Genomic DNA, 72,089 nt, shown 5'->3' on the forward strand with positions numbered 1-72,089 from the left:
ATGAAACTTCTTGCACTAAAAAATCAACGAAAAATGAACTTTTTTATCGATCTTTCTATAAAATCTTCTTATATTTGATATTTTTTTCACATTTTGATACGAAGTGCACGGGATAAGGAGCCGCACAGAATTGGGGCGCCTCACGGTGCCTTGAAGTAAAATCTCCTTAGCTCCTCCGCAGCTACTGGTAGTCCCTGATATTTTTGTTTCAGGGTTTTCTAGTTTTTAGAGCGCTTCAGTTAATTTTTTTGTGAATTTCCAATGAATTATTTTCCATGTATTTTTTTTTTCCTGTGTGCTGAGAATGTTCTATGTATTGCGGACTCATACACTTATCTCATCTACTACATATTTATGAGTTTAAATTTTTTAAATGTTAAGGGTTTCAGGAGATATTTAGTGGCTTCCTAAATCTACACATTATCAACAAAAAATCCTGCTTGTGCGCTTCCTATAATAATTCCATAAGCATAATTTATTTAAAAAAAAAATATATTCGAGTGGTTCAAAATATATTGTTTCTACTTTCTTTTAGTAGATCTAACAATATGACCTTGGCGTGATCGATTTTTCTCCCAATGTTCATTCAAATAGAAATAGTACAAATGACCTGTACACTGAAATTCGTTAAATGAACAAATCTTCTTTCTGGTGTAACACCGGCAAAGAAACCGGTAAGAAACGGCGAAAAAATGACTAATTTTACTTCCAAATCTACATAAATTAATATACATTCTATGACCACGTTTTGTAATTTCTCTTCTTTTCAAGCCTCATTTGTATTGCTAGCAGTCAACCACTGGCGCAGAACCGCTACGCATCACGAAACCCCCAAAAACATCAGCATCTCTCGCCCGAAAAAAAAACTCAGCGACGAACCTTGAACGACCAGTCGGCCAATCCGTTCGGCCTCATGTGTAGATCGTCGTGACCATCAGCACGAGGTTGCCTAGAGGTAAAAATCCAAATCGTCTGTTGTTCACGGTGATTCGCGGATAAAAGTCCACAGAGAAAGAAGAAGGCGAAACTCACTACCACGACACAGGCAGCAGCCAGAGCGAGCGCGAGCGCTAGCTTGGGGAGCCGTTGCTGACGATCGCCAACATCACATCGTTGTTGAGCATCAACCACGGCGGTTCTCCATCGGTACGTAGCGATCGTCATAATCGTCAGAACAGTGTGTGGATCTTCTTTGACCCCTCCACCCGATTCTGGAACAGGTGTTACATACAGACGGAGTGTGGCCGCGCGCGTGTCGACTCACAATCGCTGACCAAAACGGTTTTTTTTTTCTATTTCGTGGTTACGTCCGGGTGCACCGTTATAACAACAGTTTCGTTTTCGGAATTTTCAAATTGGCAGTGACCTAGAGCGAAGTTAAACTAACACAAACTCGGTCAGTGTGGTTGACAGTGGTGAAGTGACAGTTTGTTTGTTAGAAGAAATTTTACACCGGCACCATGGCTGTGCTGCTGTTTGCTGGTATCGCGGTCGCGATTCTATTCTCTATTTTCTTCTTCATGAAATCGGGGAAAGAAATGCCGAAAAACTGGTCCCAACTGGTAGCGGAGATTAAGGTGCAGCAGGTTGGATTTTTCGGCATCGTTGAGGACATCTTGCTGCGGGGAGCGAACAAAGTCGGTAAGTTTCACGTGTCATTTTGTTCCAAGCAATTAGCGTTTCTGGCTTCCAATTCACGTGGAACGAAATTTATTGACGTAAATGTTCTGGTTTCTCATGGCTGAAAATTTATCCCGTTTACGAGAGCAGCCTACATAAGTAGTTTCGAATTTAGGCACACCGATTAGAGTGGAAATTGACAATTTTTGCCATGGGTGTTTGAGAGTTAAACACACAACCGGCTATCGTTGGTAAACAAAAAAAAAACAACTATTGACAACCAAGCTCTAATCAACAGTGCGATTTGCAGCTGCGAGCCTAAAACATCGTTTACACCGAACAGCTTTCAATTCAATTTGTTTTATACTCACCGCAGCCGAAACTTATTTTAATTGCAATTTCGAGCTGATTTCTATTTGCGCAACGAATCAATACTGACGCTAGGGTACCGGTTTTCTCCTTGAATAATCGTGAAATATTTCAACCAATTCGAACAAGCTTCGAAAACTGCAAAATCATGCTGCGGTATGTGATTCAAGCAAACCTAGGTTAGATTTTCTGATGTTGCGTACTCAAACAAACATGGATTTTGCGATTTTGGGTCCAATCATACCGTGAAGCTGCCTGAAATCTAATTATTTCTGATGAGCTGGAATTTCTTCAAATGTTAAAAGTTCGAGATCGTATGCCGGAATAATTTTAAAAAGTCAATAAATTTTTTCTTATGAAGCCATCAAAAAGAAAAATCACTTCACTCCCACTTTTTTTGCTTGATATGACTACGGGAGGGGGCATTCCAAATAAATCAACCGGCACCAGCCGAGATTGCGCGGAAGATTTATCGGTGCGTTCCATGACAGATCGCGCGAACTTAAGCACATCAAATTTTTCTGCGACCGCTCTCGAATCGCAATAATTTGTGGCTGCCCAACGAGAGGAGAAGCGAATTTGGCTTGTGGGGCTTTGCACTAACGAACACTACAATGTTTGGAGCTCGTAAGTGTCAATCAAATGCTGCACGTGACAGTTAATGAAACCATGTAGGGAGAATGCCTCTGCGGCGTTAACTTTATTAGGCTAGTGCAGTCTGACTTCTGAGAAGATTATGTAATTACTTTGCGATTCAGATAACGCCGTCGTTGGTATGCTGAAGTTATCACCTGTTAGAAATGCAGTTATCGGTATTCCACTTTACATTTTAGAGGAAAATGGCAAAAACTTTGTTTTAATGTTACTGCCATAATCTGATTGAATTTATTTGATCAGACTACTAGAAGAAAAAAATGCGATTATTTCGTTCATTATCACCATTTTTCATCTTACTACTTATTGAAGAATGGCATATTATATGCATTGAAATAAAACCACCAGAAAAAGAACACTATGAGGCAAGTATGAGTTGCAGAAAATGAAAAATTATTTTGAAATTGTTCGGTAGAATGGTTCTTCTCAAATTTTATTTCACTTATTCGTCAAAGTTATTACCAGAAACACAAAAGTTTCGTTTAGAAAAATTCACTTCTTTTTGGTTATTATTCACCTATTCAAAAATAAAGTAGGTTAATGGTAGTACGTAACAAATAGTAATACGCATGAAATTTAACACTTGGAGTATTTTTCTTTCGCATAGGAATACCTATAATTAAAAGCACCTGAAAAAATAGTACAAAATCGTTTAAAATTTCTCTGGAACTTACAATGCATAGGAAATTAAACACTGAAGATGTTTCATAGACAACAATAATACTATATGAACAAATTTTAAATCAAATAATTTTTAACAAAGTTAGCCAATTTTATTCTACACATATTGGAAAAATGTCGACTGTCGTCTATGAAAAAAACCTTAAAAACGAATTTCGTCTGGAAAACGAAGTAGGTCATGATTAATTACCAAATTCGGCAAAAAAGTATTAAACTTGGAAGAAAAATTTTCTACATATTGCAAAAAATATTAATTCTTTTAATACAACGAATTTTGTTAGGTTCACAAAATCTTAAGCTTTCAGTTAAAAGACCTTTTCTTCATTTTATTTAGGAAAAAACCTTCTTCTTTTATAGAAAACATGATTTTCATCTAAAACAAAATTTAGGTCTTCTTCAAATTCGCAGGAAAAATCTCTTTTTTATTGGAAAAATTACCTCACTTCGAAAGAACGAATTAGTTTACAAAAACTTTTAGGTTAAAAATTATAAAATTTCGCAGAAAAAATCTCCTGCGTGGGTTCAAAAATCATCACATCAAAACAATAAAAAATTTCTAAAAAAATATTTACGATATAAAATATCAGATTTCTGGAATGAATAACCTTTTTCATATTAACGAGTTTTGTCTGGGAAAAGTGTAGGCTATGAAATATAAAATTTCGCGGAAGAAATGTCATTCATAATAAAAAACTAATCGTCTAGAAAAAAATCCTACAAGAAGTTGCGCACAAGACAACTAGTTCCTAACAAGAGTCATGCCTAGATGAAGTCATTAAATATTTTTATTTCAAATATTCCCCAATTTTAAACAACTGCCCTTTGTAACGATTTTAATTCAATTATGTGGCTGTCAGTGTGCTAACATTTAAATAGTTGGAAAAAGCGTTGTTATTCAACCTGAACCTATTCACCAGCCGCGAGGGCAAAAAGAAAATTAACTTTCCACAGTCCAGACACAGCTACATGTGTTGGCTAACGTCGAGTACGCACACATATAAATGACAAAAGTGGAAAGAACTCGTTTACTGATCCTCTTATTCTATACAGATCAGTGCTTTTGCATGAAAGTGAAAAATAGCCACCATAAACGTCAGTGCTTTTTCTACCATCACAAGGAAATATTTTGCTTTAATGAAATGTTCATTCTTTCGTCCTCCATTTTTTCAGTATTCGTAAGAACATCCAAGTCTTCCGTCAGGCGCAGTGAAAGCGTGTTCGATGGATATTCACTGTTTAAAATTTTCTGAAAATTTAATACTCTGAGTTCCATTATGTGAACTGTAATTTCGTAAACTCGGTTTGTGTACTGTACAACTACATTACGCGACTAGTGATGGATAAGACATTTGCTGCCATGAAAGAAATTTTAGCGTTGTATTATGATAACGATAGCAAAGGAACGGTGAATATCATTTATTTGGATTTTCAGAAGATTTTATATCGTGACGGGAACAACGATGCGCGTGAAATATTTCTTCGGAGTGTGACAGCTCGTTTCAAGGATGAAATTCTAGTACGTTTGTAAGGGCACTGCGTTCATTGGAAGTGGAAATTGAAAAAGATTGGCTGCTTTTTTCACAGAATTCCGGTAATGAAAATGATTTTTATCAGCCGTGATACAGATGCAAGCAATCCGCTCGCGAGTTGATCAGAAAAGTCAGTTCTTTGACAGAACGGAATCTTTTGATCGCTTTCAAAAGAACTGGCTCTTTTGATCAGCTCATAGGCAATCCGCTTGCGATCAAAAGATTTTGTTTATTCAAAGAACTCTCGCGTAACTTTTCGAAAGGAGCTTAGTAACAATGAGAGACTCTGTCTCCCACTCAACCATTCTATTTCATTGATTATAACTTCATGATAAGATTTTTCAACGATTTATTTCCACAAATGCATAGATTTTCATATTACCTGGCTCAGTATGCAAAAAGTACTATGAAAAATGTGAACTTCTGCCATCCATTAGTGTGCGTACACGACGTTAGCCAGCCTGTGTGCCTGTGTGTAAACTGTGGCAAGTTGAATTTTTTCTTGCTCTCGCGGCTGGTAGATGGTTATGCATAGCAGAGCAGACTGCCGATGGCAGCTGGTTGCTGAGAGTTCTATTGCAGTTTCGCGCGCCGCTTTTCGCTATGTTAGTAAAGCTTTCCCTTGGCTCTCGCTTGCGGTGTCTGATCATTAGAATCAACTATCAGTTTTTTGCTTAAAGGGGAAAGTTTCCGCTCTTCAAAAAAGAGCTCACTTTGATGAACTTGTTCTTTAGTACAATTCGTAAGCGGATTGGCCACCTCTACTCCACATCAGTCGATCTTAGTTTAGTGTTCTCCAATCGCCTCTAACACCCACTGATCGGGAGCTTCATCCACCGAGTACGGGATCTACCACGGAGTCGCCGACTTCTGTCGGGCTCTCTTCGCTAGTTGCTCCTCCGACATTCGTGCCACGTGAAGAGCCCACTGTAGCATGCCGCATTGCATGCATTTTATCAGTTCAATGATATCCGCATGTTGGTATGCTCGGTCTACTTCGTGGCTTACACGCCTGCGCCACGTTTCATTCTCCAGTTTTCCGCCAAATATTGAACGCAGGATCCTGCGCTCGAAGACTACAAGTGCTCGCCGTTCGGCCTTCTTCATCTACAACGCTCATGGCCGTAGAGTACCACCGGGAGAATCAGCGTCCTGTAGAGTGCAAATTTCGTGCTGGCTCAGCTGACTACGTAAGCCGTAAAAGGTTCTGGTTCTGGCTGATAACCGTCACTTCACTTCGTGGCTAACGTCGCTGTTACACGTTAAGAGAGTGCCAATGTATCACAATCGATATTGATAATTAAAAATATCTTTAGAACCAGCACGTTTTGTTCGATCGGTATGACGTCTTCGACAATGTTGTAGAATAGTAGTCGTGTACTCTCGTAAAAATATAAACAGTAAAAAATGTTGTTTATAAGAAAAAAGAGACAAAAATATATGAGCCAAATACCTCAGAATGATAATACATATTTCAAAATTTATATTAGAAGGGAAAACAGTGATGGTTTTTTGATCATGGAGAAGAATAGCTTTTTTATTTGAGCCTAAAAAGTTTGTTTGACTTATGTGATGTCTTCAGCAATGTTGTACATAGTACTTTTGTCTTTCCAGAAAAAATAAACAACGTCAAATTTTTGTTTTGGAAAAACGTTTAAAAAAATCAGTACACATTGAATATTTCAAAAAGCCCGCTTCCAAAAATTTTAATTTTCATACACACGAACTATGCAAAAGCAAAGCAAAGCCTGGTGCTACATTTCGATTCGGAACTCGGCCTTCTGTTTTATTATACACAGATTTCGCAGCCAACTATAAAGTGTACAGGACAATTGCGGGGCTATCGCTACGATTCTATTAACACCAACAGTCTCTTCCGAGCCGAGACTCGAACCCACGACGACTGGCATGTTAGGTCAATATCGTACCTCGAGACCAGCTGGGAGGGTTTGAACTATGCAATATTAGCTAAATATTCATGGTTATTCAAACTTGAGAAAACAAAAATGAAAATAGTATTATACAATTTGTTTAAATTTTTTGCCGTAATTTTTCTTTGGGAGGATTATTCATCAAAACTAATCATTGTCAGATGAATGTTGAGTGTAAAATAATCAAAATAAATAAACAATACTACCTACAATTTCCTTTCAAAATATTCATAATTTTCAATACAATTTCTGTACAAGCTGTTCTAGAAAAGTTAATCGTAAATCAAATATGACTAATAGTAGCCCAAAATAAGGCCCAAGAGACTTCCTTGAGGTACATGCACTTTAACAGGAATTTCTAAGAGATTTATCATTTAAATAGTTAACCTGAAGAGTGCGGTCTCTCAAGCATACATTTTGTGATGCAAAGGAGCAATTCCACGAAAAAACGGGCAACCAATTCAATCGACCATTTTTGTTTTGGATGGAACTTTGCGTAGATGTTTGTATGGACAAAAGATGCCATTTTGTGCTCATTTTTTGGAAACGTATTCGAAAATGCTATTTTGTGAATGCATTGATGATTACGAATATTTTTAGAGCCAAAACGATTTGTTTGATGTGTATGACGTCGGCAAAGTTGTAGATAACTATTTTGTTTACTGAAAAAAATACACTCTAGAAAAAAAAAAATTCTTGAAAAAAAGTTAAAAATAATTAAAAAATAATTAGGTATCATGTATTTTTTTTTTTCATTAAATCTAAAAAAATAACCTAAACAATGGAACCGGTCCGATCATGGAGATATCAAGAAAAAAAAGTTGTTTTTTGAAACAAATATTTTTTTTTAGATAATTTTTTTCGAGGGGTCATTTTTTTTAGAAGGACAAAATTGTTATCTACAACTTTGCCGAAGCTACTATGTCAATCAAACAAACCGTTTTGGCTGTAGAAATATTTTTATTTTCAATAGAGCACTTTATGAGAAATTAGAAATATTTTTACAGTCAAAATGGTTTGTTTGATTGGCATAGTGTTTTCTACAAGTTTGTTTCAAATATTTATGTCTTTTTTCTCTTGCCTTCTCCATGATCGGACCGATTCCATTGTTTAGGTAATCTTTTGAAGTTTTCATGAGAAAAGATTTTAAAATAATGAGCTTTTTAGATAGTTATTTTTAATTTATTTTAAATTTTTTTTTCAAAAACAGAGTATTTTTTTTTCAAAAAAATGTTTTTTTTTTTCAAAGTTTATATATTTTTTGAAAAAACAAACTTATTCATTAAGCAGACAGTATGTGCAGCAGGTTAAGCGAAAAATAAGCGATCTGGAAATTTGATACAGATTTGGAAAAATATAACGCATCCTGACGGGACTTGAACCCACAATTTCCCTGTATCCATCCTCACATCCTCCCTGTTTATACAGGGAGATTGCGAGTTCAAGTCCCGTCGGGACGCGGTGTATTTTTCCAACTCTGAATCATATTTCCAGTTCGCTTATTTTTCGCTTTCCCTACTACACATACTGTCTGCTGTGTGTTAACGGGTAAAAACCGTTGTAAAAAAAATTAAAATTGATGTCTATAGAAATGTCTATGCAAGTTCTCAGCTAAATCGAAAATAACAATTAAAAAAAACTATTAAAACTGGGACATTTTTGTGGAACTGCTCTATTACGAGTGCGGGTATCAATATTTAATAATCAGTGCATGAAATTTTTTGAAGAATTTTTCTTTTTCGATTGCGGATACGGGTTGGGTACCGGTAATTAGGGAGTATTCCTAATAAATTTGAATCTTCGTAGGATGGTCAACGTGGTTTCGTTTCATTCAATTTTGTAGGAGATTAATTTATGCTGGAATAAGTAATAATACAAACAAGTAAAATTAGCCAGAATTTAACACATTAAGCTCAAATGTCCGTAATTAATGCACAATGGTATAAAAACTAACTTCAGGGGGGAATTTTTGATCTAGAGCTTAATAGCAATATTCTAGAGAAAAAGTTTTTGCTACAAAGTTGTTATATATGATGAAGAGCTTACTCAAAAATTACCAAAAATAAAGATAATCCAAATTTTTGATGCAATGAAATATTTAATTTTTTATGTTTGAAGATTTAAAAAATGTTTAATAATATTGTAGCCCCATTAATGTTAGGCAACTTTGTAAGAAAAAAGTTTTTCCCTATCTTTAAAAAAAATCCGATTTATATTGAAAAACATCTCTTTTGTTCTAAGTATTTTATTTCAATTGTCACATCTAAACTATCTTTGAATGACATTTTGCGCTTTTTAGTACAAATAATTTGCAATGCTGACATCGTAAAAATCTCAAAACAGTCAAACCTGTTTTTGTGCGAGGGATAGGGACCGCACAAAATAAATTGCATAATAAAAAATCATTTGAAACTTCACGTGCAGTTTCAAAACAATATTTCCACAAGATTAGTGAAAAAAACTTTTTTTTGCGGTGGATAGGGACCGCTTAAAAAATTCTCAGTTAAAAATAACTCGAAAGTTGTTAATTCTGATTTAGAATACCTATGAGAACAATTTTAAAACATCGGATTGATAAACGAAACTTTTTTAAACATGCTAATCCTTTCTACCGCTTTCCTTCGTAGGCTAGCAATTCGTGACTTTTCCTACGTAAAACTGGCTCAAATAGAAATTTTTTGACGCAAACACTCATGTAATGCGTTGGAATTCATTCCAAGGATCGGAAAATCTGAATGGCTGAAAATGTTGTCGGAAGTGGTCCTTTTTCATATACCGCAAAAAAAAGCATAAAAACAGTCGCACAAAAAAAATAATCGCATAAAAAAGTCGCACGAAAAAAGTCGCACAAAAACAGGTTTGACTGTACTACTCAAAGTTATAGATTTTTTTTTTTATTCTCGCTTATTTTCTGTCGGTCTAGTTCCGCCACTGTTGTGGCCAATCACCGACGCCCAGGGAGGCGACTCCACACCCAGGACCCTAACTCACGACCCGTTTATTAACGGACCGGCGCCAACGGCTTTACTTCCTCATGCGATGGAAGGCGTGATCCCAGAGATTTTTCGCCTCAGAAAATCTCCCGGTGTCGGCTAGGATTGAATCTAGACCAGTTGGGTTGGTTGTGAGTAGATCACGCCACCTCACAACCATCGACACCTATGTCGGCGGTGGGATTCGAACCCAGGCGTCGAGCGTGGTTGGCGGAGACGTTACCAACCACACTAGGCCCCAGCTACATCAAAGTTATAGATGATTTTGGCAAAATATATGCCTTTTTATTTGCTTGTCATTTTTTTGTGGCGAACAAAACATAAAACACGAAGCACACAGATTTGATTTCTCGGTAGAGGTGAAAAAAATGATTCACTACAGTGAGCGGATCAGAGCGGTTCCGCTCACTAAGGTGAACTAGTTCTTTTTGATTGCTCACCCGCTCTTTTTGTTCAATTTTTTTTTTCGATCAGTATAGCTTATTATCAGGCACCGCAAGCGAGAGCCATGTGAAAGCCTTGCACCCCAAGCACAAAGTGGCGCGCGTAGCTGCAATGGAACTTCCAGCCACTAGCAGCCATCGGCTGTCTGCTCTCTTATGCATAACCCATTCACCGGCCGTTAGAGCAAACAAAAAATTACCTTGCCACAGTCCACACACAAGTACATGGGTTGGGTAATGCCGAGTACGCGAATGTATGTGCGATGAGAAAAACGAAAAACCAGTTTGCTGATCTGCTTAATCTATACAGATGTAGGCAATCCGCTTACCAGCTGATCATAAGGGTCAGGTTTTAGAAAGAAAGAAATCTTTTTAAATGCCGAAAATGTAAAATTATTATAATTTTTGTCATGTTTTCAAATTGAATTTATTCAAATATGAAAAAAAATAAAATATTTTCTAAAAATTCTTTAAAAAAGAGTCGAATGTGCTCTTCAGATTGAGACCAAGAGAAGTTTTTTTTTCTATCTACAAACATAAAAAACTACTTGATTCCATCGAAAATTTGAGTCACCCGCTTCATCATCTTTTTAAAAGAAAGTTTACTCTAGAAAATTACTGTTGCGCTCTAGATCCAAATTTTCCCCTATTTTCAGTTTGTAGAGCATATTTTGCAATGTTTATAAGCCGCAAAACGGCTTATAAAACAAATTCTACATGAAAATAAATTATTAGGATGTGTTAACATGTAATTTAAAAGTTTCATAGATGTGCAAACATTCATTTACAATTGTTCCATGGAAGAATTTTGATAAATTTAATTGTTTACGTATTTGAAAAAAAGAATACTTAATAATACTTATATGTTATGCAAAACGTTTATCTTCTGTGTGTGAAAAATATCAATCATTGCTCTTTGTCATAAATCATAATGTACTGCACTTTTCGAACATTTACAGTAAATTAATAGTCATAGAAATTGACCGAAAACATAATAAACCTGCCACTGAAATAGTGCTTGTTAATGAAATCACAACACACCGTTAATATTTCAGCATTTCACACTGCCTTTATTGCATTGCAGCCGTTAGCAGGGGTCATTCCACGTGAGCATTTCCTGGTAGTGGTTTAGGCATTCACCGTTTTCGTAACAAGTCGAAAAACCGGTTACCTCTAGCATAATCGAGTTGGTGATCTTTCCATATTTATAAATGGATGGAACCAATGGTTTAATAAAACCAGCAAACACACCAGAAGATGCCTAAGCAGTTGCACTGCCAGCTTGCGGTCGAAAGTAACTCGTTCTCATCTCAAGATCAAGCGGGCTGTGTGGGTGATGGACGACGAGAACAGGAGTTTAGAGGAGAGTCAGTCTGTGGTTTTTTTTGTGTGCGACATTATATGCTGGTGTTCTCAACTTAACCCCATTACCATCTACGTCGGAGGTGTAAATCATTTAATTGCCACTTCGCAAACTCTGCCCGGGGGTAGCCAAGAGGCTTCTAATGGCGATGTTCTCGAAGAATGGGCCTTATTTACACGTGAGTGCTGTCTAATTTACGGTGTCTCTCGGGGGGACGAAGCAAATCGATCATCCAGACGACTGTGGCTATTGCTCTTGAGGGAAACTGTTTCACGCCAACGCCACTGGAAATCAATCCGTTCGCTTCGATTCGGCCCATCGGTTGACTAATTTATTCCGCAAGATCCGGACCACAGTTGATTGATGATGCCGGTAATAGGTCCCGCATGTCGACATCAGTGTCTTCGCGTTGCCTCTCCCCGTTCTCCTGGTGCCGGAGAAATGCTGACCACATTTTCGCCCACTGCGTGATGGTCGTCGAACAACTGTGCTGGCCCCACAAAGGTTGGGATGATTCGATCAATAACATTGTGGTTACATAATTAATTGGCGTCTGTGGTAAAAGTGGTGGAATAAAAGAAACTTACAGTTCGGAGGCTGAGTTATTTAAAGCCTATTGGGCTCATTATCTTTTATTTAAATTTCGCAATTTTAGTCCTACTATTGAGATGATACAAATTTTTTGAGCTGTAATAACCACCTGCAAAATAACCAAACACAGCCGAAAAGACACAATGAAAGGACACAAAATATACGAATTCGAATGGGCAAACCGATAAACCCCAGAGGCGATCATCGAATGAATTAATAATAGTGGGCGCGATAGTCACTCGTAAATCCTTCTGCCAGCGTGATTCGCACAACCCGAGCTGCCCGAGGGCAAATCTTTCACAATATCCCCCATTAATGATAATGCACACTGAACATCGCTACCCGGGATGTTATTTCTTTTTCGAGTAATGCATTTTCCAAACCGCCCATCTGCAGTAGGACCGAGCATCGCATTCAGAACGGTTGCACCAATTATTCAAGTCTGGGGACAAACCAGGGAAACATCATAGACATCCGGTTCGATTTTGTTTTTTTGCAATATAACGAGAAACTTTTGTCCAATGCCGTCGAAATAAATAATACACGCAATCACGGCTATGCGAAAATAGCCTGTCCAATTGTTGAAGCAAAAAATGTCAAATTCAAACTCGCGCCTTCAAAAATATGCTATGTTCAATATGTTATCCCTCCTGGAGCAGTGATTTGGGCTGTGCTCCGTCGGCTGGAAAACGCAGCAGAACACATGATGCCACTGCGGTTGGTTTTAATTTTTACCGCCACATTTGTTACCCTTTTTTTTCAGATTTCTTTTTTTGACATTCCTATGGACCATCACTCGATTTCGATTCGTTTTCCATTAAGCGTAAATTGGGTTTATACAAGCCACCTGACAAGGATGGCAACATCGAGCACTGCTTTTACTGTTGTTATCAATTTCGAGGGCACTGCGACAATGTTTGTTCGTTTTTTTTGTTCGTTTTTGTTGAAATTTTAATAATGCCACCAACTTATGTTTCAACATCAAAAGCAATCAAAATATTTAAAATTTTCAGAATATAATAAAAGTATAATCATTTAAAACATCCATCTAGGTAGGTGAATATACATAAAATAAGTAACAATCAGCTTCCTACCGAGCTCGTAAATACACACGAGTACCGAAAATCACCCATTTTAAATTAATTTCCTAGGACAACACGCAGTCACTTGCAATTGCTTTCCACTGGGTTCCAATTGGTCCCGAATGAGGACCGACGTTTGGCGCTGGTGCAATGGATGGTATAATGAAAATCGATCCACATTTTACGACCGAGCAGATTTTTTTACCGGTGTGACACCTGAAAAAAGGAAGGAAAAAAATTCCTGGCAGCTATTAGCGGCTTTTCACGGATGTGATTCCGCTTCTCGTGAAGCCTGCACTCCACCACTTTTGTCAATATTTACAAAGCATTAATTGCCACATATGTGCTCAATGGTAATCAACAATTAATGAGTTGTCCGGAGTGGTAGTCCATGTCTGAAACCCAACCGGATTGTGTTTTTGTTGAGATGGAAAAAATAGCGTTCTGCTCTCAGTTTATCAGAATCCATTTTTTCCCTTTCGCGTTTCCGTTGTTACCAATATGATATTGAATGTTGCATAATTTAAAAGGTGGTACTAGTCGTTTTATTATTTTTTGTGGCAGTTTTAGAGTCAACAAAAATGATAAGGCAAAAATGGCACGAAAATTTCGCGAAAGACAATACAAAATGGTAAAACAAGAACTTAATAGTGACAAAAATAAATAACAGAATGGCATAAAAAAAAAAAACAAAAACAAAAAATACAACACGTAACATACAGAAAAAGAACACCGAAAAATAATAACAACGACTCAACAACAACACGAAAATTCAACAAAATATTAAACAAAATGGCATAAAAATTATACAAACGTGGCAAAAAAGGTGGAAAATAAGTTGGAAGGCCGAACAATTGTCCTGGAAAGGTTACAGAAATGAACGAAAATATTTTTTTTTATTTAGGCTGATACAAATTTCGAATTCTTTTTATGTCCAAGGTTATCAAAGTTAGCAAAGGGGGTGGCAAAAAATAAATATCACCGAGACGAAAAAAAAAAAAGATATATCTTTGCTCAAAGTTTGCGTGCAAGTTATGACGAGTGTAATTTGCACTCAAATAAATGTTGAAAAATAACACTTTATTTTCATTATTATCTATTTCGCTTGCCTTTTGATGACACTCTCTCAGTCACTGGACTTGTTTTTTGCTTAATTAAGCATTAATGCTGTCGGAAAACAAATAAAATGAATAAAACGGTATGAGCATATATTTCTTCCCCTTCCAATATTCAAGATTTTTGAAGGGGGGGAAGTGACATAAAATGAAGATAAGATTTGTAACGGCCTCATTGAGTCAGTAGTGAACCTGTATTAAAATAACACTGACATGGTGCAGAAAGCTAGAAAATTATTTGAAAGTTGCACAAAAATATAAAAAATGGCACGAAAAGCGGTGGAAAAATGAAAGCCACGACAGCAAGGTAGACGTAGAACTTGCCATTCATATTACCAGCAATGTTTTGTTAATAACAAAAACTTTTATCCAATGCGTATAAAGTAACTCTAAAAGTAATGTAATAACATTGAAAGAAATGGCATCTCAGGTCATTTTCAAGAAGTTGACTTTCAGTTTCCAAGATGGTCAAATACCATCCCATATGAGCATTACCGAAATTGGGTTGATATTCATAGGCCTAAAATCGACCCCAGTTGCCATTTTGAATCTATTCGGGATTTCCAGCTTATTAACCAGAGACCTTGCGGTCATGGCTTTGCGTAAAACCCTTCCATTGTTTACTAAAGGAGGTGCCGCTGCACCTACCACTGATACTGCTACCACCAATGCCGCTATTAACTCTCAATCAAAGATTCAATTTGTCCTTAAAAGGACAACTTGTTGTTTGATCTTATATTGGATATGATGCTTTTCTAATAACACAATGAAAAGCTGTTTTCATACTGGAAACTTGGCGGCTGGCGGATTTTGATTGCCAACACCAAAAAAACGTTCGTGTGTTGCTAAAATGCGGCAGAGGTTTCCATTGGAGGAAGTGCCAGCCAGTGCACCTACCGATGATGCTGCTACCACTATCGCTGCTACCATCCACTGTTAATTAGTTAAGACCGTCCTAGTGGCCAGCCACCAGTAAAATGATTGGTTTGAGCAAAAGCAGACATCTTCTATAGCCCAGAAAGTGCATTCCTGGTTAACTAGGTGTTATCAATATTTTGTCGACCGTGTTTGGAAAAGCAAGCATTAGGCAACCAATTCTGAGATCGAAAATATCCAAGCTTCCTGGGAGACGTAGTTCTAGCTTAGCTAAGTTCAGGTAGACTCCGTAGTTGGTCGAACCAACAAAATTGCAAAATGAATCAGAATAATGATGCTTGGAATTAGCATTACATTCTCATTGTGCAATTTTCGCTAGTTTTCAAACTTCCTGGGAGGTATAGTTTTACGTTAAAAGGCGCAAAAATGAGAGGTAGTAGAAAATGTTTTTTTTTTCATGCAACGTTATTAATAGACGTTACCAAATTGATTCATAAAGATCCATTCGAATTCGGTAAGGGTTATATAGAAATCCAATTTTTATGTCACTTGCTATTTGAATGAACTTAATATTAATGCATTGAGGATTAGGTTAAGGTAAAAAGGATTGACTTTTTCAAAGTTTTTCATTTATTGTTTATGTTTATTACCGTTGAATTCTATCATATTTCGTAAGTAAAACTTTCGATTACTTAACTTTATCGAAAGGTAAAACCATTCACCTTGAAAATTTGGGGACATTTGACGTTCAAATGAACAAATCAGAGTAATGAGCTGAATATAGGTGTTGAGTTGAATATAGAAACGATTATTCTATATTTCAATTAATGTTTTAACCAAAAATTACTACCTAGTACATCAAAAATAACTACAACATAATTTTACTTTCTTTCTTATTTATTCAAATACAACAAAATGTTCATAATAAAACATATGATTCGATTACATACAGGATTCGATTATATCGTTAAAATATAGAGACTGTATGTAATCGAGTCTATTACAAAAGTTCACATCAATGGACAACGTAATCCTAATTCCCTTACAAAAAATCGAGTCCGACGTATAATACAACACTAATGCATAAACGGCAAAAAAAATATTGCAAATAAATCTAGGTTGGTATGAAGGTGAAAAGTATAACGTGCATAATCAGAATAGCATAAAAATTAAACAAAAATGTCAAAAAAATTGTTTTCCCAGAGTTTATACAAAAATATCACAAATATGGCACAAATATAACGTAAAATAACACAAAAATATTACAAAAAGCACACAACATCGGCATTAAAATATCTCAAAAATGGTAACTATACCGAAAAATCAGCACCAAAACCGTGGTGCAAAATTGACACACAAATAACTCTAGACGGAACAAAAATGACTCGAAAATAACACAAAAGCGGCATTAGCCGTGACAAAAAAAAAACAAAAATGTGACACCTGAGAAAAGAGCAACTTATTAAAAAAGGTAAAAATGATCGGAAAAAGGTGTGAAGAGAGAATAAGAAAATACTAAATATATTTTAGAAGGAGAATGAGATTTTAAACAGCCATCAAAAAGGTAATAAGGAACATCGAATTTGAAGATATATTTGCAAAGTTTAGCTATATACTTGAAATAAATAATTATAAAAATGTCAGAAAAATGGCACAAAGATGATAGTAAATAGAGTTGAATTGGCACCAAAATAGAGCAAGAGTTGCACAAAAACCAGTCAGTTTCCATTTTATTCCAAATTGTACAAAAAATATCAGTAAAATGACATAGCGAATACAGAAATTCGGCACGAAAATAGTTTAGAAGTTTACAAACCACATAAATTGCTTGGCCCGCAAAAACCCGAGACGGAACTTGTTTGAAAAGGGTAGTTCTCAGCATTGCCGTGGCCAATTTGGGAAATCTTGAAATGTTATTCAAGGGAAACAGTAATTCTAAGTTTTGGGAAAAGGTACCACCCCTCTAGACCCCTCCCCGTTTGCCTGAGACGCAAATATGTCTGAGTTTTTATCTACTTTTTCAAACAGATTGGGAATTTATAAAATAGGTATGTACCATGTATCAAATCAAGGCAGGTAAACGAAATATGGTTAATTAAAACGAATAATGAAGTTTCCAGATTATTGCAGTACAAAATCACCAAACCACGTGTTTTATAAAATTTAGAAAAAAATAGTCGTCTTTCAAGTTTTAAGTTGTACATTTTTAGAATAAGGTTTAATGAATTCATTCACGATGAAATATTTGTTTAGGATTGCACAGATTTGGAGGAAAATGAGTTAAAAATAAAGTGCGTATTTTATAAGACGATGTGACTTTATACAGAGTTGGCATTTCGCACAGGCGATCCACTGACGTGTAAGAATCGTACAAAGAGGATACACACTGAGAAAGAAACCCTTTTCCTTTGGTGATGAATGTGCCACAAGAGAGTGTGCGCTTGATTGACAAAGTGCGAGTGCGTTACACTCTCTTTCGAAAAGTCACTCTCGTCTAGATTCATCCATGCGCGGCGCTGTAACGTACATTGCACACTGCACAGTGGTCGGAGGCCGGAAAAAAACTCGATTTTTCATGTCAATATTTTTGATGTTATGCATTTTTCCGACGATTCTAAAACTGTAAATAACCTTTTCCCAAAGTTTTATGACAATCGGTTGAGATATCGATTTTTAATCGCACTATGAATGTTGGTATATCCGGCAATTGCGACGATTTTCATGTTTGATATCACAATTTTTAGCCTAACTTCAAACACCTGTAACTCCCTCAGTTATGATCCGATTTTGATGCAACAAGTTTCATTTTGAAGGGAAAATTTATGTACTTTCTGGTTAATTTTCAAGACTTGGCAAAATATCACCAATTTCTCAATCGAGGTAAAACATATTGCAGGGAAGCCAAAAAAACATATATTACTAATTTCATTTCTACCGTACAATCTTGTGAATTGGTTCGGAACGATCGGATAACCAACAATCAATGGGAAATTTATTGTACTTTTAAGATTTATGAGTCCCGTTTTGCACATCGTTGCTTATAGGGAGATATTTTGAAAACAAAACTATGGAGACGTATGGTGGTCAGTTGTAAAATATTCAGTTTCGTATATTTAAACAAAATGATTGACGTGGAAGTATACTTAAAGTTTTTTCCAGTAGTCTCAAGCATTGTTATATAAAATTGTAAACTGCTTTCAGTACTACAAGATGTATAAAGAGAGAATAAATTGAATCGGAGAGAAAAAGAAATGTCTTTTATATTTCTAGATAAACATTTCAAAAGGTCATATCTCCTTTAACGTTTTTCCCGGAGCGTCTTTTCATTTTGGTAATAGTTCAGCTTTAGTAATTCTCTCAAGCGTTGTTTACGTTCAGAAAGCTAAAGCGATCCCTCCGCTATCAATCGATAAGAGCAGATAGGACCTTCTGAAATGTTTCTCTAGATTTTCAATGACGTTGAAATAAACTACCCTACCAGGAGTGATTCGCGATTGGGACGCAACTAAAAAAATGTAAAGAAATCGTTTTATTACACCATTGGTTTCGAAAAGACTTATAAAATTCATGGCAAGAATCCTTTTTTTTTTGTATAAATCGATAAAATGATTCAAATCAAGTTCTAAGTGAAGGGCGACATAACAGTTTACCCAAAACTAAACTAGGCCCTTTACATTGTTCTGAAGCAATGGGCTTATTTACGAAATATTTCGTAAACAGGCGACAGTAAAGGGCGGATCAACATTGTTTTCAAAATAAAGGCGCATTTAAAGGGGGGCACTTGAAGAAAAAATAAAAACAAAGCGAAAGAAAGGTGGGCGTATCTCGTCGTAAGAATGCTTTAAGGGGTAATATCTACTAACATTTTTTTTTTCGTGTCATTTTTTTTATTGGCTTAAATCATGCTAAAACTATCCTAGAATCAAAAACTACATCGCCCAAGTACTGATCTAAACTCAAAATTCGTTTAAATCAATTTTTACCGAACAACTTTTATGCTTCAAAAAAATTTTTTCGTTTATTTTGGACATGCTTGTTTTGTTTTTAATTTCGAGGCTTTGTAAACCAGTAGAAGTTACCTATGATCGATATCGTGTTTCAAATGTGAAGTATAGAGGTCGCTGCATCAAGTTTTGACCGTTACAGCGTCTCTACAGCACGTGTTTACTCACAATTTCCATTTGTTTAGTCGATCAGCCGTTCTCGTGGTGTACGTTCTTTGTTTGAGTTTTTGATACATTTTTAATGTGAGTTATCCACAAAAGTACTTAAATATGAGTGACAATTTTCAGTTTTGTGTGGGATCGGACGCCAACCGTCCGTCAAAATCTCTGAGCACCGCATGTTTGATATCGCGAAAGAGGCTAGGCGCAGCCATACATCAGATAACAAAAAGGTAGAAGAGGAGAGTAAAGCCCAGGAAAGGCAACTTTACGGCGCAGGGATAGCTGATTGAAGAAAAAAAATATTAGGGGCCTTATTAATGCGATTCTTAGGATTTATAGCATACTGAAACTTTGAACGCGTATTTCTCAAAACCATGTTTTCAAAATCGACGAGCAGTAGAGCTGAAAAAGTTTACATCCGAATGACTTGAAATATTAACTGTAGCTTCTTCATCAGATTATCTAGTGAAGTACACACGATTTTAGTGATTGATTAACAACAACAAAAGTTATAAACAATTAGAATCGATTTTTTTTGTCGAAAATGAATTTTTTTCTTCAAACCGTTGCCATTTTGCGAAGAAAAATTCCAAAAATATAATCATGTGTACTTCACTAGCGGCACTTATGTAGATAATGAAAAAAATTTTGTTTTGATTGTAGGTAGAGTTGGGCACGACTTCTACTGCTCGCCGCGGAACAACTTTTTAAAAAAGCGGTTTACGGCAATTGCTGCACAGCCGCCATTTTGTGAAAAAGCAGCAATAATTTTTTTTCCATTATCCAAGAGTTGCTTAATCCAACGATATATTATTTATATATCTTACATCTCAAATGTCCTTTAGAAAAATTAATTAAAAAAAGCCTTGTTTTTTTGAGCATTTGGTAGATATCACCCCTTAAGGCTCATTTGAAAAAAGTTAGAAGAAAAGCGCAGATTCTAGCCATAAATGAACAAATTTAATGTAGTGTTGTTAGGAAACTATAAGACAGGTTTATTTTACGTCGATTTTCAGTATTGATGTTAATGTTAATCACTTCCTTTGAAATTACGATTTGAAAATATACTTGCAAATTTTCAAACTGATACTCCCCAATGTTTATCTTTTGCCAGGTGCGCCCTTATCGCAAACCACTCCGGCTAGGCTTAAAAGTTAAAAACTTCCAAAATGAAATAAATTGAATTATGACGATTTTTGCACCACCCTAATACATAAAGGAGTATCCTACGAACCAAACGAAAAAAACGATTCCAAAGTTTTTCGATGAAGAACAAGTAACGGAACCACACCAATATTCATTTTAGCACCCATATTCTTCTTGTCGCTTCTATTTCGCTCTTAACGTCCGACAACTCGACTGAAGCGAGAGGTGAAATAAAACTACTTTTTCTTAAAAAAAAGTAAAATTTTGCAGTGAATTCGACAAATAAGAGCAATGAGATTAGGTTTTGCAATCCCGGAAGCGATTTCCCGGGAATTGCCTTTTCCCGGGATTCCCGGATCCCAGGAATAGGAATATTGATTCCCGGGATCCCGGGATTCCCGAGCTCCTCGGAAAATTTTCCATACAATATTGCAATAAAACTAAATATCGTATCAAAACACGAAACTTACGTCGTAGAAGTGTAGAGCAGCTTCATAGTGTGCATTATACGAAGCAAATATTTGCTTGAAACGATGATCAATATTTGCTTGCCGTGTAATATCAAATTATTTGCTTAATTTATTTGTCAAAAATATATGCTGTATTATTCAGTAAACGATAAATTGAGAAATATTTTCTTCGTCTCATGTCTTGTTTTGCTAGTGAGTTTACTACTAAGCGGATAGTTGCTTGATTTTTTCTTTGTTTATTGACAAAAAATGTTGAAACCTGTAAATTGATACAAAAAGTGGAAGAGGTTGTTTATGAGACACGACTGTACTGCCTGTGATCGCATAACTGTAACATTCGACATTTTATGGATTTTGCGTTTTTTATTGGGACATGCTTAAAATAGTATGTACTTTTTACATTTGAAAAAATATGCTTATGTTTGTTTGAAAAAAGTCGTAAAAAATACCAAGTTGTTTTGTCACATAGCGTAAATAACCGCATAATTGTAACACTACTTAACCTTTTCAACTTTTTTGTCATAAAAGCTTCCATCCAAATCCACATCTGCATCCTTTGGAACTCGGAAGTTATTCTGGTCCGGTAACCAACCACCGGTGATCCGTTTCTGACGTTCTGCTCATGCTTGTAGAATACAAGAAAAACTTCATTTCCTCCGTAATATATTCCAAAAGTAGCTTGAAAGTAACGGCATAAAAGTATCATTGCAAAAATTTCAACCAATTCGACTTCAAAAGTAGTGTTCAACGTTTACATAGTGTAAAGTAGTGCTTTTTTCGTGATACTAAGTTTAGTTGAACTGTCTATTTGCAAAAATATATTGGGAACAATGCATTCAAGATCAAAATATAAAAGTGTCATTTGCTCGAACAACCAATTTTGCAAATGTTACAATTATGCGGTTATGGGCAGTGCAGAGGTAACGTAGAATACGACAGCCTGTCTTGTGTCAATGTCTTTCTTGGCATAGGTTTGGGAATACACTCAATTGGGGTTAATTAATTTAATAGTCTCTTTGCTCCAGATGACGTTTACCTTTGTAGCCGGCACCGCGGTTTCACTTGCTGCTGTATCCAAAACAAGAATGAAAATGAATTGTTTTGTGGCTGTCTTTTGTATCAAGTTGCACTAAGATATCTTAATTTAGGCAGTGGCTACGAAGAGGGTATATTGACAAACGAATATTTTTTTCAAAATGGCAAATTTTTTATTTAGTTTTGGATGATTTACAGTGATAAATAAATTCTACATGAGGTGATTTATTGGCAATTATGTATATATGAAAATTTCAATCGCTATACTGCTAGCCACACACGCTATATAGCAAGCCTTTCATGCTATAAACTATATAGCATATATAGCAAACCACGCACGCTAGCCGCACGTTATATAGCAAGCCACACACCTTATATATTAGGGACACACGTTATGTGCACACACCCTATATATACATACGCTGGATAATGGTGGCTTCTCAAACCACCTGGCTGTGCGAGTCTCTTTCAGTTTCGGGTTGTATTCACCCAACGATATCTGAATCGGATTACCGCTGGTGGGGTCCAACTCAGATCGAAAGGAAGCCGAACTGAAAGAGGTAAGAACTGCAGGTAACCACTACCACCTCCGCTGTTGTCCGATGCTGATCCACTTCGCCTACTGCCATCGGTGTTGACGTTCGCTGCTGTTGCCTGCTGCTAGTAAACTGATTTGCTTGAGGAGAAACAGTCTCTTATATAGCCCGAAGAGTGCATTCCCGGCTAACTAGGTACTTCATTCTGTCGTCCTTTTTAGGGAAAGGCAGCAAGCGACCAATCAAAAGTCGACATTTGCGTTTCGACAATGTTCAACAATTTTCAATATTACAATAGTTGGAACAATCAGAATACAATTTTCTGAATTTGGACGGGTGCTTAAATGATTTCCCAATCGATTGCTGCAAAAATAACAGAAATCGGTTGGAAACTGACTGGGTTTAAAGCGTTTGAAATTGGACAATTTTTGTGACGCTCTCGATGTTTTCGGTTTTGTAATTGGATCCCTGTATTGAAATTGGGTCCCTGTAATTGTTGCCGTAAGACGTATTCTACGTCATAAATAAAAACCCGTAAATCAATGCGACCAGAAATAAATAAATGATTAAAACTAAGTCAGTGTAACTTGGGTCGTGGCCGCGATTTCACATTAATTAAGAAGGCATTCAAATGCTCTAAAATCTGGCTGCCAAACACTCAGCTTTATCTTCAACAAACTAAAAGCATTGGACTCTTCAGTTTCTAATGAAACGTAGCAAGAGCTGGAATCGGTGATTTAAAAGTATTTTAGAAATCAGACACCAGCGGTGATTCTGCGATCTTAAGCAAAGTTTTACAGAAGAGAACTACATTATTTGGGCCTAACGAAAAATTGTCTGCGGAACTGAGGCAATTGATAGACGATTGTTCATGAATATTGGAGTGAACTTGAATAAATTTTGTTCTTCAATTAATACCTAATTAAATTTTAAACGATTGTTTGAAACTTTAATTAATAAACTTTATTTGAAATCACATTTTGGCTAAGGATTTTTTCCTTTCCCGGTTCCCGGGAATTCGCGGGAAATGAGATTTTTCATTTCCGTTTCCCGGGAAATTTATTCTCGGGAATATTGCAAACCTTAAAGGAGATGAATATAAGAGCGGCTCCCCTATTAAAAATTAAAGCATGATTGAAGCAAAAAAATCTGATCATGAAAAAGGCCTAACGGCACTTTAGGTGCGTAAATTGCTAATTTTAACATTTACTGACATCAGAAATGAATTCACCACCTCAAAATTGTAATCAAATGTGATTTCCAATTATTCAAAAAAGATTTTTAGATTTTTTCCGACTTTTGTTCAGAGACCAGCCACTGTGCACTGGACCAGGAATGGAATCTAGCTGAACGAAATTAATAGCGCTCTAAGGGTTTGAACAATCGGTTTCCGATCTTCTACAAAGTTTTTTGGCATATTTAGGGCTTCATTTTGGCTGTTTGAATTAGTGCGGAATTTAGCCGCGAAGGTGGCGTTGTGATGCAAACTTCTTTCCTTTTCACGCTAGAGCTTTGCGGTTTTCGACGAAGTTGTAGATCTCTAAATTCTATGAAACTTTACAAAATATACAAAATTTACAACTCTTCAAATTTTAGAGATCTACGAGTTTTTATAAAATTTGTCTGAATTTCACGTTTTATTGTGATAATTTTATGAGTTCACTCGAATTAATTTCTTGCAATTTTTTTCTCGATAGAAATTGAATAATTACGTCGTTTTCTCCCGAGTGCAGAAGCTTTTGAAGTAATTAGGTAAAAATATTTCATAAAATTCGGAAAAAATACATAATTTTGTGAATTAGATATCTCGTAAGTTAGCAAGTATTAGCAAACCATGATTTTTTTATAAAAATTGTCCATCAAAAAATCTTTATTTTCTGAAATTTTGAAAGATGTGTTTTTTTTGTGTTTTTGTGATATTTCAGTTTGAATATAGTCATAGGTTTCATGTAAAAAAAAGTTGCTATGTATTTATTGCATGGAATACACGGTCCAATACTCTGACACTTTATCCAACCTATTTGCAGTTTTCAGCAAAGTTGCTCAGTGTAATAAAAACTTCAACTTAACGTTCAGTTTTGTTAGCGATTTGGCCGCAGGGGTGGCACTTCGACTCCAACTTTTTATTCTTACACGCTAGAGATCTGCAGTTTTCAACAAAATTTTGATCTGAAAATTTTATGTAACTTCGAAGAAGAAACAAAATTTATGTCTCCTAAAGTTTTTCAGAAATTTACATGTTTTTGATAATTTTGCTTGAGATTCACAATTTTTGTAATAGTTTTGTGATTCGATACATTAAAATCACCAAAGAATCAGTTTCCTGAAAAACTTACTTTTTCAGGGGATTTTAACCGCGGTGTTCATTCGTTCGTAAAAAGAAAATAAACTTACTGATACTACTACAAATCATTATGACGGTACCAACATCGAATTAATCGTTCTAAGCGTAGTGGCTTGGAGCTGTCAAAGACATTCAAAATACGCTGTAGCATCAAATGCGTTATGCCAATCGCACATGCGTTGTCCTGGTTTCAAACTAGATCAGTGAATGCTCTAACAAAGCTCATAAATGATCTGGTTACGCACAATCCAACTTTTGCGTGAAGAATGATAAAAAATGAATGACAACAATAATATTAATTGCACAAAGATGACGAAAAAAGCACTAAAATAGCACATGAAACAGGGAGATTTTTAATTTTTTCTAAAAATTATAAATAAGTAACACAAAGGTGAAGCAATTCTGGTGAATGGTGGATGGAACAGTAGCACAAACATCATACCAATAAACCAGACAACTAGGCCGTTACAAATTTTATTTTCATTTTATGTCACTTCCCCCCTTCAAAAATCTTGAATATTGGAAGGGGAAGAAAAAACAGCTCAAACCGTTTTGTTCATTTTATTGGTTTTCCGACAGCATATGTGCTTTATTTAGCAACAAACAAGTCCAGTGACAACGAGAGTGTCGTCAAAAGGCAAGCGAAATAAATAATAATAATAATAAAGTGTTATTTTTCAACATTTATTTGAGTGCAAGTTACAAACGTCATAACTTTCACGCAAACTTTGAGCAAAGATATATCTTTTTTTTCGTCTCGGTGTTATTTATTTTTTGCCACCCCCTTGGCTAAGTTTGATAACCTTGGACATAAAAAGAGTTCGAAATTTGTATCAGCCTTAACATAAAAAAAACATGATACAGAACCGACGCCAAAATGACTTACGATAACTTAAAAATTATATACAATTAGTAATACTAAAAATGCCATTGTAGGTATTTCAGCATGATCAAAGAGGATCAAAGCTGTTATAAAAATAAAAAAGAAGTTAGAAGTAAATTTGAAACGTAAAGCAAAATAAATCTCAGAAGAAAAAAGGTAAACAAACGTAGAAAGAACAAAAAACAGTCACAGGTAAAAAAAGAAGAACCCAAATAGATTTTTTTGCGAAATCCAGTCTAAATCAGTGAAAGTTGAAGTTGAGAGATTGTTTATAGTACACAACCACAAGGTTAACGTAGAATCACGGTAGCCTGTCTTATATCAATGTATCTCTTGCATTGGTTTGGGGTTAATCAATTTGATGATGTGAAGCGGAGAGTTTTTGTATTTTCTTCAACTCTCTTTTTACTTTACAACGCTGTTTCCGATCGACAGTTCATACTGTTTGATAACACGCCATGCAGTATTTCTAGGCGATTTCAACTGTTTATCCAGCCTAGATGCAGACCACAATGGATTTTCCAAATGACTGTGCACATTGTTTCCTTTCTTTCGGCTTCCATGTTGATTGTTTATTAAATACAGTTATTTTGCGGAATGTCAAAAATACATAGGTGAAGCTTAAAAAAATCCGTTAAAAACTGACTGAGTTTAAAGCGTTTGAAAGTGTTTAATTTTCGTGACACTTTCGATGGTTTCGGTTTTTCAATTCGTACCCGCAATCTCCGTTGTTCGGGTTTGAGTGCCGTCTGGATGAGGAAACATTTTTCTAAGTTTATATCACGTTTTTTATTCTGGTTCATTTTTCACATCCATGTAAAAAGTACAAATATTGCCTGCTTTACTAAACTTAAAATGCAGTCATAAGACAAAAAATTAAATTATTTTGTAATATAATAAAGAATATTTTTCCTCGTAGGTTGATATCTGCAAAATGAGAGAAATATTTTCCATTATCAAAAACCATGAGTCATCAATCAGCGCGAAGATATAACTTCAATATCGATAATGAAAAGTAGAATTAATCATTAATCATCATAAATATGTACCATCCTGCTATCGTCATCGAAGCTTTTCCACGACCGTTGTATGATACTGTGCTATTTGTTTTCGATTTTTTGAAGTGCTACGATACGATCTTCATTGGGTCTGTGGTGCAATCTATCAGACACATTTTTCCACTTCCAGCATTAAATCTCCGCTGCCAAGAGCGTAACAAATAGCTTCCCGATAGCGCTCAACAATGTTTATTCATACACATTGTCTGCTTTTCAGTATTATTATTCATGCTGACAGCGGAGTCATCGAAACCCTTTACCTCCACCGTCGAGAGAGCTAATCTTCGATAATAAGTTTTGCTCTCTTCGATTCCAAAAGTCAAAGGAATCGCAATAATTGGAAAAATCCATTTCGTTCTATAACCCTCGCTCGCTTTTGTCCCCGGCAAAAATCGTATGAAAAGCGAGTTTTAATTCCTAACAATGCCTTTCTCTTTCCTCTCTCTCTCCACAGACCTGTACAAACAACCGGGAAAAATTGCGCTCGTCACCGGTGGAAACCGTGGCATCGGATTGCGGATCGTGAAAAAACTCGTCGAATGTGACATCGAGGTGATACTAGGTGGGTATCGGAATCGTGCGATTCTATTCGAACTGCGGAACGGGAATCTATGTCGGTTATAAAAATTGAAAAAAAACAATCTCAAATCGCACATATTCGATTTTTCCCATTTCATATTCTATGCGGTGGGCAGGCGTTCGCAACCCGGATGCATCGAAAAAGGCTGTCGAAAAGTATCTGACGGAGGAGGGAAATTTGTTGGCTGGTGCGAAACTACACTACGAACAGTTGGACATTGGCAGTATGAAATCGGTGCGAGCATTCGCGAGCCGCGTTCAGGCTAAGTTTGACAAAATTCACCTTCTTATCAATAATGGTAATCCGCACTCACAGCTTGGGTGGAAGTGGTCCGTAATTAGCTGATGCGATGTTCCATTTTTCAGCTGGCGTGATGGGAGTTCCGTACAAGCTGACCGACGAAGGCTTTGAATCGCATATGGCTATTAACTATTATGGTCACTTTTTGTTAACCCATCTGCTGATACCACAGCTGCGGGCGGCCGGAAGTCCGGAATGTGCGGCTCGAATTGTGAACGTATCGTCCTGTGTCAACAAAGTTGGAGATATTAAGTATGGAGACATCAACCGAACGTAAGTATTGCGATTAGATGCTCTTAACATTTCGTTTATTTTATGAGTAATTACTAAAGTTTGAGTAAATGGTCAAGTTTTTACAACTTAATGTGATTTTCAATTCGACAAAGGTCAAATTTAGTTCTTTCGTACGAAAGTTCGATTGGCCTTTATCAATATTTCATCAGCAAAATCGATTATATGGTTTTAATTGTTGAAATTATCATGTCTGATGAGCGGATGTAATTTGCTGAGAAAGAATAGTGATTGTGCTAGGTGGACACGGCAAACGACTTTCAAATTATCATAGACAATATTTCGATTATTTGCGGACTTTCAGCGTAAGCTGAGGTCGAAACCGCACAACATACCGCGGGTTTTCCGATAATAACAGCATTGAGTATGGCCACAATGTAGTGCGCCCGAACCGCGTTAACATTGCGGAACTGCAGCCTAATCCAATGAGGCGAACAGAATCATTCCCAAATTTAAATTAGTTTGTTTTTCAACCAGTCCTCGGTGGTATTAGGAGGAGGAGGAAGTTGAACACTGGCGCGCGCCCTGAAGTGGGTTCGAACTCGTTATCTATTGTCATCATCATGTTGCGCCCACTAGCGGCGGAACTGTTAATGGCATTCTCGTTGTCATGTGAGCAGCGCGATAACGATACAGCCAAGCTGCTCACCGTGGCTGCAATCGTGGAACATTAAACCGTGCCTTGGCCTTTTTGGCGCAATCAACTTGGAAACATAATGCTCAACCCGAGAGGATGAACCCGAGCGAAACCGGGCCTCGTCATCACCGTGTATACAATGGCCATAACAGTTTTAATGAAGCTATTCTAGTCCTGCCGTTGTTCCACCCGAGTAGCATAATTAGAAGGGCATCCGTAGTCTCCTGAACCGACCATCCGACCGATATTCGACTGCACCAAAGCTCACATCAAACAAACAATCGAACTAATTTTCCCCACGTTTCGATTCCAGCAAAGACTACTATCCGGCCGAGGCGTACAACCAGAGCAAGCTGGTCCAGGTGCTGTTCGCGAAGCACACCAACCTGCAATTCGAGGAAGATAACGTTCCAATTCGGTCCTACGCCGTGCACCCGGGAGTTGTCAATACGGATTTGTTCGAAAACTCCAGCACCACATACATCCCGTGGCTCCGACAGCTGCTGTTCAAGGTAACTTGCTGTTCGGTCGATTGTCCTTCAGATAATTATAGATAGAGGAACTTTTTTTCTCAGAACCCTGAACAAGGATCACGCACCATTGTGTACGCAGCAATCGCCCCGGAACTGGAAGGCAAGGGGGGAACGTACCTGAGCAACTGCCGTTTGACGACCTGCCATCGCTTCTGGAAGAATTCGGTCCAGTGCGATAAGCTGTTCCGCTTCACCTGTGATACGCTAGGAATTAAGGACTTTTTCCACAAGGAGCCCTCCAAGTAGAGCGCTTCCCCGTTTTGTTTCCCTACATTTCACTTCATCGATGGGACTCTGAAGTGCATTCAGGCCACGAAGCATCATGCTGCTGTGAGGGTTTGATTCTATTCTGCTGTTGCTGTTGTTACCGTTGTCGGAGGCCATCGATTTCAAACTTTACCCCGGATCGTGGCAACGTGGAAGAGAACAAGAAGGAGGAGGAACAAAAAATAATATTACATCACATTCAATTATTAATTCAATTAACTTTCGGATTATTTGAGGGAAGAAGATTGCGTTGCTAGGAATCAGATCACTACTACCTGGAAATAAAACTACAATCGGAATCGGTTGATATAGGTTAATTGAGTTTTATTCTTCTATCGGACTCCTTCGAAAAATCAATCTAAAAGTAAATCCTCAAATTGTTTTCGATACTAAGTGGGAGTTGTGCGTGATTGTCAGTCAAATTATCTTAATTTCATTAGCTTTAAGAAGAAAATAGGTTGGTTCCTTATTGGTTACCGTAACGCTACAATGCGATGAACCAAACCAACCAGATTTTTCATATAATCTACAAACAGTAATGTTTACATTGGAAATTATAAACTAAAAAATCGCGTCGGAGAAATACGTATTAAAAACCAGACAATATTTAAACTTTTTCGTAACATTTTGGCAAACAAGTTTCTTTGCCTTTGTACATTTTTTACTTTGTGATTTCTTTAGTATCTATTATTTTGAGGTTATCGGATATTTTTTAAACCGCCTTCATCAATTTTTTTTTAAATGTATAATCCTTTATTTCAATACAGCAAAATCCATGCTTAGGTGTTTTTAAAATATTTTATCTTTCCACATTGAGTAATTAACCCGACTCAACATTCAACCTTTACTTAGCTTTACTTTTCTTTCAACCAGGTTAGACAAGTGTTTATGGTAGCCAATCTGGTATTCGATTCGATTATCGCCACCACAAGCCAGTCAATAACAAAGTTTTTGGCTCTTCAATTTTAGTTTGCCTATTTATTGTCACTCTTATTCAGAAAGTTTTTGTTTTATTTGTCCAGATTAGGTAAGTTTCCGCGACCCCAAATCTCAAGTACCGGTGGATTCAAGACATATTGAAACGGTCCTTTTTTCGTTATTCTCGGTTGTGTAGATTTTCACGACACAAAATGAGTAAATGGTGTCTTTGAGATTGTGTCTTCTCTATCCAAAGACTTTTGTTTTGGTATTATTAAGCTAGTTTCTGACACCACAAGAGAGGTGAATGACTAAATAGGTTAAAACTAATCCTAAATAAACAAATAATAATTTATTATTTCTGACATCACAAATGCAGCGATCAGTCTAAAAAGAGAAAGACACAGTTTTTGTGCAGGCAAACGATTCATTTTATTCACTCCTATTCTGCTTAAAGATTATAAGTTATAATCAATTTTTTTAATCTTACTCTATGTTTTTGGAAAGTAAGTCCAAGCTAATGCAAGATAAGTCGATTCTTATTAAATATTAAAATGCATATGTGACAAACGAATAACTGGACTTAAAATGTATGCTACATTTCCGAGGCATTACATTTGAACATATAAAAATGCAGCTCTGTCTGTCTGTCTGTTTGATCCATAAAGGATTGGAAACTACACTGAAAATATATTTTAGTTTATTCCACGAAAACGTTTGTTTTACATACAAAACCTTTTGTTGTTTTCTGCAACGAAACCAATGCGTAATACATATGAAGGCACTGTCTTTAGAACTGTCAGAATTATTACAGATTTCTATTCGTATACGTAACGAAAGGTTTTTAAAATGAGCGCAATCAATCGTAAAATAAACGCTTCATAATGTAAATAGTACGAAAAATTAATAAGCTTACGCAATAACATATACAGTATACGAAATCAAAGATAACAGAACACAAAAATTTCGTTCAAGTAAATACTCGTGCTTCCGTTTTTTTTTGTTCATTGTTATCCACGTTCGTACGAAAGTACATTCGTGAATTGTACAAATTATGCGTAATATTGGAATTCTATTCGATAACTTGCAATACGAAAGTTCTATAGCAGCGGTTCTCAACCTAGGGTAGGCGTACTCTTGGAGGGTTCTCGAAAGCTTTCGAGGGGTACGCGAAAGAAAAATCAGTAATGGCGGACAAAGCAATTTTTATTTATAAATACTTCATTTATTGTTCAATCTTGCTCCTAAAACATGACTATAACCATTAAACAAACCATAGTTCATTTTGAAACCTGAACTCAACTTACGGGTGACAATGAAAGTTTTGGAATAATTTTTTACAGCTGTCAAAAAATTGTGGAAGAAATTGAATTCATTGTGAACTAACAAAATATATTGAACATTCGAGAAAGGTCCGTTACCGGCTTCCCGACGAAGTTTTCTTTTGATGCCAAAACAAGAGCGTTGTACGGCCTTCAAGTCCACCACAGGAACTTAAAATCCCAAGGAAATCTTCGATTGGACGACACTGCGGTGAATTGATTTGGTTGCGTATTTGGGGTACAAATGGAGTCGAGTGGTTGCTTAGAAGCGTTTGTGTTTTTGACATACTGGATGATATTTTTCTAGCTAAATCACTCACACAATTCATCTGTGTGATGTTTTGAAAGAAATGGAATCATAATGTTGGTCAAACATTCGTTCTAATATATATTTTAATCGATAGCCAAACCACTAGGCTTGAACCATGATTTGACAAAAAGGGAAAAGTTCTTTTCTGTCCACTACGCAGGCTGGTCTTCAGCTTCCTTCCTGACGGATTATAATTGAGGTTTGCAGGAAACCATGCACAATAGAAACCGGAAGATTTTCGCTTTCAAAATGGTTTCTTGTCACAATTGTTTTGCAGTTCATACCGAACCGTACAATGCACTTGCGGAATGCTCCTTGTTTGGACGCCATTTTGAACCGTACTGAGCATGTATAAACAAAACAAGAAATACTGACATAAATACATATACATATTTTTATTTCTCTCTATGCGTGTTTGTTGTGGAGTAAAAGAGCCCCCAAAAAATTCCAGATTTTCAGTGGACACCCGTTACCGCAAAATGATCTACCAATACTCTCTCCACTATGCGAGAACATTCCAAGCCAGGGGGTACAATCGATATGAAAAATATCGCCAAGAGGTACGCGGACGTTTCTATTTTCATTACAATTCAGTGTCAACACAAATCAAAAATACCCAGGGTTCTAATTGGAATACGACTTCGACAACTTTGGCAACCACCAGGGCGAGCGTTTTGGCTTCGTGTAGGGAAAAGTAGGTAAAGAGGGACACTGCGGGTAAGATGGACACTTTTAAAATTTCACAAACTAGAATGTATTATGATAGTTGAGTGATGAGAATACCTTCTCTGTAGTGTGTTAACACTTTTGAGATGCTTTGTCGGTTTTCAGCAAGCCAACTGTCAAATTTATAAATAAAACGAAGAATATTTTCGTGAACGCGCAATATGATGTAGTTTTCATTCCACGGAAAATAGTGGAAAACTCGTGAAACTTTTGTGTTTTCATTTGTTCCCGATAGTAAAGTGTTAAATTAGCCTATCCTCGGTTTTCTAGTGGAAATCCAGCAGATTCTCGATGTTCCGATAGAGAGCTATGATCTTTTGTAAAATTTACAGCCTGGTCGGGCAAGACGGACACACTAAGGTAGGGAAAGATGGACATACGGATTTTCCGAGAATTTTCACATGTAATATCGGTTGTGTACTACATATGTTTACAAAGTACACCCACGAGAGAAACCAGCAGATATTAATCACTCAGCAGTTAGAGCGGGCCATATAAGTCGTGAATTTTTGCCTTCGTCCTAACCCACTCTCCCAAACTTTTCACGTGATGTATAGATGGACTTCAATAACATAGAGTAGTGTATGTCCATCACTTAACTCCAGGGTTGATATTTGTTGACACTCTTGAGTGAAAGTGAAAAAAAGCATGCATAAACGTTATTTTTTTTCCATCCTTTCATAGTTCTCCCTTCCCGCTTTTTGCATGGAAGTGAACTGTCAAAACACCTCATTATATTTCATGCGATGAAAGCAAGACAACAAAATCAGTTTATAAGTTAACGAAGATTGTCAAGGCATCAGTGTCAGTGAAAAGGTGTTTCGGTGAGGTTCATTTTGGTAGAGTGGACTGTTTGTTTTTCTTTATCGCTTTGGAGTGAAGATCATTTGGTTGGATTTGTCGTCAAATTTTATTCCGTAACCGTGAACGATGCGCGCGATCTATTTCATCTGAGTATAACAGCACGTTACTAGGACGAAAATCTAGTGTATCTGAAAGAGTGCTGCGATCATTGGAAGTGAAAATTGAAAATGATTGGCTGTAATTTTCGAAGAATTTTGCTGGGGAAAATGACTTTTATCAGCACTGCTTAACTCATAAATTATAAGAATTAGTAACGTACTACATCTTTTTTGTAAGTATCATCCTTTACAATCGCAGTGTCCATCTTACCCACCCTAGGTGTCCGTCTTTCCCAACCATGTCAAAAAACATCAATTTGTAGTCATATTTTTGAAGACCCAAAACACATAAAACTTGGAGGAAGTTCACTAATACCAAAAATAATTATGACAACAAATGATCTCAATTTTCAATTTATATGACTATTGCGATCTGAATAGCAATACCTGAGTAATTATTTAGGTTAAACTTTAAGGTGTCCGTCTTTACCAACTATCCCCTATACATTTCGGGTATCTGCTCGTTGGACGGGGTCTACACGCGCTTCCTCGTACGCGTCATGTACTGAAGTCACAACCACTCGGCTTGCATGTAAGCCGACGGCGTTGCGTGTTCGGTCTTCAGCTTGCAGCGGAAATTTCGGTTTTCGAATTTTTTTTAATGTCAAATGACTTCAAAACGCATGAAACGTCGAAAATTGGTGTCATCTGAAATTTTTTTTTGCAAAATTCGACTCTCTGGGACTTAAACGATTTTTCAATTATGGAAGGCGGAGTTCAAAATGTTTAGAATTTATCTTATGAAATTTATTACTAGTCTCTCGAAATAGCCTGTATAATAGTATACACTATAACTAGCATCGAATCCAGCTTTTTACGCTCTATATTGGCGGGTGCTATATTGCGCGTTCGTAATTTGTGAACCTCCCTGATTACGTCAGATTTGTGATTTCTGCAGTTTTGGCAACATTAATGTTGCCAGATTTATTGTTTCTCGTGCAAAATACATGAAGAGTCAAGCTGGATACATTATGTTTCATTAGGGTGGTTCATAATATTGTGAAAAATGAGTATAAAATAAAAAAAGCACTTCGGTTCGTTTGATTGGTGTGACGGCTTCGACAAAGTTGTAGATAATAATTCTGTCTTTCCAAAAAAAATTAGACTTGAAAAAAATATTTTTAAAAAAAAAGTTAGACGAAAAATAAAAAATAATTATTCAAAAGAGCCTATCTTTTAAAAATCTGATTTTTTTTTCAATAAAACCTACAAAAGATTACAACAATGAAACCAGTCCAATCATTTGAAAATCAAGGAAAAAAATTATCATCTGTTGAAAAAAAATATATTTAAAAAAACTTATTTTTTGAAAAAAAATTTTTTTTCAATTTTTTTTTAAAGGCATATTTTTCTTTTGGAAGGACAAAATATTATTTACAACTTTGCCGAAGACCCCATGCCAATCAAACAAACCGTTTCGCCTGTAGACATATTTTTAATGCCAATAGAGCACTCTATGAGGAATTAAGAATATTTTTTACAGTCAAAACAGTTTATTTGATTGGCTTAGTGTATCTGGCAAATTTGTTAATTATAACTTTGTTCGCTCAAAAAAAAAAATTTTACCCTGTGAAAAAAAAAATTAAAAATGAATATAACTTTTATTTTTATTTCTCCATGAGCAGCTTCGTTGTTTTGGTGATCCTTCGGAGTTTTTATCAAAAAAAAAAGAGTTTTTTAAATGGGCTGTTTTGGAAAAGGGGCCATCCACATACCACGTGGACAGATTTTTAACGATTTTGACCCCCCCCCCCTTCCACTCCGTGGACAACTGTCCATATAAATTCTAAAAAAAATGTATGTACCGTGGACATTAGCCAACCCCTCCCTCCCCCAAAGCTGTCCACGTGGTATGTGGATGGCCCCTAATTAATTTTTAACTTTCTTTTATTTATTTTTTTCAAAAAATTTGTAATTTGTTTCTAGAGTGTATATTTTTAAAACAAAACTATTATCTACAACTTTGCCAAAGACGTCAAACCGCTCAAACGAACCGTGTTGGCTCTAAAAAAATTTTAATCATCAATACTTACTTTACTTTTTTGGTCAACGGACCGTTCACCGGTCTAGGGCCGAACGAATTAGAGATGTCCAGCTTCTTCTGTCTTGGGCAGCCGTTCTCCAGTCTCCCCGTACACCAGCAGATCGTGCATCTTCTTCAACCGCGTGCGAGGCCTGCCACGGAGTCGACGGCCTCTTCCTGGTTCTCTACTGAAGATAGTTTTGGCGGCTCTCTCGTCAGGCATCCTGGCTACGTGTCCAGCCCACTGAAGCCTGCCCCGCTGTATTACCTTCACTATATCAGCATGTTTGTATACCTGGTACAACTCTTGATTCATGCGTCTGCGCCACACTCCATCTTCCAATTTATCGATACTTGGCGGTAAATCATCAATACCTATCCGAAATAGCATTTTTCAATAGCTTTTCAAAAATGAGTTGTATTTCAAAAAATTAAACCAATAGCACAAAATGGCATCTTTGCTTATGAAAACGTCTATGCAAAGTTGCAGCCAATGGGCACGTTCACGTTCTGATGATGTAAACTTGACAATAAATGTATGGTAGAACTGTCAAAACAACGCAAACCCAGAAACAACGAGTCAATTGTGTTGCGTATTTGATTGAGATCTCTATACCCTCATTATCACTGAATAACATCGATACAGTCTTTTGTCCGATTATATAAGCCAGAGCACTGTGTGTTCAATCAAGTGTTGGCAAAGGACATTATTGTGGTAAATAAAACGAATAAACTGTCTGGTACAATATTCGAAAGAACAAGTACAAGTGTCTTAGAAAGTAGATTTTTCAAACACAATAAAAAAACATATTCCATAAATTTCCACCGTTTCATGTACTTTTAAGACATTCGGAATCGAAAACATTTTTCAAATATTCAAATTCCATGTTCCTCCCGTGTGTGTGTGTTCTGCAAATGACATGAAAGCATTCAACGTTTTCCGCGAGACACAATCTCAATTTTGGTTGAGATATTTTTTTTTTGCACAGAGTAGTTTTTTAAAACAATTTGTAAATTTGTTTTGTTATATCTTGCCATTTTACATGGTATTTGTTCCAATTCAACATTGCCACCCTAACGTCAATGATATAACAAATATTATATATTCAGGAATTTTTCTATTGTTATTCAGTGCAAAGTTTTTTTTCACAGTTTATACTCATTTTTACACAATATTATGAACCGCCCTATGTCGAATAAATGAACCACCCTAATGAAACATAATGTATTCGATGCTAGTTATAGTGTATATTATTATACCGGCCATTTCGAGAGACTAGCGATCAATTTCATTAAATAAATTATAAATGTTTTAAACTCCGCCTTCCACAATTGAAAAAACGACGAGCCAATTTTTGCAAAAAAAAATTTTTTTCCAGATGACACCAATTCTCGACGTTTTATGCGTTTTAAAGTCATTTGGCATCAAAAAAAAAAAATCGAAAACCGAAATTTCACGTACCGCCCCGGTGATTTTTCGGTTTTTAAAAAAGGCCAAACTTTAATCGCTTTGCGCCACCCTATTTTGAGTCCAATTGAGCTTGAATTTTGCGCAGGGTGTTTTTACGAGCAGGTGAACATTTTGTATAGGGTTTCTTTTTCAAATTTTCTGATCTCTTTACTTACATACGATGATTGGCACCCTAATAAACACACACAAACTTACGTATTCTGTGAGGTGATCAAACTGTCAACATCCAAATTGGTTCCACTTTGTCATGTGTAAGCAATCAGTGCTTATAGAATTACGTACATAAAAAGTGTTACTGAGTTAAGGAATATTGCAACTATCTAAACAGAGTTTAAAATAGAGTAAGTTGAAAATACTAAAAACTTCATGCACACTAGCAGCACATTGAAGAAAATTCCGAACTAAACTATTAGCCAACCAGAAGCTTTTGATCTTCTGACTGACTTTGCTGAAAATCGCAACTCTCTAAATGATGGGATTATTTAGCTAAACTGAATTCGAAACGCCCAAAGCTACATACACACTAGCGCTGCGTTGCGGCTGAATTCAGCACTATACTGTCCGCCAATTACAAGCCCTTGACCTTCTGAGTAACTTTGCTGAAAATCACAACTCTCTAGGTTTCTAGAATCAAAAGATAGAGTTACATAAATCTGCCCCTTTTAAGTGATGCTAAACTTTTCGGGGTGTTGCAATATTCAAACTGGGTGTTGCAATACTCAGAAGAGCGATTCCAAACTTATGACGGGTAGTGTATATGGAAACTTAGGACTAGTTTGACATCTTCAATGCACAACAATTCAATAGCTTCCGCTTTGTATAGATCCATAACGGCGTCGGCCTCTACCTTACGGTCGCTGGGGTAAGGAAGGAAATTGTAAAGGAGAAGGTGTCACAGTCGTTGTTGTCGGAGACCGAGTTTACCTCTGCAACTGTGAAGTAAGGGCATCTTCAGCGGTGGTCTATTTTTGAAACAACTTTATACTAGATTTACACCAGCGAAACCTGAATAGCACCAGCTAATATAGACCAACTTTTCGTTCTCCGCACCGGTGTTGTATATCTTGTTGTTTTAAACCGCTGACATCTGTCACACTGTCAACAATTCAATACCCCATGCTATCAGTTAATGAGACTTGTTATAATAAAAAGCACTTAATATTTAACAAACGAAAATTCGCTAATTTTTTTCGCACATTAAACGATTACTTTGGCAAGACACTTTATATCCACAAGACTTGATGGATTTGACGGTTTGACCCGAGCGTCAGTGACATTTCTCAGGATGGATTGGTATGATCGAAAAATTTCTGCGTAGATGTTCATCTTTCGTTTCCGTCTCATCAATCCTTCAAAATCCTGCAGTTCTTCAAACTTGGGTTGGGTTTTGAGGATATTGGGTGGCATTGCGCAGCTCGATTCGAACGATTTTCGCTATTTTCGAGTAGGTCACATACTGCCAGATATGCTTCAAGCCTAAAGGAGCTGTCATTGTCATTTGTCCTGCAGCTCATCTAACCCGCAAAGTCGAAAAAATACGAAAAACGAAACATAACGGCATCCCGGCATTTTGAACGTTTTCAGTTCAGTGTCTTCGAGGAACATTTTTCTGGCCTCTCAAGGTCTCCTCTAGTCCCACTATGATTAAGGCGATTAACAAATAGCCAACATATTTGTCATCCTGGTGGCTGATGGTTGCAAGCCAAAAACGACAAACCTGTTCATATTTGTCTCCAGAAAAGCCACAAAAATGAATTGTGAGTTGTCACAAAAAATCTTTGTTTTGTTTATTCTCCAACACTAGCAAAACGCTTGTATGGAAATAGCTAGAAAAGAGGTATTCAATAGAAATATAACATTTTACCCACCTATTGGCAGCGTACAAAGGGTTTTAGAACGATCTATTTCTTGTACCAAAAAGTGACAAAAATAGACCAAAACGTATTCCAGTTTCAAATTTTTTCAATTTATATCTGGTATAAAACAAAATTTACACCACCAGTACACCACCAGGTGCAGCAGTGAATTTGAGTTTGTTCCAAAAAAATAGAACAAAACAACGATTTGGACCACCGCTGAAGATGCCCTAAAGGTAGTGTTTTTTTTTTAAGGGGGGGATTTGTTAGTAGCTTAAGTATTTATGATAAATATTAGTAAATAATATAATAGTGTGTGTGTCCAATCACAAAGGATGACTTCTCAACACTGTTAGAAATTTGTAATTTCAATTGTTAGGATTTGTTTGCTTTCGCAATTAGGACCTATCATTCGTAGGGATTTAAACCTACTTGTCAGAAAAGGGGAAGTTAACTTACAACTAACTTAATTGCTAACTTATTGGCTATAAAGAGAGCTTATCGATTTTTGTCGAAAATTGTTAATAATTTCATTTGACATAGTTTCTAATGGTTCAACACCAGTAAGTCTATGTAATTCGAGTGTACCAAACCAAGGAGGACGCTTCAAAATCATTTTCAGAATTTTATTCTGAATCCTTTGGAGCGTTTTCTTCCTTGTTGAACAGCAACTTGACCAGCTCGGTACAGCATAGAGCATTGCTGGTCTAAAAATTTGTTTGTAAATCAAAAGTTTGTTCTTTAAACAAAGTTTAGAATTCCTGTTAATGAGAGGATATAAACATCTCGTATATTTGATGCACTTGGCTTGTATACTCTCAATGTGCTCTTTGAAAATAAGTTTTGAAGTAGAATACTTCTCTCAGGAAGTTCGGCTACATAGGGATGTGAAATGAAAATCTAAAACCGAAAAAAGTGAAAAATATGTCCAATTTCAAATGCTAATAAATCGGTTAGTATTCGATGGATTTCCTTCGTTCTTGCAGCAATAGATTGGAAAATCTTCTAAGATTCTTCCCGAAATAAGATAATTGTAATTTTATTATTCACACTATTGTACTTTTGAAAATAGTCAAGCCTTGTCAGAACGAAAAATTCGACCTCTGATTGGTCGTTACATGCTTGCTTCCCAAGCACGGTCGATAGGATCATATACCTTGCAATTGAAAACATGCTATTTGGCCTATATAAGAGCCTGCTTCAGCCGGAGCCGCTCATAATAGTTCTAGACAGCGACAACAGCAGTTGTCCTTCCTTAGCAGCAGCACTAGCCCTGTGGTTGGTCACCACGTCTCAGGAGCAGCGCGGTTTTTCTCAGCGTGTGTCGCCAGACAGCCATTATTCCCCCCGTGTTGGGGCAGCATGATGATTGCCATCAGGAAATCCAATTTCGGAAATCAAAATGCCTTTTTTAAGGCAAATAAACAAGTCATTGAAAGTTAATAATTTTTGTCAACGCAAGCAAGCATTCTGTGTTGCATCCTAGCAATTTGAATTTGTCGCACCCGTCTAATTTACTGAATGTGAAATAGCTTCCACAGTGCATGTTTTCCGTGTATCCTTATTCCACCAATGTTAGGGCAGCTCAAAGGTTGTAATTAGCAACCGATTTTGAACCGCAAAATGCTTTTTTCAAGGCAAATAAAAAAATAATTGAAGGTTAATAATTTTCTGGCATCAACACAAGCAGACATTCTGTGCGGGATGCAATCAAATTCTGTTTTAGTTGTCTAATTTTTACTTTCACTTTATTTAGTAAACCCCCACTGTAGGGGCAGCGCAAAGGCTGCGATCAGCATAACCGACATTGAATAATAAACTGCCCTGTTAGTACGCATTCACAAAAGCAGTTAGTTCGACTATGTAGAGCTAATATATAGTCGATTCAATCAATCAGCATAAACAGAATTTCGTCGTCTCCCAGCTGCCAAGTTGCAACATGATGCAACACGCAACAGCGAGCAAACGAAATCGCTTGATGTTACAAACCGCAATAAGATACGGGTTAAAACCGTTGCGTATGTGAGAGCACCATCGGTGTTTATTCGCTGGATACACTATCTACTGTCTACTGAACGCAATAATCTGCTTACATGCGACATGGGGACGGGAACATTTTCTTCAACCAAGCTGCACAACACGACACAAAACATGTTATTTTGTTGCTTCAATGAGAGTGCTATCGGTCCGGCTCGACAAGAAAGCATTTTTGTGCATCCGTGCTACGAAACTGAGGAAAAACTTTAGAAACTGAAAAAAGAGGTGGAGCTTATCAAATGATCGCTCTGAGCCGGAATGAAGTCACACATATTTTTCAAGTTATATCATTCCACCACGTACGTAAAATAATTCATTCCTATTTTCATCCCTATATGAGAGCCTGTTTTAGTCGAAGCCGCTCAAAATAGTTCTGAACAGCGACGACAGCAGTCCTCCCTTAGCAGCGAGCGGTGGGTACCATCGATAGCGGATAGCGGCCACAACTGTGGCATGGCTGCGAATAGCGTTGCAGTTGCTCAGCAGTTGGGCCAGCGTATAGCGGCCACAACTGTGGCATGGCCATGCATAGCGTAGCTGTTGCAGCGGGTATATCAGCATCGATAGTAGCAGGGTCAGCTGATGCAACGACACTCCCTTCACTAAAATGCTGTTTCAGCGTGGTAGCGGGAAGCATCAGCAGCAGGCTTGCATGAAGTGAATACATCAGCCAGTAACTTTCTCTAAGGCCTCTGCCATTAGCGAACCTATACATTAGAGAAATGACAAGACACTCGCCGTTAAGGCAACTGTCAACATTAAAACGGGCGAGCTGTATAAATTTGCATTGCCGTTATCCGTTTTGATGTTGACAGTTGCCTTAACGGTGAGTGTCTTGTCATTTCTCTAATGTATAGGTTCGCTATCTGCCCTAGTAGACGCGAAAAGCGGCGCGAACCGATACGCTCGGCCGTAGGTTAATGTACAGCTTTACTGATGGCTGAACATCAACCTACAGCCGAGCGAATCGGTTCGCGTCGCTTTTCGCGTCTATTATGGCAGAGGCCTAATGGGAAAGTTGTATCATTTTGTTCAGAAGAATATTGTTGTCGGTAATATTACAGAGATGCGATTGCGTAAATCCGATTTTGAATTGAACAATTGTTCTTTTGAGAACAAATAAAACGCTTGTTTGAAGAGTTAATAGCTTTTGGTACCAATAGCAGTATAGTGACAGCCTCAGCGGTAGATGCAGATGCAGCCGGTACTTCCCTGAGGCCGATGTAAAGGTAAATGGGAGCAGCACGGCGAAACAGTTAGGGTTATGCTTAGACGCGCGTCATTTTTCGTTGTTGATATTCCCCACATGAAACGACGCGCTTTCGTATGATAGCGGTGGTATTAGCGGTAGATGCATTTGCCAACAAGCCGTGTCTAGTTTCCAAAGTGAAAACACCTTTCTCACTGTGTTGACCGTGCGCCTTAGTCCTCACTATCAAGGTAACACAGAGATGTAAGATAAACACTACATCCTATGATAAATTGAACAATTGTCCTTATAAGGACAACAAATGAATTAATGAAGATTTAATTTTGAATTGGAATACTTCTCTCAGGAATTTCGGCTACATAGGGATGTGAAATGAAAATCTAAAACTGAAAAAAGTGAGAAAAATTTCAAATGCTAATAAATCGGTTAGTTTTCGATGGATTTCCTTCGTTTTTGCAGCAATCGATTAGAAAATCTTCTAAGATTCCTACCAAATGCATGAAATTGCAATTTTATCATTCGAACTATTGTACTATTGAAAACTCTTAAGCCATGTCAAAACACAAAATTTGACCTCTGATTGGTCGTTATACCGCGCTTTCCCAAGCACGGTCGGCAGAGTTATGGACCTAGTAAATTGGGAATGCATCATTTGGCCTATATAAGAGCTTCATCAGATAATAAACAAACATTTCATCGGATATTAAATTGAACAACTGAAATTTGAAGAACACAAATGATTATTTGAAGAGTTAATATTTTCTCGTTTTGCGCTATAATCCAAAGTTAATTATATTCATCTACATGCATACTCTGATTTTTATTACGTGTTTGCGTCGCTTAGTGTTGGCTACGGTCATGCAGAACGCAAATAATGGCGCGATGCGATTCGGCAAGACGAAGTCTGTTGAAATGTATAGCTCTACTTCGCCTTAAAAAGAGCTGTACATTTCACCACGGTAAGGCGAATCGCATCGCGCCGGCATTTGCGTTCTGCATAACCGTAGCCTTTGTTCCGTTCCCGTTTAATGATGTCGTAATCAATGTGCATATTACAATTCGACAGCACTTCAGCGTCTCATTTGCACAAAATTTAAGAATATTCAATGAACTTCATTCAAAATATCATTCAACTGCCAACTGACACGCAAGCAGCCGGGTTATCTTTCTTGTAAAAGTATTCTACTTCAACCTTGCGGTCGTGGCTTTGCATACAACCTTCTTGTGATTTTTTTTTATCATAAATTAGTCCCAAGTACTTAACCTAGTCGGACCAACTTAAAATAACCCCATTCATCTTAAAAACGTGATTATTGTTTGGCTTGAGGAAAGAAGCCCTAGGCTTATGCGGAAAAATTATCATTTGTGTTTTAGAAGCATTGGGAGAGATTTTCCACTTTTGCAAGTAGGAAGAAAAAATATCTAAACTTTTCTGCAATCGACTGCATATGACACGAAGACTTTTTCCTTTTACGGAAATGCTTGTGTCATCGCAGAACAATGACTTTGTGCATCCTGGAGGCAAATCAGGAAGATCTGAAGTGAATATGTTGTACAGGACTGGACCCAAGACTGAACCTTGAGGCACACCTGCTCTGACAGGAAATCTATCAGATTTTGAATTCTGATAGACAACCTGCCGAGTTCGATCAGTAAGATCATTTTTTAAAATTTTGATTAGGAAAATTGGAAAATTAAAAGTTTGCAATTTCGCAATCAAACCTTTATGCCAAACACTGTCGAATGCTTTTTCTATGTCTAAAAGAGCAGCTCCAGTGGAATAACCTTCAGATTTGTTAGCTCGTATCATATTAGTAACTCTGAGCAATTGATGAGTTGTGGAATGCCCATGGTGAAATCCAAACTGTTCATTTGCAAAAATTGAATTTTCGTTGATGTGTGACATCATGCTGTTAAGAATAATTCTCTCAAACAGTTTACTTATTGAAGAAAGCAAACTGATTGGTCGATAACTTGAAACTTTCAGCTTATCCGGTTTTAAAATTGGAGTAATTTTTGCATTTTTCCATAATTTGGGAAAATATGCAATTTTAAAGCAGCAATTGAAAATTTTCACTGAAAATTCCATTGTGCTCTCAGGGAGATGTTTGATCAGTATATTAAAGACTCCATCGTCACCAGGTGCTTTCATATTTTTGAAATTTTTAATAATTGATTTAATCTCATTCAAGTTAGTTTCAATTATTTCTGCAGGTAAAAAATTCTGGGAAAAAATAAATCAAATTGACGTGTGACTTCATTTCAACTGGACTCACAAAATTTAAATTTGAGTTCTGAACACTCTCAAACTGCTGAGCAAGTCTTTGAGCCTTTTGTTCATTTGATAGAATAAAACGTTCACCATCTTTCAAAACTGGAATAGGCTTTGAAGGTTTCTTCGACTAATTGGAGTTAGGTAGGGAATTATGCGGTCGATTGTTTACCGTACCATGTCTGGGGTTTTTGGGAAGCAGATTGAATAGCCCTGAGGGGTGATTACCTGCGTCTTTATTGAGAAGCCTGCATGAGTGTTGTTTATAAATTTCTAAACTTTCAGCTACGTCTAATTTCCAATTAAGGGTGCTAAATTTTCATTTTTACCTACTACAAATAAAAAAACAGGATTTACGCTTTGCTCTTTACCAGTCCACATAAGCACTGAGGAAGACTGTACGTCACAGTCGAAATATATATTTGCGGACTGAATTTCAATATTTATTTCCAAAAAAATTAGTAGAGTATAACGGAAACCGATAACTATTTCTTTGATTGATCTCAATCACTCTGCTAAAACGCTCGTTATAGATTTTCTAGATTTGACAATGGCATCCAAGCCAAATGAGCCAAATAGGTTTTTAAAGTTAAAAAAGAGCATTGCGGGTATCCACAAATCTATTTCCTTTCTTTAAAATTGTTTGAAATATCATGTCACTCCCACGAGTCATAGAGTAAAAGTTAAAAGTCCTATAGCCCCCTCCATTATGAAACATATGGAACATATGGAAGTAGCATCAAGTTTCTTTATAGTCAGAGCCGGATTTACGATTGTGGGGGCCCGGGGCCCAGTTTACAGTGGGGGCCCCAGAATAAAACAAACCCGTTTTTTTATCGTACGAGTTAAAAACACTTAATTCTCATTGAAAAGTTACCAAAAATTTGCTAGATTTTTTACTTACGAGTTTTTTTTTGCAGAGAACTTATTGATTGAATAATCAACATTCAGCTCCTTCAGAATATTGTACTCTCAACTTAACAATGCTAAGTTTGACAGCCTTTCACTCTTCAAAGTCGTACGCAACCTATTTTCAATCAGTTTCATCTTCGATAAAGACCTTTCTCCAGTTGCGTTTGAGATCATTAGGCTCAAATAAATAAATGTATGCAACTGCTCGAAATCCGGAATTTTTTTCTTGATATCTGAAAAATAAAAACCTACCGCAATTCGAAAAAAATGCGATCCGCAAGCAAAAATTTGCACACAATTTGAGAAAGACTGCGCAAATATAAGGCTACGCTGGCAATAATCTACAGAACCTAGGAAAAAACTACACACTTCTGCAGGTCAATAAAATCTGCACATGGACTCTAAAAATCTGCATTTTGCAATGCAAATCTAGTATCCCTGATTCGGACAGGTAAACTTATTTTCGGAATCAACAGCAATGTATTAAAAAAACTTGTGGATTATCTTCTTTCCTGCTTGATCTCCCATGCGCGCTGGTTCGATTCAAATGGTGTGTTAATGTGTGTCATTCCAAGAGAATCGAAGGTGAAATCTTATGGATGTGGTTGTGATATTGGCGCTCGCGAAAAAATAACACTGAAGGAAAGTTTCAGATTGAAATGGTCTGTTCAAATTTTCTTACTGTAAATTGAACTTTTGATTGAATCTCATTTTTGAAAGAGAAAAGAACTTTTTCTCGTTTTGTGGGGGCCCCAAAAATGTGGGGGCCCGGGGCCCGGGCCCCCTGGGCCCCCCCTTAAATCCGGCTCTGTTTATAGTAAACTTAGCTCCACAACTCTGGAATGTTATTCACTTCATTTAAAACTTGCCAAAGAATTTCCTTTTGAATTTCAAAATTTTCTAACTAAAGTAAAAGTAGCCGAAAAGTGTGAAGGGAAAAGAAAACGAAAATTGGGATTGAAAAAGTTAAATCAACTGCTTCTACGAAATAACAGTAGTAGAAAGACAGCCAAAGTACACCTCATTGACGACTTTGTGGTCAATAGGTCTTCGTACGAGTTTTCACAACCCCAGCAAAATCTTCTAAATATGGGCCTAAATTTCGCAATTCCTTCTCGACCCAATATTGAACAATCGATCATCGATATAGAAGCTGGGATGGACAGTTGTAAACTTTCCACAGAACAAACTGGTGAAGTACGCCAAATTTTTTCAAAAATTACTAAGACACTGCCACGTCATGAGAATTCGTCTGATTTAAAGACAGTTGAGGAATTACGTAAAAAACCTGTTTTCTATTTAAAAGGGGAACAAAACCGTCATCATGGACAAGTCTGACTATGATGAACAAATAACCCAAAAATTGATAAAGGTCCATATTGGCAACTGCGACTTAATCCTCTTGCTGATATGGTAAAACGTGTAGAAAATACAATAAAAGAATGCAAACCCGTTTTGGGTAATGCGTTACAAAATCTTCGTGTTTCAAATCCAGTTCTTCCAAGAATAAAGGGTCTCCCCAAAATTCACAAACCTGGAAATGAAATGAGAGAAATTATCTCAGCGGTAGGGGCTCCCACAGAAAAATTGGCTAAATGGCTGGTAAAAGAATTTCAAGCCATGCCCCATAAATTTCCAAGTCGATCAGTAAAGAGCACCGGAGATTTCGTTGGAAATTTAAAATCCTCGGGTAACATCCAATCTGATGAGATAATGGTTTCATTTGACGTTACGGCCTTATTTCCTAGCGTTCCAGTGAATGAAACCTTAAACCTTTTAGAGGACTAGCTTCTTTCCCAATATTTTGATAATACTTGGAAAAAGAAAGTTGACAGTTTGTTGAAACGGAAACCCACGAATACAAAACGGGTAATACCTAACACTTCAAACCATCCTTTCCAGCATAAAATGGCATAGCCCTAACTGTTTCGCCGTGCTGCTCCCATTTATCTTTACATCGGCCTCAGGGAAGTACCGGCTGCATCTGCATCTACCGCTGAGGCTGTCACTATACTGCTATTGGTACCAAAAGCTATTAACTCTTCAAACAAGCGTTTTATTTGTTCTCAAAAGAACAATTGTTCAATTCAAAATCGGATTTACGCAATCGCATCTCTGTAATATTACCGACAATAATATTCTTCTGAACAAACTGATACAACTTTCCCATTAGGCCTCTGCCATAATAGACGCGAAAAGCAACGCGAATCGATTCGCTCAGCTGTAGGTTAATGTACAGCCATCAGTAGAGCTGTACATCAACCTACGGCCGAGCGAATCGGTTCGCGCCGCTTTTCGCGTCTACTATGGCAGAGGCCTTAGAGAAAGTTGCTGGCTGATGTATTCACTTCATGCAAGCCTGCTGCTGATGCTTCCCGCTACCACACTGAAACAGCATTTTAGTGAAGGGAGTGTCGTTGCATCAGCTGACCCTGCTACTATCGATGCTGATATACCCGCTGCAACAGCTACGCCATGCATAGCCATGCCACAGTTGTGGCCGCTATACGCTGGCCCAACTGCTGAGCAACTGTAACGCTATCCGTATCCATGCCACAGTTGTGGCCGCCATTGGTATCCGCTGTACCTGCATCTGCTGGCCCTGCTGCTATCGATGGTGAGATCCGCTGAAACTGCTACGCTTATTCGCAGCCATGCCACAGTTGTGGCCGCTATCCGCTATCGATGGAACCCACTGCTCGCTCCCGCTGCTGCTAAGGGAGGACTGCTGTCATCGCTGTTCAGAACTACTATGAGCGGCTTTGTGTAAAACAGGCTATTATATAGGGATGAAAATAGGAATGAATTATTTTACGTACGTGGTGGAATGATATAACTTGAAAAATATGTGTGACTTCATTCTGGTTCAGAGCGATTATTTGATAAGCTCCACCTCTTTTTTCAGTTTCTAAAGTTTTTCCTCAGTTTCGTAGCACGGATGCAAAAAAATGATTTCTTGTGAACATTCTGTCGAGCCGGACCGATAGCACTCTCATTGAAGCAACAAAATAACATGTTTTGTGTCGTGTTGTGCAGCTTGGTTGAAGAAAATGTTCCCGTCCCCATGTCGCATGTAAGCAGATTATTGCGTTCAGTAGACAGTAGATAGTGTATCCAGCGAATAAACACCGATGGTGCTCTCACACACGCAACGGTTTTAACCCGTATCTTATTGCGGTTTGTAACATCAAGCGATTTCGTTTGCTCGCTGTTGCGTGTTGCATCATGTTGCAGCTTGGCAGCTGGGAGACGACGAAATTCTGTTTATGCTGATTGATTGAATCGACTTCATATTAGCTCTGCATAGTCGAACTAACTGCTTTTGTGAATGCGTACTAACAGGGCAGTTTATTATTCAATGTCGGTTATGCTGATCGCAGCGTTTGCGCTGCCCCTACAGTGGGGGGTTTTCTAAATAAAGTGAAAATTAGACAACTACAACAGAATTTGATTGCATCCCGCACAGAATGTCTGCTTGTGTTGATGCCAGAAAATTATTAACCTTCAATTATTTTTTTATTTGCCTTGAAAAAAGCATGTTGCGGTTCAAAATCGGTTGCTAATTACAACCTTTGAGCTGCCCTAACATTGGGGGAATTAAGATACACGGACAACATGCACTGTGGAAGCTATTTCACATTCAGTAAATTAGACGGATGCGACAAATTTAAATTGTTAGGATGCAACACAGAATGCTTGCTTGCGTTGACAAAAATGATTAACTTTCAATGACTTGTTTATTTGCCTTCAAAAAGGCATTTTGATTTCCAAAATTGGATTTCCTGATGGCAATCTTCATGCTGCTTCAACACGGGGGGAATAATGGCTGTCTGGCGACACACGCTGAGAAAAACCGCGTATACGATCCTGTCGACCGTGCTTGGGAAGCAAGCATATAACGACCAATCAGAGGTCGAATTTTTCGTTTTGACAAGGCTTGACTATTTTCAATAGTACAATAGTGTAAATAATAAAATTACAATTATCTTATTTTGGGAAGAATCTTAGAAGATTTTCCAATCTTTTGCTGCAAGAACGAAGGAAATCCATCGAATACTGACCGATTTATTAGCATTTGAAATTGGACATATTTTTCACTTTTTTCGGTTTTAGATTTTCATTTCACATCCCTATGCAGCCGAACTTCCTGAGAGAAGTATTCTACTTCAAAAATTTAGTAGAGTATAACGGAAACCGTTAACTATTTCTTTGATTGAGTAAAATTTGAGCCTATTTGAATGGCTTCAAACATTGATTTTGCCTGCAACATGGCGTTCATAAAATCGAACATTGCCTTTTGCAAAAAAGAAAGTTTACCTGCCGTGATAGGCCCCAGGCAGTTGACATTAAAAAAAATATTTTCGGCAGCAATATTAGCTGGAGTATTAGGTGTAAAATTATTTTCTAGCGTGTTTTGCTTACCCATATTAACGGTCATTTTCGAACTACCAACACTAGGCGGTATAATGTTCGAACTACCTGTAACCTGTGCATAAGTTAAACGGGTATGCAAAGGAGTAGGTATATTATGCGTCACTGGTACGCTTGGAGAATTTTGTTTTGAAGTTGGTTTTAATTGAGAAATTGAATTTTGTTTACCTTGCCTTGCCTTAACAATTGCTAAACGGACTGGGCATTGAAAAAAATTCGACATATGGTTGCCGTTACAATTCGCACAGCGAAAATATTTACTCTCTTTCACAGGACATGTGTCCTTTTTGTGAGAAGAGTCTCCACAATTAAGACATTTTTGGTCCATGTTACAGAATTTGGAACCATGGCCATAACGTTGGCAAGTACGGCATTGGGTGATATGCTTTTCACCTCCGCCATACTTCCTATAAATTTCCCACTTTACACGCACATTATACAAAGCATGTGCTTTTTCAAAAAATTTTAAGTTGTTAACCTCATTGCCAGAGCCGGATTTACGATTGTGGGGGCCCGGGGCCCAGTTTACAGTGGGGGCCCCAGAATAAAACAAACCCGTTTTTTTATCGTACGAGTTAAAAACACTTAATTCTCATTGAAAAGTTACCAAAAATTTGCTAGATTTTTTACTTACGAGTTTTTTTTTGCAGAGAACTTATTGATTGAATAATCAACATTCAGCTCCTTCAGAATATTGTACTCTCAACTTAACAATGCTAAGTTTGACAGCCTTTCACTCTTCAAAGTCGTACGCAACCTATTTTCAATCAGTTTCATCTTCGATAAAGACCTTTCTCCAGTTGCGTTTGAGATCATTAGGCTCAAATAAATAAATGTATGCAACTGCTCGAAATCCGGAATTTTTTTCTTGATATCTGAAAAATAAAAACCTACCGCAATTCGAAAAAAATGCGATCCGCAAGCAAAAATTTGCACACAATTTGAGAAAGACTGCGCAAATATAAGGCTACGCTGGCAATAATCTACAGAACCTAGGAAAAAACTACACACTTCTGCAGGTCAATAAAATCTGCACATGGACTCTAAAAATCTGCATTTTGCAATGCAAATCTAGTATCCCTGATTCGGACAGGTAAACTTATTTTCGGAATCAACAGCAATGTATTAAAAAAAACTTGTGGATTATCTTCTTTCCTGCTTGATCTCCCATGCGCGCAGGTTCGATTCAAATGGTGTGTTAATGTGTGTCATTCCAAGAGAATCGAAGGTGAAATCTTATGGATGTGGTTGTGATATTGGCGCTCGCGAAAAAATAACACTGAAGGAAAGTTTCAGATTGAAATGGTCTGTTCAAATTTTCTTACTGTAAATTGAACTTTTGATTGAATCTCATTTTTGAAAGAGAAAAGAACTTTTTCTCGTTTTGTGGGGGCCCCAAAAATGTGGGGGCCTGGGGCCCGGGCCCCCTGGGCCCCCCCTTAAATCCGGCTCTGCTCATTGCGGTTAAAATGAATTAAATAAATAACAAGGGAGATTCTAGTTCTCTGACTGTTATCGCCTCGTGATTTTTGTTTCATTAGAATTACTTGGGTAGGGGCTATGCCAAGTAATTCTGTTAAAGTAAGTTTGATCTCATCAACGGTTTGATCGTTGGTGAGACCTTTCAATACGACCTTGAACGGCTTGGCGCTCTTCGTGTCATATGTAAAAAATTTATACATCTTTTCAGTTAAATACTGAATAAGACGATTACGACCCTTCATAGAGTCGGCTAATAAGCGGCATTCGCCTCTACGACCAATTTGATAGGTAACTTTAACGTCAGAAACAAACGTTGAAAGTTCCTTTTTGAAAATATTGAATTCAGAAGAAATAGTTACCACAATAGGTGGAACCTTTTCCTTTTTCAAAGAATTGACATTTTGTTTAGTTTCATTACTCATAACTTCCATTTCACCAGCTTCTTGCTCAGGCAAAATATCAAAAGGATTGTCACTACAGACACTCGAAGTGTCAGAAAGAGATGCCTCTCTTTTCCTCCCCGCAGCGATGCGAGGTTTCTTTTTCCGTCCAGCCATTTCAGGTGATACGAAAAAAGTTAAAACAAATGTTAAATTCAAAAGTAGGTAGTCTTGAGAAAGACTGATGGGAAATAACTTCCAGGTAGTCTTTAAAAGACACACTGACAAAACACAAACTTTGAAGCTATAGGCAGTCAAAGACCAGTCCACAAGCAACCGAAAAAACGTCTGATCTGTAGGACAGTTCAAGACGCACTAAAGGTAGTGTTTGGTCACCGTGGTAAGAGACGAATCGAACAAAGGTACGCGCGAAGTTGACTCATTACGAAGGCAAGCGAAATTATATACTGCGTAGTCGTTAGATTGATTGAATCGACCGAACGAAACCTCGATATTATTTCTAAATCTCTACGAATGCGGCGAAAAAAGAGGTTTTATTATCATGTCTCCATGGTAATGAACGGAATAATTCCTGGTAGGGCAACAGAAGTTACCCTACAGAACGATGTATATTACATTATAACTGGGTTCCATAGAGGTGATGTAGTGTGCATCCTAAGAAACAATTTTATTCCAAGTTATACAAACTACTCATTAGGGTGCCAACCAAAATATTCATTTTGAGAAACCCTGAACAAAAAGTTCACTTGCCCGAACACCCTGTGCAAAATTTCAGCTCAATCGGACCTAAAATGGGGAGGCGCAAAGCGATTGAATTTTGGCATTTCTAAATCCAAAACATTACCCCACCGGAACTGGGTGCATGAAATTTCGTTTTCCGATTTTTTTTTACGTAGAACTACATATTACCTCACTATATCGGGATACATTCTGCGGAAACTAAAACCAAAGTGTGACGTCAGAATGAAAGGTTTCAAACAATAATACCGTCGTTGGATTGTTAATGTGATGGACAATTTCTTGATGCTTTAGATATCATTATCACTTCATTGCTTAGCAGTGAAAATTGAATAAAAGTTTCAAGGTCGAATTTTCACAAACCCATATACCAATCATATACGAGCACACCTAGCACAGACTTCATGAGTAGACACCACCTGCTTGCTGCATTATCCTCTAAATCAGCGGCAAAATAAATTGACAGAATCTCCCCGTCCCAATAGGTCAACTAATGCTTGCTTCTAGGGATGGGCGATAGTAGCATCGATACCGATTCTTCTAACATAGAGTACTGCAAATAAATAATCAAAATACAGATCCCCGTTCGATTTTGCCAACACGCCAAAAATTTCTCTATTGCTAAAATCAAACCATGCCAAAAATGAACGGATCTCGTGAGAAAAGTTTCATTCTAATCAAACATGGTGAAATTAACTTCTACGTATTTTCATACCAAAATACTAAATGTCTTAGAAATGCATGAGCTTTGAGACTTGCTGTTATCAATTCGTATGTGTTAATTTTACTCCAAAATTTCTAGAGAATTTAATAAAAATCTGAAAGCATCATTCAGGCAACAATAAACTGCAATTGATTCTGTAGAATTTCAAATAATGAAATCCAATCGAATCATTATAATTGATAATTAGGAGCTTCCAATTGACTTCAGTTTAGAGGGCTGTGTAATCCACAGAGCAATGGTTAGGTCGAATCAGTAAAGCATTTCAAAGTCTCATGAGAATCGCTTGCTTACTTTATATTTTCAAAAAAAGTTTTATTGATCATACTTACCTACACTCTCAATAATATTCCCCAATCAACCGATTTCTACTCAGTAAATACAATACTGTACAGTAAATAAATTAGTGCACCCAAATATACAGTAAACCTATAATCAACCACAAATAGAGCTTAGTCGGCTGGAAACAACTGCGGTCCGGGACAGCAAACAGGTCGAAGCCAAGCTACTTACGATAATAATTATTCCCAGAAGAGCATAAACAAAGTGGAAATCGACCCGAGCAATATGCGGGACTTTCGAAGGAACCCATGCATAAACAAAAAGCAAATCCTCAATTTTTTTTCATATTTATTTTCTCGCATTTTCGCCATACAATCGCATTTTTTTTGTTAATAATATACCACCGCTGTATTTACATTTTTAATTAATTAAATTCCAATCCCTAAAAATATTACATCGTCTTTTTTTCGGTTACTTCTTCGACTGCCATCTGCATCTTTCTCTGCGGTTGTCATATTTTCTAAAGTTTCAACAGCAAAAAGCTTGAAGCTACCACTTTGCTTTTTCCCCCACTCTTTACCCCTTTTCCCACTTCTACACACTGCCGTACCGGAGTTTATTTCAGAAGCCTTCAGAGTCTCGGAATAAATAGCAGCCCGCAAGTTACACTAAAGTAACACCCACACACACATACACACCTACATAAATAGAATTGGCAGGGCGACCAAGTTTTCCAACACCAGTTTCGCTCAATCTGAAAAATGACCGCTGCTGGTGTTGTACTGGTCGCCTCGATGCGCCAGGTTGGAAGGACATTTTTCCAACTGGTTAGTTTTCGCTGCGGTAGTGGCGAAAATGTCCTTCCAGCTTGGGCCGTCATCATCCTTCGGTTTTCCACCTCAGAGTGGTTATCACATTTATATTCCATTTTATTTGTTATTTTTTCTTTTTTTTCGCACTACCCTTTGCGACCCGATAGCGGGTAGGACATAGACTTCTTTTTTTGTCTTATCTTACAATTTTAAGTCCAGTAACATGACGATTTTCCTTGCCATCAACGCCAGTTCAGTGCACAGGTAATAACTAGTTTTACTTCAATTTCATTGAAAACACTCCTGGCTGTTGTCTTTCCCGTCCAGACATGCAGAGTAGCACTTGTCTCGAGTTCTAGCTTGCTGATTTTTCGACCCTCCTCTAAGTTTTAGTTCAGAACTTGTTTTGTGCTGCTGTCGTGCTGGACGAGTGAAGACAATTTCCTTTCGTACTCCTCCGCCAGCAGACGGGGACCCTGATGCAGTAAGAAGTGACAGCCAGCACACGGCAGCCGGTCGAACATTGCCGGCCCAGTAAAAGCCAAACACTGTTTACTTTCTTGCTTTTATTCTATTTTATTTTTTTTTTTTGTTTTATTTCTTACTCCACACTTTTAAAAGTGCTCTCTGAGTCGAATAATTCTGCTGGGTTGATTTTTCTACTCCCTTTCTTCTGTCTGTTACTGTTTAGCTAGACTCTATATAAAAGTTAAATTTATTTATAGATACACGTAAGCCAGCTGCATCCCTTCGGTCCGTTTCCGATTCGAGAACTGTCCTCTGCTGCGTCTGTCTGTGTGTTTGCTCAATGGGGACGACTTTTCGAACCTGTGTGCGCTATTTGTCCCCGCCAGCAGCGGGGTTGTTTGCAAAGTCCAACAAACATGAGATAGCCGGCTGTTCCGCAGACCGGAAGGACTGTAAACTTTCTGCGGACTTTTCCAGACGGCTGCGCTACTTTCAAGTGGGAACCCATCGAAAAATAGGTTGGTTGAGGCATTAATTGAATGTTGATCATTGAAAAATGTTAATCTTCGATCGAAAGTTCGCGGTAAATGTTTGAGGCGGCTTTCATGAAAATGTTTTTTATCGAGGAATTTCACACCATTTCGACCAGCCCTTAGCAGTATTCTCTCAGATTTCTACTATGAAAATAACTCTACCCAAAACAATGCATTAAATTCGAAATATAGACAATCAATTACTGAATATTTTATACTACCAATATGAATCCGATTGGGTATTCAGACAGCATCTCCACTTCAGCATTTCAGAGTAAATAATAATAATCTCAATTTTATAGTTGTCAAATATATAATAAAATATCTTGCATAATGATTATTTTAACATGGAATATTATAAGTTGCAGTTTACACACTATCCCAATAATATCTATTTGACTTATTACTATTGGCCATCGAAATTATTCTTCCACTTTCATATTTTTCATTTGGAATATTACTATAAAATAATGTCTTGATTGGATGTTTTATAAACTTTCAGCAAATACACAACGGGTATAAAGAGTCATTCTACACTAATTCGCGAATCTGTTCGTAACGATTATTTCCAATTTAGTTACAAATTTGTTTAGTTTCGAAAGGAATGTTATTTTATCATAATAGTTCATTGTTCAAGATAACAAACTGTTTCCCAAAATGGAGATGGCAATAGTATATAAAATGTGATGTATTGAGAAAATGGTGCCTTTGATTAGTCAATTAACAAAGAGGTGTTACAGTTAGTTGTATTGTATTACACTAACTTCATTGCCTAATGAGACAAAACAGATTTAAAAAATATAAATACATCGCATTTTGACAAGAACGACGCCCTTAAGCAGGTTCTATTATAGAGGTGTAAATTGAAATTCGGTTAGTTTTCCCCTGCAATAATTGATCCCTTATAATAAAACGTTATGATTTAGCTGTCGTTTTTTTTTGGGCAAACATAAAAAAGTATATATAAAAAAAAGGTATATTTAAAAAAAAAATAAATGTTATTTTTTATGTTTGAGAAAATTAGGCTGGAAAACATAATAAAAATCATAATAATTATACAATTTTCGACACATACTAAATTCCCCGGTATTTTTACACTGGAAATAGTTATCTCCAATTTGATCCAAAAACAGCAAAAATCGATAAGCTATTTAAAAACTAGCTTTTTTTATGATTTATTTTACGGACCTTCCAACTAATCCTTATTCGGGTCCGTTAAAAATTAATAAATTTTTCGAAAATATTTTCTGGAGACCAGCATCAAAATAGGGTGATCAGAAAACGGTTTTTCATCGACACATTTTATATTGATAAATTTAAAACTGATGAACCAGTTTGTGGAACGACTTCCGGACGTCCGATGAATTGTGATTCAATTTAATCTTTTAGATATTTGCCAAGAACTTATAATAAAGATGTCTTCGTACGTGGGCGGAAATAACGACCGCCCGGATTCGAGTCTGTGCTAGATTGATTTTATTGAACCAATTCTAGTGACAGTTAACCTGCTGGAACCCCGACAAGAAACATGTGAATAAAAAATAATGTAAATAAAACGTTTTCTGATTTAAATTACGTCAAGAATTTTCAAAAAATTGTTTCTGCAAAAAATTTAAAAAACAATGTTCACTCTATTTTGTAACCAGTTTTGAAGGTTATTAACAGTTGAAATTTAAAAAATAAAAGAAGTGGTTTTTCAAGTCGAGAAATCAGTTTTCGACAACCTGTCCGTTGACCACACTTCAATACAGATTAAAATTAGCGAGATACAATTCTACAAAGTTTTGCTTTTTTTTTTTGTTAAAATATATGGTGCATTAGACGAGGCTCAAATTTCTTGCCTTAATTTTTCGAGGTAGGTATCACTTGTGTAAGTAATCGATCTATTCCATGATTTCATTCCCCCTGTAAGGGATACGTTTTACTGAAGTTGTGTTGATTTCGTGCGTAGTTCCGTCGGTTGTTTTAAATAGAGACCTGATCAAGCAGTTTTACATGTGCCACGAAATCTACCCGATGGTGGTGCAGGCTGTCTTGCCTTAAGAGGTGCAGGAGTTGTTCAGTAACAGAGTTGATGTTGCCTCAGTGGAGGGAATGCTAAAGTTTTACGCTGTCTTTCCTGAAAGTTGATCTCAGTGGAGGCTCCTACACACTACCACCTTAATTCCTTAAAATACTTACACACGTGGCTTTTTATGAAGAAATTCTTCGCTTTTCTCATAGAAACCCAGCTTCTCTACAGTTCTCATATAGAAAAGTATGCCATAATGACTAAAATACTCAAAAAACTGTGCAGTTGGCTGTGGCTCTGTCCAACATGTAATTATTCATGAATTTTATTTAAGGTGGTAGTGTGTAAAAGCCACCACGTTGACCACGTGGTCGACTAGAAATTTTCAGCGTCATTAGACTCGGGAATAATTAATGCGTTATCTATGAAAACACTATTTTATGTTTTTATCACCATAACAAACATGATGATATGTTTTCACAAGCGATGCATTAACTATTACAGAGTTGAAATTTCGAAGTAGACCACGTGGTGGCTTGAAGTCGGCCATTTATGGCTTCGACGCACTTCCACCTAAATAGAATGGGCCATCTTACCAAACTGGTGCGTCTTGTACGGTTCTCCCCTAAATCAAGCTTTCGTGAAAAATTTCAGATTTCAAATTGTTTGTAGTATTGTGATTTCAGAGAAAAATTAGAATTTTGCGCTCTAACTGACAACCGCAACTGACAACCGAAAATGACAATCTCAGACAGCACCGATAAAAATGCGACTCATGAACTTGTTTGTCAAAGCGTATGCACTCTTAATTTACTTCAATTGAAATTGAATAGCATTGAAGCCGCCTTGATTCCTTGCCCTCGACTATGCAGCAGAGCCGCATTGATATGGTTTGTAATCAGAATGTTCTACGAATAAACTAGTTATAATCCATTATTTGATGTTGCTTAAACAGTATGCAATATAACATAGTTTTCATTGACTGGTGAATGACCGCAGGTTAAAACCTTAACAAAAAAATGTGTAATGAGATATATGGGAAAAAGACCTCTGAATTTCGTTCAGAGATTTATAGGTACGGCTCAAGAGTTTCGTCTTCTCGAAAGAAGTCACTATTCTAAAGTTCAGCACAATCGGACTTCAGGAAGTCGTGCGGGTAAAATAGTATACTTTTTTACCATCGAAAAAATGTTCGATAAAAAAAAATTGTGATGCCAAATTCCTTAGAGATGCAATAAACGTTAAAATCTAAAGTTTTTTTTTGTAAGATTTGGACCACTGCGACCATTATTTTGATCTTTTGTGGTAAAAAAAAATATTTATATATTTTTCAGCTGGGAAACTCTCTCAGCTTTACTTTCTAGCTTCTGAGCCCTACCGCTAAACGAAATTTGAAGGCCTAGTTTCCCCATAACTTCTGTTGGTTCCAGCTTGAGAATTCCTATGCTTCAGAATGTCTTTTTGTTTCCTGAGATAACATAAATGTTTTCCAGTACCGCAAAAGTGTACAGCGCATAGTTTCGATGTCTGTCTCCTGCATCTTCAAAATTGAGCTTTATAGACATAGTTGTCCCACGACATTTATTTTATATATCATGGCATTGTTGTGATAAATACATCAAATCGCCAAAAGCATGCGAACTTTAACAAACCCGTACCCGATGTTGTCGTATCATATTCACTAACCGATCTTAAAATAGACGAAATGGTGCCCATCGCTGATGGCAATAAATCGTACATGCCTTTGATGATGAATATGATATTCTTTGCTCGATCAAGACAAACGAAAACCTAAGAAACAAATAAAAAGACTCTAATTAACTAATGAGGTGTAGAGAATAAAACTTATTCGGATATTTTTGTATTTCAATTACGAACATTTCACTATCCCCAGTTGAACGTGTATCAAGTGCTATTCCTTACAGCACTTTTTAACCAGTGTTTGAGATATCTGTCAGTTGCGGGTGTTGCTTCTTCTTTTTCTTAAAAATACCCTGCATTAGGGACGTTGCGATACCACCGATACTAATACAGAATCGATCCTTCTACTTCCGATACTTGGATATTTGGTATCGATGTTTTACCAGCGATACTTCATCAATATCGATACACACCTCTCAGTATCGAAAAGACTCAAAACAACCCTGTAAAGAAGAACGAACGAAGCAGAAAAACATCAGCAATGCCAATTTAACAGAAAATTCTATAGATTAACCTACGGGAACGATACTTTTCCTTTTCGGTCATGCAGATCCGAAGGTAAAATCTACCAAGCCATGCAAGCGGCTCTTTTAGAAAACAGGATCAATTATTAAGGAAAAGGGTAATCGACTTTCGACTAAGTTTCTGCAGATGCTAATGTTTCTAGATTCAGTAAATTTATAGACCATTTCACGAACTGACAGGTGTCACGTATTCTGCTGTTGATGATGTTGCTTTTACGTACGTTATGTCAGCGGTTCCGAGCTTTCTGTCAAAATTTCCTTCATAGATTGAGTTTAGAAACATCTCGTAAAATGGTCTATATAACTGGTTTAATTGAATTAAACGTTTTATCTTGAGGAATAAATCATAAAAAAGAATTATGACTTATATTTTGAATGAACTGGTATCGCACAACGATACATTTAGGTATCGATACGTTAACCTCGATACTATCGCAAAATCAGTACTTGCTCTCGATACAGGTATCGATCCTAACTATCGATGTTTAATGGTATCGCAACGTCCCTACCCTGCATTCTATTTTTTTTGTGAAAGGACAATATCAAATGATCCTCGAAATTCAACAGAATCTCTTCCATGCCAACAGACCGGCAATCTACTTGATGAGCATGAGCATGAGCATGAGCATGATTGACCGCCCGCGGTTGCTACTCCGTTATTGCCAGATCAGCTGTAATTACACAGAGAACCAATGGATGATGCTTGGGATTAACATTCATCCTCAATGTGTAAAAACTGGTGACCTTAATCTTTATATTAGGCAATACCAGCGCCGGCCGCATCCGAATGCAGGTCAAAGAAGGAGTGTGTATGGGAATATGTTGACGTGATACTCGCTTTATTGGAAGCAGAGAACACCTCTGCACTTCCACGAGAAATCACTGGGATGTTGGAGAAAAGGGTAAGGTTTGCAGGAGGTTTCGTTTTGGTAAACGATGCGCTGAGTTCTAATACCGGGTTTATAATAACAAATAGCGCGCGTACGAGTTTATTATATCTTCTACGGAAATCATAACGCGATCCGAACTCATTCCGGTTGATGATGTAACACCGCAAAAATAAAGCGCACGCGAGGATACCGGACCTATAACCTAATCAAGACAGATTCCAATATTCGAAAATTTGTTTATGAAGTCATTATGCAACTACCGAAACGTATCTCTCATTGATTTATCTCAGCTGACTACACAATGTTACGAAGCAACCAGATATGCATTACCAGAAACAAGAAAAAAGTAAATATATAGACCCTCAACACATACTGCAAGCGGTCAGCAAGAGAGCTTCAAAAACGGCCTATTTGCTTGGCCATCGCCGTTCGAATCGAACGAAAAAAAAAAGAAAAAGAAAAAATAAAGATGTGTGCGTTGACAGACGAGTCGCGTATAATCCTGATATTAATTGCAAATTATGCGATATTTGGTGGCGATTAATTACAATGTTTTGTCGCGATTAATTATTTACGATATTTATCGAACGAACGGAACCTACTCTGAATCACTGCGTGCAGTAATAGAACCTACGGGTGGACAGTCTGCGAATAAATGGTTTGGTACACCTCGGAAGTCACAACACACCAAAAATCTATATTTGAGCAAAGCTCACCTGGGCCGAAAACACGTTTACCCCGGAAAGTTATGCGCGACCGCTCTATTCCCTCTTACCGACGCATACGCGCGGAGACACGGTATTTCGCGTTGATTACCACTTACTTCTTGAATAATAAAGCGAAGATACCTACTGAGTATGAAAAACTGGCAAAGTTTCATGCATTCATAGCTAGAAAATTTTTAAAAATGCAAATATGCATATCTAACAAGACCTAGTACTAATTAGATTTAACAAAATGCCAAAACAATCGCAATCAAAATTTATTTGCCATGCTGACCGACAAGATTTCTACTTAATTAAATTAAAAATTGTCTATGTGTTTCCCAAGTAACACATGCAACATCTTTTACGAAAAAAATCACAGGAAGGTTGTGTGCAAAGCCACGACCGCAAGGTTGAAGTAGAATACTTTTACAAGAAAGATAACCCGGCTGCTTGCGTGTCAGTCATTTTTTCTAGTAAATAAATGTTGACCGCTCATTGGCAGTATTGAAAATTCTGTGCAAACGAAGTTGAAGTACTACTCAATTTCAGTTTGCACATATAAGTACGACCTCACTGAACAGGAAAAGTACAAACTCTCTGCGGCGCAAACAAGTTTCAACAGTCAGAGTATATGTACATGTGAATTCAAATTAAGATAATTAACTTTTGGTTAAAGCTCAGAACAAGAAAATATTAAATCTTCAATTCATTTGTTTGGTTGTCCTAAAATGGTTCGATTTCTCCTACCTCTAGTAGAAGGCCCTTCTCCAGCGTCCCAACCAGAGGTTGGACACGTGTTACCTCTGGCTGCTTTTAAATTGACCTCCGTACTGGTACTTGATTTCTTCGATGCACTTCCCCCATGCTGGTCCTTCGCGCGTTTCCGAGCATCACGCTTGTATTTGGCGTTCATATATTTAGACATAGCACTGAATACACTTCCTATGGATTTCTCAATAAATGTAATAAATGCACTCGTAGTATCTTACCCGAGAATAATAAAACACTTCCAAGAAATGTTGCACTACCGCCCATAATTCAAAAATTGGCTAATATGCCGTAGGCATCAAATCGAGAAAAACGCCATTGAAAGTTTTTTATCGGTACAACATATTTTGACTGCTCATGACAACTTTTTTATTGAGTATGTCACCCTTCATATATGCTGGACTCTTGCCGTTGAGTTGAAATAGAGAAATCTGTAGAAAAATTCCATCCGCCACGTATTTTCAACACAGTAGCCGTTTTTTTCAATTATAAACGAAAAGTCAGTTGACAAAACGGTGTGCAATTCGGCTAATATCCATACGATGTGAATTATATCGTACTTGTTGGTGATGCAAATGGTTTTAAATTCAATAAAACAACACGGAAGCACAAGTGAGGATGAAAAGGACGACGAGACAATTGTTACGTGCGGCAATATAATAATATAACGAAAATATTATTATTCATGGTAATCTCACAATCCACTTTCCTATTTTTTCTCATCATATCCAAAATGAAATCTGAATCTTATCTTTATTAATAATACTCCTAATCAAAGAGCTAAATATCATTTTTTTAAATGTAAAGGTTTATGACAGAAGGAAACAGTCACACGTTTTGATCATTGGGTTTCGCAGTACAACAAATAAATTCTTGTAGCATCAAATATTCTTCGTGAAAAAGTCAAATTTGATGCAATGGCCTTACGATCGCTCACCAGTCGCCAGTAACCACCAAGCTACAACACACTTTCGAAAGTTAGAAGTAACACAGTTCAGTAATAATACACTGGTTCGTGAACATGCCACAGGTTCAAATTGGATATTGGATATTAGCCAAATTCTCAATTATTCTGGATATTAGCCAAAATTGTTTCACGTTTGCTGCCTTCCCAAATGCATTTTTTGACAATCGGCTTCCGTAGAGACCTTGTTTAGGGTGTGTACCATCACGAGCAACTGTTTTCTCGATTTTGGTAAAAATGGCATATTAGCCAACTTTTGAATTATGGGCAGGACTAGTAAAAAGACAATTTCCACGTGTTCTAACGTGCTGGAGCACGAAATCTATGTCTGTGATAGGGAACCTTCACGTTCACGAGGCATGACTGGAGAAACGCGTCTAATAATGCGGTAAAATTTTTAATGTCTTTTTGTGGAAATTATTGTACTCAGACAAAAACCTGTTTTGAATTGGATGAATTTTTAGTGAATAAACGTTAACCGTTTGTTATTCAAAGTTGGTCATGCTGATCGCAGCCTTTGCGCTGCTCCTACAGTAAGGGGATTACTAAATAAAGTAAAAATTGGACAACTACAACAGAATTTGATTGCATCCCGAACATAATGTCTGCTTGTGTCTGCTTGCGCTGCTCCTGAGACGTGGTGACCAACCACAGGGCTAGTGCTGCTGCTAAGGAAGGACGACTTCTGTTTTCGCTGTCTAGAACTATTATGAGCGGCTCCGGCTGAAACAGGCTCTTATATAGGCCAAATAGCATGTTTTCAATTGCAAGGTATATAATCCTGTCGACCGTGCTTGGGAAGCAAGCATATAACGACCAATCAGAGGTCGAATTTTTCGTTTTGACAAGGCTTGACTATTTTCAATAGTACAATAGTGTGAATAATAAAATTACAATTATCTTATTTTGGGAAGAATCTTGGAAGATTTTCCAATCTATTGCTGCAAGAACGAAGGAAATCCATCGAATACTAACCGATTTATTAGCATTTGAAATTGGACATATTTTTCACTTTTTTCGGTTTTAGATTTTCATTTCACATCCCTATGTAGCCGAACTTCCTGAGAGAAGTATTCTACTTCAAAATGAAAGGAAAAAGTTAATAAGTTACAGGGAAAACATTGGGTTTTAATTCACTCGCATTGCTGTTTTAAATCGGAATGATGTTTTAAATCGAAATAACAAGTTGAAGTTGTAAATACGTTACAATTGCTTTAAAAACTGATTTAAAACATGTTTATAACTAGTTTTTGCTTGAGAATGCAAGAGAGACAACAGTGGTGAATATGTTTGACAGCAAAACGTATAGTGGAGACAAAATTGAAAAATGGCCGCAAAAGTTGTAGTTCAGTTTTAAATCAGTTGTAAATGTGATTTTATGGTGTGAACTATTTCTTCTTCATCAAATACAGTGCAGATCAAAAATACTGTTATAGTATTCAAAATTATATAGAATATTTAAACACCCAGGGAATTAATGTTTGATTAAACATAAATAATTAATTTGACAGTAAATTATAATCAATAAATTTATCATTCAATTTACTTAAAACAAGAAAATCATTTGATCTGATCGGCCATGATTTGTTTCAATTCTCTTTTTTGTCTTGCTCAACGATCTTCGGTTTTATTATTATTATTTTGATCATCGTTAATAACCTCAGATCAATGTTTGAATATTTCTGTTTTACTTAAATTTCAAAATATATTACTTAATGCGTGGTTTAGTTAAGAGAGTAGCTTTATATAGCCTAGCATAATTGGTTTCACGATTCTCCTCGTTTGGTTTGCTAGAAGAGTAAGAAAGTTCAAATAATTAGTAAATAATGCATGACATCTTAGTTCACCTTGATGTTTCAATTTACATTTTTTTTCAATTATTATGCGATATTTTTACCGAAATAAACTTTATAGATAGTGGTTGTATAACGGACAAAATATTTGGGCAATCGGTGTACCCATTCAACGAATGCTAATAATCAACATGGCTGCCTCGTTAGCGCAAGCGACGTGGTAAAATAATATTCAACACCATTTTTCTGTGCTAAAGGCACGTTTCATAATATATTCCTATCGAAAATATATACCTGAGGCTCATTCCTCTAGAGTTTATCTGTTACTTTTTTCTTTATTTCAAATTTAAAAAAAAAAATGATATTGATTACTATCATATTGTGGTATTTTCGAAGCGCGTAAATTTTAACGAAGTACAAGGCAAATATTCACGACAAATCTGAAATCGCACGTAGACTTATTGTATTTAATCACTATACCAACACCCTATTCTATCAATGGATTGTCTTGATAATTTCTCAAATGAAGAGCCATGATTATTTTCGTGGGTCATCTGTTTTGTATGTGTTAGAAACAATCACCAGCGAGTGGAATTTCAACTCATTTGGCACTAAAAATATGTTTTACCATCAATAGACACTCTGCTCAAGAGATAATTCCAAAATGTGATTCTTGTGAGTAAGAAAAACTTTCTAATGTTTCTGCATTGGTGAGCCGATGTGTTTCAATCAGGCCTATGAAGAGACGTCATTTTTATATGACCGAAAAATAACAAGCAAAATATTGGAACCACGGTGGGTTCGAAATGGAAATGGAGCCACAAAAAAGTCACATACAGCCCAGTGCAAAAGCATAGGCGCGTCTAAGGCCTGGTTTCAATACATCGTCTTAAACCAGGGGAGACGCTTTAAAATCATTTTCAGAAGTGTTTTCGAAGCATTTCCTTTTGGTTTGAACAATTGTTTCTAAATTAGAGGTCATTTCTTCAAACAAAGTCTAGAACTTCTGTTGATGTGAGGACCTAAATATTTACAACTTATAGCACTATGACTGTATACATTTCATATGCTTTTCTTACGCTTTATATTGAAAATTGGTATTCGCCTTGGTCAGAACCAAATAAGACCGAGCCGGAACTATAAAACTGAAATGAGGATAGATATTACAAAAATAAAAGGACAACTTGAACTAGGATAATTGAAAAAAGGAAGACGCATGATGAGTCAAGAACCAGCGAGGGGTAATTCAAACCACTTCATATCGCGCTAAATCAAACCACTTTATATCGCGGTCCCAATCCCTATCATATCGACATGATTGGGATTGGGACCAGTATGATTTATTCCAAGATTCGAAATTCGTTGCCAAAAAACTAGATAATCTTCAATTAAATAGTTTGAACTGGAAAAACATTTCAAAAATTTGGGCACATTTATCATCCAAAATAAATTTGTATTAATACTAGTAACAAAATTCTCAACAATTTAGAAAACTATTCTTGTAATAAGCAATACAAATTTTATCCTAAAAATAAAAATACCAATCTATATTTGACAATGTTCAGTATAATATCAGGAAACTAATTGAGGTTCTTGCTTTTGAATTCTGAAAACTTTAACGTGCCAATAAATTGAGACCAGAATTCTAGTGGAGTTTTTATAACATTCCCACATGCTTGGATGAGACTTGTTCCACCAATATTTTTTAACAAAATCTTTTGATGTAGAACTGCGTCTCTCAAGGAGTTCTGCTAAACAGGGGTGATCAATCGAGTCAGTTTATCTGGAAATCCGTTGTCGTGCATGATCTGCCATAGCTGTTCTCGATCGACTGTATCATAGATCGCCGTGAAGTCAATGAAGATGTGATGTGTGGGCACGTTGTACTCGCGACATTTCTGTAAGATCTGTCAGAAGATCTGGTCCGTGGTGGCATGGGCTCCCATGAAACCTGCTTGGTACTGACCCACGAACCTCCTGGTTAAAGGTGATAGACGACGGAACAGGATCTGTGAGAGTATTTTGTAGGCGGCATTGATAAGCGAGATACCGCGGCAGTTGCGGCACTCCAGCTTGTCGCCCTTCTTGTAGATGGCACAGATGACTCCCTCCATCCACTCGACTGGCAGTTTTTCCTCCTCCCAAATCCTGAAAATGACCCAGTGCAGCGCACTAGCCAGCACCCCTCTTCCATGTTTCAAGAGCTCGCTCGGCAGTCCGTCTTTGCCTGCGGCTTTATTGGTTTTCAGCTTCCCGATCTCACAGAAAACTTCGTGAATATCGGGGGCTGGTACTCGGTCATCTGCTACTGGTGCTCCTAGGTCAGTTTCCGCTCCGCTTCTGTTGTCTGTTCTTTCTGTTTCGCCATTCAGGTGTCCATCGAAGTAATCCTTCCACCTGTCGACCACCTCGCTGGCATCCGTGAGAAGGTTCCAATCCGCGTCGTTGCACATGTCAGCTTGCGGCACATAGCATCTGAGGGACTGGTCATAGAACTTCTGCGTTTCATTGGCACGGTACAGCTGCTCCAGCTCCTCATGTCCATCACGATCCTCTTGCTGGCGCTTCTTTCGTCTGAGAATCGTGGTCATGTCGATTCGTGCCCGTTTGTAATTGGCCTTGTTCTCTCGTTGACCTGATCAGGTATATCACCCAGGTCCGGTTCTTCTCACTCACCGCTGCCTCGCACTCCCCGTCATACCAGTCGTTTCTGCCACTCGGTGCTTCCACTCCTAGTGCCACCGTTGCGATCTCCCTGATAGCTGTGCGAATGCTGCACCAGCCGTCTTCGAGACGCAATGCGCCCAGCTAATTCGCCGTGGGTAGCACCGCTTCAAGCTGTTGCGCGTATTCCTCCGCAGCCTGGGAGTTCCGCAGCTTCTTAATGTTGAGCCGCGGGGCTCGGCGGTGTCGCGCGTGTTATACGGTCGACAGTTTTGAGCGCAATGATACCGCGATAGGTACGTACGTTTGTAATGTCTGAGAAGAACCGGCCGTCGATGAGAACATGGTCAATTTGATTTTCTGTACGTTGGTCAGGTGATCTCCAGGTGGTTTCATGGATGTCCTTACGGGGAAAGAAGGTACTTCGGACTGCCAGTCCTCGGGAAGCTGCGAAGTTGACGCATCGCTGGCCGTTGTCGTTCGTTACGGTGTGCAGGCTATACGGGCCGATCACCGGCTTGTATATTCTTCCTTACCGATCTGCGCGTTAATGTCCCCGATGACGATCTTGATGTCTCTACGCGAGCAGCTATCGTAGAGTTTCTCCAGCTGCGCGTAGAACTCTTCTTTCTCTACATCAGGTCTTCCTCCGTGAGGGCAGTGCACATTTAGGATAGTGTAGTTGTAGAACCGGCCCTTTATTTCTCAACAAACACAACCTGTCGCTGATCGCCAGCCACTTGATCACACGACTCTGCATCCTGCCCAGCACTATAAAGCCGGTACCCAGCTTTATTGGTTTGTGCCGCCGCTCTGGTAGTACTGTGCCCTGCGGCCAAAAATCTTCCGTACCTTCTCTCATCCGCAAAAGCTCCTGGAGCGCAACGATGTCGAAGTGGCGGGGTTCTAGCTGATCCAGCAGAATCCGGTCGCCACCCGGAGCGTTCAGCGATCTACAGCTCCATGTACCGAGCTTCCAAATCGTCATCCTTTATTTCGTCGCCTAGGTCGTTGCCAATTGTTCCGGTCCGTATTCAATTCTGCAGTTAGCATTCAGCCGTCGTGCAGTGCAAACCTATATTTTCGATCTACCGCTGTCTGAACGTCTATTTCAATAAAGAAAAAGATAAGGGATCTAAAAGCTTGATCGTCAGAGAAAGCTCCCCTGAGAGTATGGATTCGTTAAGAACACACACGTTCTATCTGGACATCCGAGGAATTCGGAACGTCAAACACAATCTGGTGTATGATTTTATAGCTGATCAATTACAACTAAGTGCGAGCGATGTCAATGCAATCCAGTTTGACCTTACGGAAGGAAAAGTGTATGTAGAGCTTCGGAGCCAGGAAAAGATGCAAGAAGTCGTCAAAAAGTTTGATGGAGTGTTCGATCTAGTGTGCGACAACAAAGATAACAAGTCATACAACATGCGATTAAAGATTGAAGATGGAGGAACGGACATAAAACTTCATCATCTTCCACCACGTATGCCCATGGAGATGATCTGGCAGCACATGTCGTATTTCGGAAAAGTCAATAGCATCATCGAGCAAAAATGCAAGTCAGCTAGATTCCCCGATGCATCTAGTGGTGTGCGAATCGTTCGCATGCAAATTAAGAGGACAATTCCCTCGTACATCAGTATTCAAGGCTACAGCACCTACGTCACCTATAATAATCAAGTACACACATGTCGTCACTGCGGTAACATTATGCACCGTGGTAGAAGCTGCGCTGAAAACCGAACGCTTATATCGGCAGAGCAACGAAAACAAATATCATATGCCGATGTTACTTCTGGATTCACTGATCCTAAGCCGAACATGCAAGTAATAACCACTGACGAGGAAGATAACCAGGAAGAATCACCGCTGCAGTCTGATCTACCTATAATAACAGACAAGCAGGATGATCAACCTAGCACGAATTCACAGCAACACAATAAAAGACCGGCGAATAACTCGAATGACCTTGAATCTGGAAAAAAAGGTAAAAACTCTAAAATAGTTCTTGAGTCCCGAAGTGTATCCTCTGACTGCAAAGATAAAAAATCAACTAACGCTTCTGGAGCCAAAGGAATAGGATCTCACGTAAAAATCGTTAGAGAGAATGAGATATCTGATGACGAACAACAGCTAATCCTACTCAGCAACCATACAAGCAGATCAATAGTACAGACTCGAGCATCAGTGACTCCCAGAGAGGCAAGTAGAAACAAATACATTCAACCACAAAAATGAACACTCTACTCGATCAATCGTTTACTTTCTCAACTATTAACATTAATGCTATACAAAACAACACTAAACTACTAGCTCTCTCAGCGTTCATTCGGGCAATGGATTTAGACATTATTTGCATGCAAGAAGTCGCTTTTAACGATTTTGATTTCCCCGGCTATGACGCAATTTACAACATAGATGAACGTAACAGAGGCACAGCAACACTGGTTCGACAGGGGATTAGAATAACCGATATTCAACGTAGTGAAAACCACAGGATAATGTCTGTCACTATACAAAACATAGTAACAGTTGTTAATATATATGCGCCTTCCGGCTCGAACAATAGAGGATTGAGAGAAGAGTTTTTCAATAGTTCCTTGCCACCGCACATTTTACATCATGCTCCATACCTCATAATTGCAGGAGATTTCAACTCTGTCATTGATGTACGGGATTCAACAGGAGCTTCAAACTTCAGTTCAAACCTGAGGAGATTTGTACAGATTATGGATTTAACAGATTGCTGGAGAATTTTCAATAATGGAACAGATTATACATTCGTCAGGGGTCAATCTATGTCGAGAATAGATACAATATTTGTCAATCGCCCAGTTGTAGATAGACTCCGCTACTGTAGAATTCAAGTCAACTGCTTTAGTGATCACAAGGCTGTTATAATGCGGCTTGCTCTACCTGTTAACACAGAAGTGCGTGCAAGGCCACCGTGGAAATTAAACAATGCTTTACTGACGACACAAAATATGCATGAGCTTTCATTGAAATGGTCCTATTGGAAACGATCCCGTCAAAATTACGCATCTTGGGTAGACTGGTGGGTAGATTTTGCGAAGAGAAAAATAGTCTCTTTCTTCAAATGGAAATGAAATCAAAGATACCAAATATACAACGACACTATGAGCTTTTATTACTCATGTCTTCGAAGAACATATACAAATCACCAATTAGTCGACTGTACCCCAGAAATTAATCGGATCAAAGCTGTTATGCTAAGGAAAGAAGCAGAGTTTAGAAACAGTTTCATACAAAGAACCCATCGGCACATGGCGAATGAGAACATATCTATCTATCAACTTTACGATCAGAGAAAACGACAGGGTGCATCTAGAATTAACAACATAAGTGTCGGTGACCAACAATTAAATGAACAACATGCTGTTGAACAGCACGTCTACAACCACTATCGTACACATTTTGCTACTGAAGAAGTTACCAGTCAGGGAAATTTCCAACCTTTGAGAACAGTGCCTGGTAACATGCAAGACAACAGTGATCTGACGGAGCCAATAACAGAAGAGGAACTGCACACGGCAATCAAAACAGCAGCAGCAAAAAAAGCACCAGGGAAAGACGGATTGACTAGAGAATTCTTCCTGCGTGGGTGGGAGTTTTTAAAAACAGAGCTTAGAGAAATTTTCAATAAGATGATAAATGGCAGAATCCGCGATGAACAACTACAGGGAATAATTGTTCTTGTAAAGAAAAAAGCAAGTGACAACACCATCAACTCATATCGACCAATTTCCTTACTAAATTCAGATTATAAAATACTAAGTCGTATTCTCAAAGAACGCCTAACAAAAATTACACCTTGTCTTCTATCAAATAATCAAAAATGTAGTAATGGTAGTAGAAATATTTTCGAAGCTACTTGTCTGATACGGGATGAAATAGGAGAAAGTAGAAGAATGGGCCAATGTGGTTTAATAATAGCCTGTGACCTGAGTAACGCTTTCGATCGTGTAAGTCATGACTTTCTGTTCCAAACTTTGCGAAGAATGGGAATTAATGGAGCATTTGTAAATTTTCTAACAATAACGATGAGAAACGCAAAATCACAATTATCACTGAACGGTAAACTTTCAGAATTCTTCGATGTACAGCGCTCTGTGAGACAAGGAGATCCCTTAAGTATGACTCTTTTTGCCTTGTATATACAGCCGCTCATTGACCATTTGGTAGCCATTTGCAATGGAGACGGAGAAGCAGTTACAGTCTATGCAGATGATGTGTCCATAGTATTAAAAGATCCATCTAAAACACAAAGAGTTATAAATGCATTCAGAGAGTTTGAACTGGAGTCAGGTGCAAAACTGAATATGAGAAAAACTTTTGCAATGAAACTGGGAGCACAATTTGAGACACCTGAAGAGTTAGCAGTTAGTGATCAGATTAATATCCTCGGAGTCACATACAAAAGAACCTTGCAAGAAACCATACAGCATAACTGGGACAATCTATGGAGGCACATGAACGCTCTCCTATGGATGAATCGCTCAAGAAAAATTGATGTCAAACAACGGGTATGGCTGATAAACACATTTATATGTTCAAAACTGTGGTACATGTCATCTATTTTCCCACTTCCTGAATCCGTTGGGAAGCGAATTAAGCAGCAGATTTCACTTTTTATATGGCATGGAATACAACATCGAGTTAAGTA

The 72,089-nt window shown here is 37.5% G+C and overlaps 1 protein-coding gene across 1 annotated transcript; it reads left to right on the forward strand.

Moving 5' to 3' along the window:
* Nucleotides 1–1,254: 1,254 nt before the first annotated feature.
* Nucleotides 1,255–29,659, forward strand: LOC129724275 (dehydrogenase/reductase SDR family member on chromosome X). The gene is made up of 6 exons (XM_055679008.1): nucleotides 1,255–1,641; nucleotides 27,340–27,447; nucleotides 27,581–27,763; nucleotides 27,831–28,038; nucleotides 29,007–29,205; nucleotides 29,269–29,659. Exons 1-6 carry the CDS (start codon nucleotides 1,461–1,463, stop codon nucleotides 29,470–29,472), a joined length of 1,083 nt encoding a protein of 360 aa, XP_055534983.1. The 5' UTR covers nucleotides 1,255–1,460; the 3' UTR covers nucleotides 29,473–29,659.
* The last annotated feature ends 42,430 nt before the right edge of the window (nucleotides 29,660–72,089 follow it).

The sequence above is a fragment of the Wyeomyia smithii genome, chromosome 2, assembly GCF_029784165.1.
Source record: "Wyeomyia smithii strain HCP4-BCI-WySm-NY-G18 chromosome 2, ASM2978416v1, whole genome shotgun sequence".
Classification (NCBI taxonomy): Eukaryota; Metazoa; Arthropoda; class Insecta; order Diptera; family Culicidae; genus Wyeomyia; species Wyeomyia smithii.

Excerpts from the sequence above, each read along its gene's own strand:
- LOC129724275 (XM_055679008.1), top strand. The coding sequence starts at position 1,461 with ATGGCTGTGCTGCTGTTTGCTGGTATCGCGGTCGCGATTCTATTCTCT. Across the intron at positions 28,039-29,006 it reads TATGGAGACATCAACCGAAC|CAAAGACTACTATCCGGCCG; the intron begins GTAAGTATTGCG and ends TTTCGATTCCAG. Across the intron at positions 29,206-29,268 it reads TCCGACAGCTGCTGTTCAAG|AACCCTGAACAAGGATCACG; the intron begins GTAACTTGCTGT and ends TTTTTTTCTCAG.